Genomic DNA, 72,089 nt, shown 5'->3' on the forward strand with positions numbered 1-72,089 from the left:
TATACTGAAGCACATGAAAAGCACTTTTAAAAAGTGAATAATTTGTAAATCTGTAAATACTTTTATGTGTAATGTAAATGCTTGTCAGTACATTCACTTTAACCACATTTTGAAAACAACAGAAGTAATTATGAAATGACTTGAAGATATAATTAAGCCCTACTTAAGTGGATCAAAAAAGACCCAAATTAAAAAAAAATGTATTTTATGCAAACCCATTTCTGCCACTGAATAAAAATAAATAAATTAAAGTATATGAAGTCACAATTACTTCATTTTTATGTTAAATTCAATGGTGTAAATGGGCTTAGTATTTAATATAAATTTAAATTTATTTATATTACTGTAAATTTTAATTGAATGGCATTAATGCTATGCAACTGTGTGTCCAAAACATACATACATTACATTTCCAATTAAGTATTTTCTTTTAAAGTGTTTTGTTTCTTTAACAAGTATGCTAAAGTGTAAACAACTAAAGTAGGCTAAATCTAACACAACAGATCATAAACAATGCCGCAAGTATGAACACTTTCTGTACATTCAGAACTCATGCAGAAACAGTAAATATGTATGGGTTTGTCCTCATCTGAAGTATTCAGTGAATAAACAAAACATTTCTCTTTCATGAGGCCTTTATTTAGAGAGCAATCTGGGGCTCTTTGAAGATTAGAGATCTCCATACCCTTCATTTTCCTTTTCAGAGAGGAAAGATATCAGAGACTGTGATAAAGACCCTGCACTCCACCCAGTAATGATGCTCTGCTTCAGTCAGAGATTTCTGATTCTCCATGGACAGGGGCTTGGATGGCCTCAATAGAGGAGAGCTGCTTATTTATTTCTGTTGCTTCTGCTCAGCACAACACCTTGGCTCATTAATGTTATAAATACAGAAATCACAACTACTGACTGGTTGAGCGAGGGAAGACCTGAGTACAGTGAATTATCTAAACGAGAAGTAATAAAAGCATGAATAACCTTCTCCAAATCCTGAAAAGACAAAAACAATTTAAGTTTGGAGATGACCCGTAATGGTAAAAACTGTTCCTCAAGACAGAATTAATTTGTTTGGACAAACATAATTCTGAGTCTATGATAATGAGAAAATGGAGGGAAAGTGGTTGCCCAGCTCCTTAATAACATCCTTTCTTTTTTGGGGGGGACCAGAAACAATAATTTATTTTTAATGTTCTTTATAATTTAGTTTTTATTGAGTTATAGAAAGTTATTTGTTAACCATTTTTTTATATCTGAGATACATTCCAGCAATGGTTGAATAGAATCACCAGCTTGTTAATCTTGCTTGTACAACTGTTAATCATCTGCATATAAATTAAAATAAACATTGTGCTTCCTGATAATATCCCCCAGAGGGCACATACATAAGTTAAAAAGAAGTGGTCTCAGTATAGAGCCCTGAGGTATTCCACTAATAATTTGGCAGATGATGAGGAAAACTTGCCTAGCTCTACAGAAAAATACATATTTTTGAGCTGAACCATCGTGCCCCTGATACTGATCAGATGTTCTAAATGGCAAATAAGAACATTATGATCCATGGTATCAAATGCAGCTGAAAGATCCAGTAGAATCAATACCACATTTTACTGGCATCAACTGCAACTAAAATATCATTGAACACTTAAAGCAAAGCAGACTCCGTACTGTGATAAGTAGTGAAACCAGATTGAAAAGGTTCTAATAAATTAGCTGTATTTAAGAATGTGATCAGCTATAACTGCATAACTTTTTCCAAAAGCTTTGACAAAAATGATAACTTTGAGACAGGCTAAAAGTTGTTAAAGCAACTTTCATCCAAACCTTGTTTCTTAAGTAAAAGCTGAACTACCTCATGCTTAAAGCAGTTCGGAATCACACCAATGTCCAAAGATGACTAACTACATCCAGTGAGGAGTTAGTAGACTTCATTTTGTTAATGAGATCGGAAAGTTCTATTAAAGAGACATGTTGAAAATGCAAGTTCAAAGACAGATCTGAGAGCTGTAAAGTAAAAATATAAGTGAATGGCACTAACTTTGTCAACAAAAAATTAAAAAATAAATTCTCTCAGAGCCATGCTGACGGCTCCCTAGAGAACTGGGATTTTGGATTCATTACTGAGACATGACAATGTGCGGTAATCAGTTCTGAAAAAAATATTTTGATCTAGCTAATTTAGCAACGCTCTGAAAATTAATAAAGCACTATTGTGAAATATTATTACAATTTAACAAAACTATTATTTTATTTGGATAGATTTTAAAAATTAATTTATTCCTAGATTTCAAAGCTGAATTTTCATGATCATTACTTCAGTCTTCAGTGTCATGTGATCCTTCAGAAATCATTGTTCATTGTTCATTGTTGTTGTTGTTATATCAATAGTGTAATGTTTTTATGGAAAGATATGACAGAAAGCTCATTTATCCAAAATTTTTACACAAATTGTAGCATTGCGTACAGTTTTTTAACCATTGTATTGGTAAAAAATAAAAATAAACAAACAAACATTTAAATAAATGTATTTAAGTTTAATGGAAAAGTTATTATTATTACAAATCAATTTTGGTCCTTAACTAGTTAGCCTTTCGTACTTTTCTTAACCCTATTAACCACTTTATTAACTACCCGCGCATGGCATGAAGAAAAAAAAAATAGTAGGCAAAATTGTGTGCACAATTTATTTTTTCGCTCCCTCGATTTATAAATTGTGCGTGCGATTTACTAATTTGTTTCCTCGATTTGCTAAATTGTGTACACGATTTATAAATCGAGAATTATAATAACTATTTAGCAAATTGCACGCTCAATTTATTTTTTCTTGCATGTCATGTCCATAATTTATAGAAAATCTCCTTTCACTGACCCTTCAATGAAAAAGAACCAAAAAGAAATGTCTGTTTTTACCTCATTGAAGGGAAATGCCATTCCCTCAGAGTTTCGAATGGCTTATAATCACTGAATAATGTATTTACAAACAGTCTCACCATGAATAAACGAGCAAATACACTAAACTAATGTTTATTAAGTTACTCTGATTTTCTTGGCTGCTCAGTAGTTTGGCCCAACACTGTGCACTTGTCCTCTCTGCGACACTTAATGCTTGGAAGTACACAGCTTACATTGGATTCCCTTCAACTTTCTGTGCTGAAGGCTGAGATTCTGCTGACGTTGTTGAGTTAACACGTACAGGCTCAAGCACAGCTGTCCTGCTCCTGCTGATGGCTCCAATTCCCACCATCGGCCCAATCTGATAATACAAATCACTTTTCATCCTCCCTGCTAACTCACCCCCTCTCTCTTTCACATACACAAGAATATAGATGCTTTAAGACCGAGGGGTTACTGTCCTGCAGGGTTTAGATCCAGCTCTAATTAAACACAGCTGAACCAAAGTAATGAAGGTCTCCAGATTGAAATTTCAATACAAGTGTGTTGGAGCTGAGCTCTGCAGGAGCAGGACTCGACACCCCGGCTTTAAGGTGTTCTTGTTGCAAGAGACAAATGTTTTATGGTATATTTCTACCAACCACATCTGCTTTTTTATTTATGTTTTTACTGTAAATTTCACTTCACAGAAAAGAGCAGCATTTACATTGTGTCTAACCTATGTTTCTTCCAAGAAACTATGAAATGATATGAAGTTGAGTAAACCATGACCTTGGAGTCACCCACTTTCAACTCAGAATAAGAATTCCACACAAGCAGTTGCATATAAAATAAAAGCTGATACATTTATTGATGCATTTGAGCCATAAATTTGGTGTGGTTGAAACCACAATGCAACACTCCCAATCATAATTGCAAGCCTTTGAAGAAAACAGACGTACAACCAGTGTTTCACAAGTCCATATCCGCTGACCCACGCTGCGTCTCAGAACAAAACAATGTTCTGCTAATTAATATTTACTGCAACCGTCCCATAAACATGACAAACAGTGTTAAATTTAAACTTGCTGTATACTTCAACTACATTTTCAGCCGTATAAATCAAAGCTGGTACTTTTGCCTTGGCTGCAGGAGCGTGAGCTGGTAGTAGGCATCAGGGTTCACAAGTGCACAATGTGATGCATCAGCCGCTGGCAGGGAGCCAGTCGCCACGGTAACAGTGTCACCCGTCTGATGCATTTGTAGCATAGCACCTCGCTAGGAAGGGCCATTCACACCGCTATAAATAAAACACTAACGGCTACGCTCGGCTTTTACACTGTAAGCTATGCATTATAATATTTAATCATCCCTACTAACCTGCGGTAAATGAGAGAGTCAGTTTCACTGTAAACACCATTCGCGTTGTAAACTCATCAGCAAGAGTGATATTTACAAGGTTCTTTATGTGGCATGAAAGCTTTCGTGACAGCATTTTATTGTACGACATTTTTGTAGAGTAACACAAGCGATCTGTTGATCTTACCCACATTTGACCATTGTTTTAATGCACAGTCATCTCATTACATGAAACTAAACATTTATAGCTTCTCTCTGAGGTACATTTTAGGTGATTTATATATTTGTGTTCATCGAGAATTAAATTCTTTCCTATGATCTTTCCAAAAATGCACCGACTTGTTACAGACTTGCTTAAGACGCGAAGAAGAGAACCTTTTCAATACATATATTATATAATAGCTTAAGTCTGACGCTGTACTGAGTGTACCATCAGGAAGATAGCAGCAGTTTTGAGCCACTTCTGCCAAGCTGCATCAACGAGAGAGGACAACAACAACAACAACAAGAAACAAAACTGGCCATCTATCAGCTCTTAATAATATAATTTCATCTACAATTCTCCTGGACGTTTTTCGCAGTCCCTTTCAAAAGAGCTACACTTCAAAAAGTTCTACATAAACTCATCCGGGTACAAAAGGCAACAAATAGTGTAATAAAAATAAGGGTAGAGTGTAAATATATAGTCATATTTATACATTTCTAGATGTATTTACAAGAAAGGCTGTCAGTCAGATCATCTGTCTGCCCGTTGTTAAAATACATTCGGGCAGAGCATTTAGTGGGATACATTTTCTTATGAATTTGGTCAAAAGAAAAGTCCTTCTTGATAATAAACACTCCCAACAGCCATCATTCGGTTCCTCAATTGAAAACAAGGTTTTCTGTATTTTAGATGGCGGGAGGACATTTCATATTGATGAGTCTTGAGAAACACGCGTGTACCACTTTCTGCTCAAGTGCGCTGTAGCTTTATAGCAACAACAGGTAATGGGGTCAGTGAAGGCCCAGTTTGTTCTCTTCCAGCGGTGAAACTAGCGTCCATGCCAAGCTCTTCAGCTCTTGGCCGCTCTGTAGTGTGCTATGTGGCAAAGCATGGTCTCCTAGGGTTCGTGAGCCGAGTCCGGCCAGGTAGCACACTGGAGAGGAACTGACGGTGAGGGAGCTCAGCGCTTTTTGAACGCCACTCCACGGTTGGGATGAGGAGGGAATTTGGGCAGGCAGGGCTCATCAGCGCCGGGGTCATGGGAGAACACCGAGTCTTCACCGGAAGAGCACGTCGAGCTGCGTGTGTCGGGGAAATTTGGAGAAAACTGGTCCAGAGACACAGACAGGTCCAGATACTCCTGAAAACGTAAAATACCCAGATCATTTATTACTGTTGTTAATACAAACACAAATCATTGATATTATTATTGGTCACACTTTATTTTAAGATCCAATTCTCACTAAACAAAACATTAACTCTGACTTTTCAATAAACTCCTAATATGCTGCTTATTAATAGATAGTAAGGTAGTTGTTAAGTGTAGGTATTGGGTAGAGTTAGGGATGTGGAATATGGTCATATGTGCTCTAAGTACTAATAAACAGACTATATGCTAATAATAGGCATGTTAGCATGCCAAACTAGCTAATAATGAGAATAGGTGCTACCTTTTTATTAATGTTTTATGCCAATTTATTATTATTGCCTATTACTTATATTATTAGATAATTTATTTTTATTATTACCATTGATGATTATTAGTAGTAGTGGTTATTTAATAATAACTATTAGTATTAACAAATTCTATGTTATTGTTATTACATTTATTATTTTAAGTTAGCATTTGATCATTTAATTATTATTACTGACTATTAATATTATTAATTAGGGATGTTCATTTCGTTTATTTTTCCTAACTTACAATCAACGCTCATTAACCGATTGTTAACCGTTAACCAACAAGATTATTTTAAATTAGAAATTAATGAAATAAAGTGTCTGTGACCCGTTAAAAATACTAACATTTGTTTTCCCGGGGATTCATTTTACATGCGCAAAAAGCAGCAATCAGAACACGAGGATTCACATGCATCATATCACGCACCTGCAGTGCTTCTGCGAAATAAATAATCCTATACGAGAAATAGATTTTTATTTAAATAGTCCTAATAAATTAAGAAAATTAACAAAAAACTCATTTTCGGTTCATTTTTGTGCTAAGCAAAAGGAAACCGAGGGCAGAAAGCGACATCCTATTTTTATTTAGGCTTATTTGTGAGGGGAACTAATAGCATACCTATGTTTACAGTGTTTATTATAATGTTTATAAACATTTCGGGTCAGCATTTAGGCCTATTTCGGAATAAAATAATACATTAAAATATGACTTCTTATTTTTTCTCAAAAAAAAAAAAAAAAAAAAAAAAAAAAAATTAACCATGCAGCAAATCTTTTTAAATATTTTTATAAATAACTGAACATAAATAAATAAATGACTTTTTAAGCTGTTTAACATTGTATAAATCGGTCAAAATTCTTAATGGTCGGTTAACAGTAAACTGGTTAAAATGAAAATCCCTATTATGAATTTCTGAATTACTCCAATACAAATGCTAATTATTATTTTTATTAATACTACTACTACTGAAGAACAACACATTTTTGTTGTTGTTATTTGTTAATATTTTCTATTAAGCTATTATTATTTGAGCATGTATTAATATACGCTTATTATTAATTATTATTAATAATAATAGTCATAATAAATATGATTATTATTAGATCATTTATTTGTATTTATTTGTATTATTTGATGTTCAAATTAGTATTTTCATTATCATTGACCAATTATTGTAATTATTAATTACTGAATAATAATATGCTTTATTATATTATTTAGTATATTTATTATTTAATATTTCTATGCTGTTATGCAAGGTCACAATTACATTTTATTAGGAGAAAAAAGGTTTTTTGAAGCACAGTTATAATGCCGTATAAAAATCATTGGACTATTAAACTAATCATGGATTATTAAACTGTTTTGATGTAGCTTCAGCGAGGGCTCACCTCATTGGACGTCATAGAGAGGGTGCGGTCTAGGTCCTCCACCAGCTGTTTGAACGTGGGTCTCTGAGATGGGACGGCATGCCAGCAATCTCTCATCATCATATACCTGCAAAAGGTATACAGGTTTAAAAACTGAAATAAGGAACCCCTCCCATCATGACAGAAGATACAGCATTAAAACAGTCCTACAGTTCATGGGTACACGTGGAGGGGCGGTCCATGCGGTGGCCTTCCTTTAGCAGTTTGAAGAGTTCCTCAACAGGGACACCTGGATATGGTGACCCGCCAAGAGTAAAGATCTCCCACAGCAACACCCCAAAAGACCACCTTAGATACAATGGACGACCATTAATGACAGACAGATGCATTTTGTATGCGATTGAGTTTGACAGAATATATTGAGACGTACACGTCACTCTGATGGGTGTAAATGCGGTCGAACAGGGCTTCAGGTGCCATCCATTTCACTGGTAAACGACCCTGTGGAAACACAAGCACTTCATTCACTTAATCATCAGCTGTTTAATCAAGAACTGAGATTTCTGCTTGTGACAAATGCTGCCTTCAAATCCTGCTGGGAAGAAACTGTAATTAGTTTTGCTTGTGAAGCATCTCATTTGTCTATTATTCTTCTGTACGATCTTTGGCGCATAACTCGTCATGCGCCATTTGTCACAGACCCACAAATTAGGCGGAGAGGTGTGCTATGACTTTTATAAGCGATTGGGCCTACAATGTTTGAACAGTGGGGTATAAGTTGTACCCTTGGGGTGCAAGAGCCCTCCAAAATTGGGCAACAGACATACTATGGTGAGCATGTGTATTTCCTACAATGGTAACTTGCGTAGGAATTTTACATTACACACGATTCTGGATCAAACTGTCATTTATACATGGGTGGGACTCTCAGATTCCAGGACATGGGGGATCCAGACTCTCAGGATCATCATGAAGCTATCAAGCCAAGCCCTAGCAACCATTTACAGCACCCTAGCAACCCAAACCTAAAGAGGCATATCTTCAAATCTGAATGTCATAGAGGCATGGGAGTTGCTTTATATCATTTATACTGGCAAGCAGCCTTAGGAATATCATAATTGGCAGCTGCCAAACCACTCCCTAACAACCAACCCGAGTACCCTAGCAACCATTTAGCATGGCAAACATCTCTGCATTAGAACATCATATAGACATGGGGGTTGGCTCTTTTGACTCATGCTAGCAAACAGGACTCCCAACATGCCACACATGCTAGCATGCTAATAGCAATTAGCTTAGTGTTCAAATGTGCTAAAGTAATCCTACCTAATTGACAAAACATGATTTAAAAAAAACACGCTAGTAACTGCACAGTGCTGAGTTTTGCCACAGCAAGCACCACTCCCATTTACGTCTGAAAATGTATCTAGTTATGATTCAACGTCGATGTTCAAAGAAAATCTAATTGCCAAGAATAATCTTATAAAGTATAATATTTCAGACAAGCAGCAGCTGCTAGAACAGGTTCATAATACTTTAAACAGCAATCAAAGACCAAATTAACATGATTTTATTTTTAATAAAGCGACTTTGCTTATGTCTAAGTCCAAAATCTTACATTGGTGGTCTTCTTGTAGTAATCAATATGATGGATGTCTCTAGCCAGGCCGAAGTCTGCTATCTTCATAACGTTATCTTCAGTTACCAGGACATTACGGGCAGCCAAGTCTCTATGAATACACTACAGCAGAGAAAACATGCATGCTTTAATTAATCAAGGACATAATTAATCCAAGACATATGTTAATTTGACTGATATGAGAACAAAAGCATTTGAGACCCCCACCTTCTTGGATGCGAGGTATTCCATGCCCCGTGCCACCTGGTAGGCGCAGGACACCAGGTCTTTGACTGACATGTTCTCCACAGGCACCTGGTCAGGGTTGTAGCAGTACTCCATCCCAGGAGGACGACGCACACGCAGATACTCCCGAAGATTGCCCTTTGAAGCAAACTCCACAATGACGTAAAGTGGACCTGACAATAGAGATATGAAACATTTCAGTCACATGTAGAAATATAACACATAATACAAATACTCATTAAGGTGTCTAGAGAGCAGCTTACTGGAAAGCCATTATAATGCCAGTATTTCTATCATACAACATAATGACAGCAAATGTGATTTAAATAAACATGTATTTTACACCTTTTCTTTTTTTAAAGTCTCTTATGCTCATGAATGCTGCATTTATTTAAATTGCATTTTTTTATATTATTACAATTTAAAATAATATTTTTCTATTTAATATATATATATATATATATATATATATATATATATATATATATATATATATATATATATATATATATATATTATGTTGCAGAATTTTCAGCATAATTACTCCAGTCTTCAGTGTCACATGAACCTTCAGAAATTATTCTAATATGACGATTTGATGCTCAAAGAATCTTATTGTCAATAAAAAAATAAAAAAAAACAGTTGTGTGGCTTCATGTTTATGTGGAAATGTGACAGATATTTTTCAGGATTCTTGGAATCAAATGTTTAAAAGAAATCTCTCTTTTTTAATTTCTTTCTTTTTTTAATAAAAGCCTTTTCTGTCACTTTTGATCAATTATATTTATCCTTGCTGAATAATAATAATAATAAAAAAATATTCCAAAAAAAAAAAAAAGTTTTGAAAGTTTTAAACGGTGTTTTTATTGTTAACCAAAACTATTAGAAACATTTCTTTTTCAATTATAAAGCCAAAATAAATAAAATACAAAAACCTTTTAAAAAATGTTTACAAAAATGCTGCTTTGGTAAAACGTCAGTTACAAAGGTGACGAAAACTTAAAAATGAAATATAAAAAGACATATAAAACAAAACATAAACTCATAAGAAAAATACTAAAATTAAACTGAAAATATATTTCAAAATATTAACAAATACTATAACAGTACATAATACAAAAAATTCTAAATAATGCAAACAAACAACAAAAATACTAACAGTACTTAATTCATGAAACAAAAAAGAATATATATATATATATATATTATACAGCCTTGAAGAGGCTGCTGTTTTTAATCTAGGATTTACAAATGATTCAATAAGGAAGCTGGGTTAAATTTATCTAGCATATACAATCACAATAGCTGGACTGATAACAACATCCTGTCCTTTTGAAGGCAAAAAGCAGCGTGCCTTACAAATTGATCTTGAAATATGAAATGATATACGTCCGTATCTCTAAACGTCTCCATCTGCCCACCAGTCTCCCTCCCTCCTTCCTAATTCCTCCTTCACTCACCATCTTGTGTGCAGGCCCCCAGCAAGTTGATGATGTTCTTGTGTTTGCCAATAATCTTCATCATTTCCATCTCGGAGATGAGGTCTGACAGGTCCTTCTCTGTGGCGTCGGCTATAAAAGCAATATTGATGAACACACATATATTTTAGTATGACAGGTCACGAAACCTTCAGCCTGTTAGCTGTGAGGGTCACACGGACCGTGCAGACGGGACATTTTATTTATGCTTTCCTTTTTCATTTATTTCTGATGTCGACTTGAAATCAACTTAACAGTCTGCAACATTTAATTTGCATAATTTGATGCATTTTCCAGTATTTTATTGATAGATAATCATGTAGAGCTACACTTGATTTTAGTGGGAAAAAAATGTTATAACTGGGATTTTTTATAAAGTAATGCGCATTGATGGATTGTGTACAACAAGTCCAGGAGCATTTATTATTTTTGTTCAGGGTAATTCAGTTTGCTAAAATTTATAATGGTGTTGAGAAAAATACTGTCTATGTATGATGAATAGTAAGTGCGTCAGATGTTAACTAAGAGAATGAATCAAATGGATAATGAGAGTTTGGGAGTTTGTTTGAGTTTGTTTTGCCAATTTATCTACAGAATCAATTCATAAGAGTCATTTATTTGTGAATCAGCCAACGCAAATAGGACATTTGATTCATTATGTAGCAGTGCTATAGAATCAGTGATGCAGTGCAGTGTTTTTATTGTTAATTAAAAACTAAAACCATTGGACATATTATGAAGCTGTAAATAAAGCTGAAATGAAATGTAAACATTGGGATAAAAACCTAAACTTAAAAAGAAATGAAAAAAAAAAGAAGTACAAAAAAAATATATATTATAAAAAGTATGTTTTTATATATCTATATAATAGCAACATTATATATCAAGGCTGTCAGTGGATTATTTTTTTTTTAATTAATTCTGCGATTAATTAATCTTGTTAAACTAAATATAGTTGTGAAAATACACCCAAAAGATCATTTAAAACTATTATTGTATATAAAAAAAGACAAAAGCACATAAAATTTGAAAAAATGAAATGAAAACTGAAAATATTAAATAAAAGCTAATCCAAAATATGAATAGGCCGAAGTATATTTAAAATATTTATATAAAATAACAAAGTTCAAAAGTAACAATATAATTATGTTAATATAATAATATCATGTATACCATCATAATTAATTATACTATTATTACATATTCTGTTAATTATTATCATTCTTATAGTATATAATTTATACTAAACAACACTAAAAAATACTAGTAATTAATGCTAAAAATGATATTAGTTCAGAAACCTGCACACACAGAGTGTCTGAGTGTTTGCGAGCATTCATTCTCCGAGGAGAGGATGGGAAACAGACAGTCTGGATCAGAATAAACAGCTGTTTTGTATGGTATGTGACACAAGAGCTCGCTTAACATGCTTCAGGGTCAAGGTGAAATACAGACGAACGCTCAGCAGACCATCAGATTCCTCGTGAGATACTGAAATCAAAGATTGCTGGGGTACTTCCGTTTTTTAAAACACACACACACACACAACCGTCAGCTAACAACGGTGGCAGAAAAGACTTACATTTGAGCATCTTGACAGCCACTTTGGTGATACGACTGGGTTTGTCTTTATCCATCCCGACAGCCTCAGCCATCATCACCTGCCCGAAGCAGCCCTCGCCAAGTGGCTTCCCAAGAACCAACCTGACACACACACACACACAATATTAATCACTGTTGAATAGCAAACATTTCTTCAGGCCATTTGAGCATTTTTATGAATCAGCTGGTCAACAAATGTTGAGTACTCTGTGTGTATGTGTGTGTTACCTGTCTCTGGCCACCTCCCAGCGAGGGTCCTGGGGCAGTTCATATTCGGAGACCCCTGAGAGCATAGGGGATCCACTGGAGGACAGACGCGAGGGCCGGACCAGCATCCCACCTGAGTGCATAGATGAGCTGGAGTCCACAGACACCTGCACGGAAACACTTATAAATTACTCTCCGTACAAGACAGCAACAGAAAAGAACATTTGAAGACTCATGTGTGTGTATGTGAGTTACTAGCTCAAGAGGCTCCTACAGATGCTGATGCAGAAATATGAAAAGTTCTCAAAGAAAAGAGAAGTACGCAATCAAAACCCCAAATTTAACAATCAACTCAACAAGAAGGTAAAAGTTTGCCATTTAAGGCAAACATAAAACCTTGAGGAAAACTTTTTTTTTCTTTTTTTTTTACAATGTAAATACAATATACAAAAATAAATGTACACATTGAGATTTTTTTTAAGCTTTTAAAAAAACATGGTCATATTTACTGATTGCAGGTTTCACAAAACATTCAAGTTTGTCACAGAGGACTCTGCTAGGTTTGAGAGGGACTTTAAACATCACTGTGGGGAAAGTCCAATAAATTCAGTAGGAATCTACATGATCTGGAGTTTCATATGATAATTTTCCCATGCAGGTTTCACAGCGGGTTCAAGTTGGTCACGCCGTTTCACTGCTGCCTGGTTTGAAAGTAATGTATACATCACTAGAGCATTGACAGTAACCTTGAGTTTAAATGAAAGATTTTATTAAAAGCCATATGAAAGCTTTATTTCATCAGGAATCCATGATCTGAATATTTGTAAATAATTTCCCCATGCAGATTTCACAAAAGGCTCAAGTCTTTTCTGTAGGAATCCACGTGAATTTTGCATGATGAAGCAATTTCACAATGAGTTCAAGTTGGTCATGCAGTTCAGTGCTGCTTGGTTTGAAAATGCTTCATACATCAAAACACAAAAAAATTAATAAATAAAAATTGTGAATGTACCTTAAAGCTGCAGTAGGTAACATTTGTAAAAATATTTTTTTTTTACATATTTGTGAAACCTGTCATTATGTCCTGACAGTAGAATATGAGACAGATAATCTGTGAAAAAATCAAGCTCCTCTGGCTCCTCCCAGTTACTGACCGCTCCCGGTAAGAAACAACCAATCAGAGCTGCGGTCCGTAACTTTGTTTGTGTTCAAAATGTAGAAAAATGTATATAATAAGCGAGTACACCGTGAATCCATTTTCCAAAACCGTGTTTTTAGCTTGTCCTGAACCACTAGGGTGCACCTATAATAAGTGTTTATATTCAGACTATTTTAGATTGCTTCGGGGGAACCGCGGCGGAGTAACCCAGTACCTTTGTGATTCTTCATAGACATAAACAGAGAGAAGTAGTTCAGGCTACGATGTTCTTCCGCAAGACACAATCAGTTCTGTTTATTAACCACTAGAGCGTCAAAAGTTACCTACCGCAGCTTTAAGGAACAGAGCAACACTTTAGTTTAGGGATCAATTCTCACTATTAACTAGTTACTCATTAGCATGCATATTACTAGCATATTTGTTGTTTATTAGTACTCATATAGCACATTTTAATGCCTTATTCTGCACGGCCATATTTTATATCCCTTAAAACTTACCTAAACTTAACAACTACCTTAACTAACGATTAATCTGTTGTATATAAGGAGTTTACAGAGGCAAAAGTAATTTTACTAATAGTTAGTTCATAGTGAGAATTGTTCTTTACACTAAAGTGCGACCAGGATTTTATTTAATGGAAACCCTCTGACAGAATTTTCATTGCTTAACATTCTAATTAAATATCTTAAAACTGGCTCTAGATAACCCGTGTTACAACACATGTTCAACAGTAGCATTAACAGGAGAAGAAGCTGTTGAAATGAGAGGTTTGTGTTTAGTGGTAAAGAGATCAAACCCCCTATCTACTTTCTGTTACCTGTCTGCGCAGCGGGATGCTCTTGGCCAGCTTGTGGACGGCCAGCTGGCTGTTGAAGTCACTTTTCTTGGCCGAGCTGTGCATTTTGGCCAGCACGGCAATCACTACCATCACACAGATGAGGAAGAAGCCCACGCAGTAGATCAGCACCTCCAGGTAGGTCTGGTTCGGCAGTGGAGTCGGAGGAATGGCTGTATTATGAAAGACGGGAGCAATGCAAGGTGGCAGAAGAGAAGGGAATGAGCTTTCTGAATGCTCAAGGAATGATGATGATGTGTTTACCTTTGTGTATTAAAAATGAGAAATTAAGTCTATACATGTGCAAACTGCTCAAGAATCTGTACCAGCAGAGCTTGAATCTTTGACAATCACTGCAACTGACTTAATGCCTTAATGTTTTTGGGATTTATTAAATTACACAACTCATTGCACAAATTATTTATTGCAATTCTGAGTTTATATCTTGCAATTTTCAAGAAGCAAGGTAAAATCTTGTTTTTCTTTCCTGGAGCTTAGCAAAAGGTCAGTTGGAAAGGATATTTTGAACTGTGACCTAATGGTCAGCTTGTGTAGCAGATATTTTTTTTCATAAACCTGAATATACAGCACAGACACACTGATCCACACACATACATGCACAAAACAAACCAAAAATCCTCTTAAAACAATTCTGGAGATGGCGTCGTTCACGTGAGTGGCGCACTGCAGTGGACACAAACTCCTATTGTAGCATGATAATTACTTCTTTCATGGATCGGGTTTCATGGCACATTCTTCTGCTTATGTGACTAGCAGGAGAAGGAAACCACTGCTCATGATACTTGGCAGCTCTCGCTTCGAGATTAGGCCAAAAAATTGCCTCGTGTAAACTCATATGAGACATTAAATTTGCAACACAAATACAAATGTAAATTGAGAGTAATGGCTTATCTGGATGGGGAGACAAAATCTGAGCGGGTATGCATTTCAGTATAAATGGAGAGCTAGGTTATGAGGGTAAGATTACATGAGAAGTCTGGCTGATACAGATATTTCCTATGCTATTCGGTTGGTGTTTGTCTGCCCCAAGGCTCGGGTTCATAATGCTGGGTTTCTTTTACACAATTCATGCACACAAAAGATGTTTTTGTATCATGTATACATTTCACACAGCACACAACAATACACATGCATTGACAGATCACTTCTCTTTGACTTCTCTTTTAATAACTAAATGAACAATCAAATATGAATATTGTGGTGTGAACATGAAGCTCAAATGCTAAAGTTATTGAATTTACAAAAATGGGCTTTGTAATAAGACTTAAGCCCACAATTCGCTGACTGCAACATGCAAGAAGACCAACATTCAACCGTGAGAATTAAATTCCATTCTCAAGTGTCGAATGTATTTAAGACTGACAAGCATCTTGATAAATTGAATCTACTTAAATAGATTTAAAACAGATCCACCCTCTGAGTGAGGCATTTATCAAACCAGAGCCAAAGAGGAAATGATGTCGGCATAGCCTTTATGCTTAGAATCATGCTCTTTGCGATGCTTGTCCAGTGTTTAGGCAAACAGAAATGTTAATTGGAAACAGGTTAATCTTGAAAAACTAGGAAAAGTGTTTTATACTATAAAAGTTTATAATGGAAACAAAGCTTCGCCAAACCCCAAGCCTCAACAAGTCATCTGTTCTCGGTTGTTATTTGTTATGTTTTACATAACTTATTTTGCAGTTAAATTACAGTTTCTGACGTACTTTGATTCTACATATAGGCAGAACATGTTGTACTACAACTAGGTACTAAACCTAACCTTAACTCATATGAAATCCAAGTGGTGAACATTAGTATTTCTGTAAGTACATGTACTTTAAAATAAAAAGCAATTTCTCTTTACCAATGCCAGTTGGCTATGAATTTTTTTTTCCACAATTGAATAAATAACATGGAGTTACCAATAAAAAGCAAGCCACCCACTTTAAAGCAATCCATTAGAATGAAACTGCTTTAATGAGTCCACTGTTACAGTCATAAACCATTTTCTTGGTGCACCTCTAAAAAGTTAAGTTTTACTCTAGAGATTGTGGGATGTTTGGCTTCACTCTGATTCCATTTTTCATGTCATTTTGACATGCTTCGACTGACATTTTGAGTGTCAGTCAACACCCAGATGAATAAAAAAAAACACAAAGCAGACACAAAGGGGTTGAAGAATGGTGCGGTTCACAAAGAATAGGTTTGCATTGTTACTTGCTACAAAACCACAGCATTACTTGTAATGAAAGTAAACATAAGTGTAAATATTTACTAGCTCTAAGTATAATGGTTTGCTTTTTTATTGCGTTTTTGTCAAATTGACTGAACGCGAATCATATTTATGAAAAGTGAGTCTATGTGCTAAAACAGAGTAGGGTTATTTTGTGGTCTAGCTAAGTCAATTTTAACAGAGCATGGGAGTCAAAAACACTACTTTGTGCTTTCCATCAAGTCAAACCTTTGAACAAATGATTGTATGATTTTATGAAGACACAATGCAGTGATGACACCGAATTCAACCCACAGTGTGAACTGCCGCTGTTAAAAAGAGAGAAGAAACCAGCAACCAAAAGAAGCACCACAAGATACCTTTATAGACAGTCAACCATGCAGTGTGATGGGAGTGGCCGATAGAGTTTCCAGCCAAGCAGGTGTACTCTCCAGCATCCTCTAAAGACACATTCCTGAGATGCAGTACCTCCATCTCCTTATCCGTGGTGTTGACGCCTGCCGTCTATAGAGAAAAGAACCACAGGATGAAGCCGTAGAGCTCCGGGAAAACCCATTAGAGTTGAGAGAGAGAGGTTTTGGATAAAGAGCAGTGAAGAGAAAGGCGTTGAAGAAACACCCTTCAGCACCCATAAAGAAATCAGGACTGCTCTCTGATTGGATCCTTCGATGACCCTGCTGACAGATGGTTATGGTTAGATGAGAACGAAGCACATGGCTTCACCTGCTAGAGACCCAACACCTGGAGATGAGGGTGACGTCCACCCTCCAGAGTCCACATGCACAAGACGGGCCACATGGAACATCACCCAGCAGAGACTCTCACATACTCACATATTCAGAAAAGGAAGCAAAAAGGGATTTGAAAGGTCTGTTAAAGAACGTGTGACAAAGAAAGAGTCAGGATGCCAAAGGTACTGAAACGATACTAAAGTACCGATTGAATTTGCTATCCAAGTGGTCAACACATCCAGAAAACACTGGGAGGCTCTATTTTAAAAATTGTGGCCATCTTCAGAAGTGATTACTATTGGCCAGATAATATAAAACAAAGAACACGAAAAATAAAATTATTTTTTTTCGATGGATGTGGACTGTTTAAAAGGTTTCTCCTCACTTTTCTGCAAAGGAGTGCAGAAAGCAGGAATTATTATTTTTGCAGTTACTTTTTTTCCATAATGCAAAAGCAATGTAATGTTAAATTGTATCATTTCTTCACATTTCAAAAAGTATACTTGAAAGGTTGTTAAATATATCCAGACTATATGCGTTCCCTAGAATTATGAGATTTATATTAATATTTGAAGTGAATTTTTACTGTATTATTTTATTGTATTAATACAATGTTTTTCAATTGTGGCAACCCAATGAGGAAGAAAGAGATTGTAGAATTTAATTATGAAAGCAAAGAAAAAGTGGAGTCAGGTAGAGAATAAGCCCTTGAGCGAGCTGAAGGAATTTAGACGGGAACATTCCCAAGGTGCCACTGAAATGCTTTTGAAGTGCAAGAGAGCGCAAGTAATCTTCAGAGGGCATGAAACACACCCTTATTAGGAGGGCAAAGTGTTGCACAAAGATGGAGAGAAGGAAACATCCAGTGTAAACAAAAGCCAAAATACTTCCAGTTGCTCTGCTGGGATTTTCCATGGCGTCATTTAAGGCACCACAGGAAAAAAGAAAAATAAAGAGCGACGAAGTGAGAAGATGTGTCGCAGTCACCTAAAAGCCTTATAACCGCTGTCTCTACCTCCATCTAACTGTGTATGACTGCCTCTTTCGGCATGATCTCTGAATCTCTGCAGCAGGAGTCATGTGTTACCTTGCAAGTGTTTAACGACGGTGAGCCATGCTGATTGGTTGGCTTGGCCTATATAATTGGCCACTTTACATATATACTCCCCACTTTCTTCTTCTGTCACGTTGTACAGCGTCAAGACCTGCGTGTCCGAGCTGTTGACCCCAGAGTGCTGCGGAGGTCAAACATAGGTCAGAGGTCAAGCACAAAGTCAAACATTGAGGTCACTCAGATCCCAGCCGTCTTTAAAGGACAACACCTTATGAAATACATTCTGACAGTCTGCCAAGAACATGGCTCATATTTCCCCCAAAAGCTGTTAGTCCTGCTCCATTTGCTCAGGTGCTCGGTCCATAGAGGTGAAGAAATATGTTGAAAGTTCATTTAAAAAAGGCGTGGTCAAAATGTTTTGGACACAGATGTTTAACAGCAACAGAAAAGCTAAAGATCTGAAATTTGTATTTACAAAGAATGTTCCTGTGACAACATCAATTACCTCAAAAAATAAACATAAAAAATAAAAAAGCTTATACACAATTGGAAATTAGTTTATGTTTGATTCATAGACTTCAATTGGAAAACTAACAAAACTAAACTAAGTATTAAAAGCTGTATTTTCAATAATTTAAATATAGCTGAAATTAAAGATGGAATAAACGGAAACATATTTCAGTTTATTGCTAAGTTAACATTTCAAAATGTTGTTTTTATGCACTAAAAATACTAAAATAAAAAAATAAGCTAAATAGAAACGTTAAACGTTAAAAGTTAAAATAAAAACTGAAAATATAAAAACAAAAATTAATTCAAAATATTAATACTACTACAATAGTATATAAATAACAGTACAATAACACTGATGAAGGGTGAATTGAAATAATAATTGCAGATAAAATATGGTAAACCCTTGAGGTGTTACTATGTAAATAATTAACATTTATATAAAAAAAAATACAAATAATAATAATTTGCCAGCCACTTACCGGATCATCATTTCATTTGGTAGCACTGGGCAGTTTTGAGTAATATGCCTTATATTTATAGATATATTTATATATATATATCACACACACACATATACACACACACACACACACACATCTTCTTTGCTTGTGTGTTTGATCCAGAGATTCTGTGCTCATTAACAAGATGTGCAATAGCACCTCTTCATGTATAACAGTGAAAACATGGAAAGCTGGAATATTCTGTCAATGGCACGGTAGCATCATCTCATAAACGTTGTGAAATTCCATTAACGGCAAGGTAAGAATTAAATGGAAGCACTTTAATCAAACATTTAGGTTGACTGGTTAAATGGATTTTTACCTTTAAGATCCGAACAAATGGCAGTCCGTCAGGGCCGAATCTACTGCCATTAACCTCAATGTGTTTCAGCCACTGGATGTGTGGCTGAGGATCGCTGAAGACTTTACACTCAAACTCCACGTCACTCCCCACCACCACTGTCCGGTTAGCAGGCAGCCCCGCCTGGAGAATCGGCCTGTGAGGTGAACGCTCTGAATAAAACACACAAACACACTGCACTCAGTTAGTGTTGTTGAAATGACCCCATTAACATAAAAACAGATTTTGAATCATTTTCTCCTCTTAAAGAAATGAAAATTGGAATCTACATTACAGCAAACGGGATATAGAACAGATATTTAATAAACACTAATGTCATAAATCCAGCAGGAAGCAGGATTATATTAATATTATTATAATTGCTATAATTTGGGGGAAATGTTATTTTAAGCCACAGCCCATCTCTCAGGCCTTGTGACTAAAAGTCACAGTCCAAAGGTGTCCAAACTTTTACAACACTGCTTTAAAAAAAAAAAAAATAGTTGATTTAACTTTAAATGTTCATGGTGCCTTACACTTAGTCAACTCAAATATAAGTTTTCCCTTAGTACAAATTAAAATTTTAAGATGACTTTACAGACCCTTTTTATTTTTTAATTAAGCAACATTATTATTATTATTATTATTTGTACAATTTGTTCTTGACTGTATTATGTTAAATTGAATGCATCTTATTTTCTCCTACATTTAAATAACACTAAAAATATGTTAAAACAAATATGAAATTAGAAATAAAGATAAGCTTCAACAGTAGATTTTTTGTGATAGCATGGTAGACCAAATCAAAAGACATCCATGGGCCAACTACTGCCCACAGGTCTTGGTTTGGGCATCTTTGTTGTAGTTGGTACAATGCAAATCTGACTTTCAAAAACTACAATTCTTAATTAAAAAATACATTACTCAATCTATGTGGCTGCACAATAATAATACAATCAGCATTGACTACACCCCTTACATGCATTCTTTTGCTCTTCATTTTGTGGTACTATGAAAAAAAATATATTTAAATGAACTTGCCCGATAAGTCCATTTCTTTTCCAAATCTAAATCATGCACATGACATTAGATCATAATTTCAACCCTTTAAACTAATAAGTAGGTCCTTCCCAGGAGGACTTGATGGCACAAATGTGTGAATGTGTGCCACATTCAAACAGTGTCTTCTCACTAATGTGTATGTTTGGTGCCAATGATGTCACAGTGGGCTCCGTCTAGATGGGTGTAGCACTGATTTATTTGCTACTTAATGAAGGCATCAATCAAGTCCAGCCAATCAGAGTTTAAATTCCTTTTTTCCAAATACTCTGATCTCATCTTGAGCCACTAACCGCGTCTCCAACTCATCCACGGCATCAAGTAAACACTTTGTATTTGCAATGGATCATTTAACACACACCATCAACGGAGTCCACATGCCTGTCATTGACGAGCACACAGATACTCGCTTGCAAAGTGTAAAGCCACCCGTTACTTCGGTTCATTTCAGAGAAGTAATGGTAACCATTAGCGGTGCTGCGTCAGAGAATTAGCTGCATGGTGAACAACACCCATTTGCATCTGACTGACACGAGTAAACATTGCAGTGGTTCTGCGACCCTCCCTTGTGGAGCATTTGCCATCTCTTGTGCTTTGCTAAAAAAAAAAAAAGTGAATCGATTTAATCAGACGTTTAGCAATAAATCATTGCAGCTGAGCTAGTGGGCAAGGGGAGACCAACACAAATTTGTTCGCATACAAAGAACAACAACTAAAAAAGTTGGACTTAATGAAAACTACATTTCAAAATGTTGAAGACAGACAAGAAAAGAACCATGACTGACCGACTACGTCCAGCTGGTAGGTGTGATTGATGCTGCCGTGTTTGTTTTCCACCAGGCACGTGTAGTTGCCTTTGTCTGATGGTACCACCGACTCCATTATGATGGTCCACATGTGCTCTCGAACCTGTGCAATAAAATAAAAATGTAAAAAAGTTCTGTAGACCTTAATGCAATTAAAGATATCACATATCGTTGGAACTTTATTGGAAAAAAACAAATGTGGGCACATAAGTAAAACTCTTCAATTAGAGGCTTCTATAGACAATGCAGCCAACATGTAAAAGCTGAAAACTGCTAGATGCATTAGGACCTGATTGTCTTTTAAGTTCACTTCAGTGAAAGGCTGAGGAAGTTTAACAGAGTGAGTTGGCAGCAAGTTCCTATCAGGTCAGTTTAACATCAGTCAGGCACGAGATCAGAGCCATGGAGAACAGTGTGTTTGCTGGTGGAGATTGGGAAACAGGCCACTCCATGTCTACTAATACAGACCTCTTCTCAAGCCAAACACTCTGTGAACTGCCAGAAAACACCAAACTTCACTCTATTACAACCAGCAGAGTTTTCAATAAATGTATATTTTTATAAAAATATTTACAATATATTTGTTTTTGTTTTTTTGTGTATATTAACTATAGCAGATATTTGCAACATTTTGTTATTTGTGAATATGTACTTAACATTACTCTTATTAGACCATTTCACACAGTTAAATGTGGCTTCAGATGCACAGAAGTGTAATGTTATGGTACTTTACACTGCCTTTTTCATCCTGGACCACTATCTCATGAGGTTTGAAATGACATGAGGGTGAGTAAATGACAACAGGATTTCCATTTTCAGCTGAACTAAACCTATAAAGATCCAGCAAGCAGAGCAAGTGCTCTCTGCAGTAACAGCTCTCCTTGATTAAATGAGATTTAGGTTGGGCAAAATTAATAAGAGGTTATGGCTTCTCGGCCTACAGAACCCCAGATGTGAGCTTCTACACTCACAGTCTGCCTGACTTCCTTTTCACAATCACTTCATGTAAATGAACAATTGTGCCAGACTCTTGTTAAACAAAAGAAACCAGGAGAGACTGGGAAGAGTGCTGGGGGAGGTTACTACGGAAAGCTACAGGGCCCCTTGACGGAAGCCCCTCACACTCCTGGAGCTCAAAGACACATTTAATTGAACATATGAATGCAACCTCATCCCTATGACACAGCTCGGTCAGAAAAAAAGAAAATAAAAATAAAAATAAAAAAAGAAAATAATGCTTGGTTTTACTCAAATGTTTGAATAAACCATGTCGATGGATTGTCGATGTTATTGTGTATGCATTGCAGTGGCCTCAAACACTCTCCAGATGGTAAAGTGTGTATGCGGTGAGGAGCGGAAGAGGACTAATGTCTCCCAGCTGGAGAACACCTTGATGAGAAACACAGACGCAACAGGTCTGCACTGACAAGACAGATTTTCTTTATATTGTTTTAAAGAACTTGAGCATTTAAAGCACGGCACAAGCTTATAATAATCAGACCGATATTGTGCATTAGTGTGGATGCTAAAACTGTTATCATTATAGTTATCATTATAGTTATCATTCTCGATGTGAACGGGAACCTAAGGCTGTCAAACATGAGCTTTATTCTTGAGCTGTGACTGACCATATTTGATGTGCTCTAAATATGTGTATTGATCAATGTTTGTATGTGAATATTCAATCCTAAATTAAATCAGTTAATCATATGCTGCCACTGTCTCTCTTCAAAAGATTCTGGATTAACATGTGGGTAGGAAAATTATGAAAATTGGTAAAATACCTATTTAAGTTCTATACACAACTTTGATATATTTAGCTTTTGGTCCCTTTTAAAGCTTGGCAGAAGTAATTATAATAAATTGTAGGTAACACTATTTTAATGACCAATTCTCACTATGAACTAGCTGCTTATTATCATGCATATTACTAGCATACTATTATTATTATTGGCTGTTTATTAGTACTTTATAGAACACATATTAATGCCTTATTCTGCATGGCCATATTTTAGATCCCTTAAACTCGACCCCATACCAAATATGTATAAGGCAGCAAATTAGGAGTTGATTTAGGGAAAACTCTTAATTAATAGTGAATGAGGGTTCCCTATTCTAAAGTGTTACCAAATAGTTTGTATATTGGCAACAGATGCACAAAGAAAAAAATCTAATTTTGATTAATTTTAAATAAAAACATTACTGTGCATAACTAGAACAACTGTGGTCCAAATTACAAATTTAACAAGTGTGTAACAAGTGAACGGAGGTTGAAACTCAAACAAAGCAGTACTACTAATGATTTACTAAGGAATTAAATTAAATGGTTTGTTACTTTGGGTCTGTTGGTATTCAATATGGTTAAATGACTAAAAGGACAGAGTTGGTTTATCCTGGAGTTTATTATTATCTGTATAAGTACAAACAGTTGAGTAAAATGAGGAGAGCCAAGGAAGAGTAGGCTGCCTCCACCAGAAACCCAGGGCTCCAGTGTCTGCCTTCCAGGCACGGCTATTCAGCCTCTGTCCTGCTACAGTGAGGTGTCTGGAAGACAGATCTGTTGAGGACGAGGTGCCCTTTTAACCCCCAAACCAGAGCAGCTGGCTAGCAAACCTGAAGTTACACAACCAAGATGTTGGATGTTTCATGATTTTAATGGACTGTGGTGTAGTTCCCTCACCTTGTAGCCTCCTATTCGCTGGTCTTTCTTAAACTCTTTGCCGTTCTTCAGCCACTTGAGCGTTGGTGTAGGGTTACCATTGGCCTGGCAACGGAACTTGACGGTTTTGCTAGCGGGAACCGCATGCAGCTTCTTCTCCATCTTATCAGGTTGAGCCCAGACGGGTGCCATTGCTGAGGAACAGACAGAAAGCACATAAAATAAGACAAAGTTGAATTGGTCAAAGAAAACCACTGATTCAAAAACACGATGTGAACAATACCAGGTCATGACTATTTTAGAACGGTAATCCAAAGTGGCAGATCAAAGTGTGTGAGCTTTGGGTGTTGGTTGCTGGTTTCACTCCTGACTGGCTAGATAGTGCCCTTGGGACTCAAAGAGTAATCCATCAAAAGTAATAAAGACTTTCAGTCTAATGAACAAAGGCACACTCCACACAAGACACCGGTGGTTTATAAGACAAAAATTTGCACTATTTCCTGTTATAGTTCCTACTTTTAAACAAAAATCCTAACAATTTCTTAAGAAACAGATAATTTTATTGACATTTGCAGATCTTTGAGTCAGAATTTTGAGCACAGAGAGTTTGACTAAGAGAGGAGGGTGACTCACGAAGCAGTTCCTGGTCACTCGATAGCTTGGTCTCCTCTGAGGAAGACTCATCTTCTTCATCATCTTCTGTGGAAGCCAATCCATCTTATTGAGATAAAAAATGTAGGTTACATTTTTGTTGTTGAAAACAACACAAAAATCAACCCGTAATGTCTTATTCAGATTATTTATCACCTGTAACGTTGACACTAAAGTATTCTGTATGGTTGCTGTTGGGTCCCTGAGCAAAGCAAGCATACAGACCAGAGTCGGCCGGCTCTACTGCTTCAATCTCCATCTGATGGTTACGCAGGCGAGTGTGCTCTCCATCAACCAGGGGAACGTGGTCCTTAGTCCAGGTCACTTCCTGTGGCTCCTCTAAACCTTTACAGTTTAGCTCCAGTTTGACCCCCGGATTCAAAGTGTACAGCATCGGCTCGACCAGGGCTAACACTAAGAACAGGATGTAAAAGATTAGTTAGATTAATCAAATGAATTAGGGACGTTAAATAGAGACTGGGGGCATAATTAGTGTACGATTTTTTTAAAGAAAGTGTTTAAATAATTAATTGCACTAAATTAACTGTCCTAGTCAAACTAATCAAAATTATTTCTATAAACTCAATTCTTCATTAAATGAATTACTATATACACTATCTGATATAGCATTTCCATTCAATCTCCAAGCACACTTGCCATACAATAAACATTTTAATTTTATCTAATTTAGATCATTAATTTTATGTGTTAATGAATCTAGGGGCAAGATTTGTGACACATTTTTAAGAATTTCTTTTCTTAACCGTATTTTTTTTTTTCTAACTTTTGTCATTAATTACCCACCCTCATCTCTTTCCAAACCTTTGGAACACAAAGTAAAATATTTTCATTCTGCAGTTTAATTAAGGCAATTTTGCAATTTTAATCATCATACAGTAACCTGCAACAACCACCCCTTTCTCTTCTAATCGACACATGAGATGCAGTGCAAAACGATGCCGAACATTCGGTGCATCCCTAGTAAATACATCATTGTGACGCTATATCACTGATATTGCAATTGACACTTTTTTTGTAAAAATGCATTTTTTTATGAAAAATTGTATACGGTGTGATATGGCACATCCCTATTATGATCATCTCAGAATTTATCTTAACTTCTTTCTTGAAAAGAAAGGTGTAATTGAGCCCCAGAGTATAAGTGTTTGGCATCCTTTAGATGAGCGACAACGCCTACAAGCATCTATCAAAATCCCACCTCAGTCACTGCTAAATCAAATCCGAGTTTGAATTAGTCAAGGGCCAATTGTCAGATCAATTCTGAGATAGAGCTGAAATTTGATTATGAGATGCAAGGTTAGGGGCATTGCCTCAGACACCACCACCTGAGCCAACCAGTTGCTCCTGACGACCAGTAGAGATGGGGGGGGGGGCAAGATTGGGGGGTGGGACGTCTAAATTGAATTATGTTGATTCATTGCCAATCAACATTATGTCACCCGTCTGCAACTACCCATACTCTTTTAATGGGGGCTGCTTCTTAGAGTAGTGCACTGGAGAATTATCCCTGTTGGGGGTCCTCTTTAAAAGAATTGACTGACGAGCACATTCTGACTCTACAGTAAGCCAAGGTGAGATTTTTGTATTTACAAAACAAATGGTGACGGCTTCATATTCAATTGGTAATTGGATTAATTTCCTTTCAATAACAATGCACTTGACTTTCTGAAAGGATATGAATGCTTGGTTTCCTGTAAAAGATGCATCAGGACTTGATTGTTCAAAAAAAGGTCAAACTTCTATGAAATCCTGCCACCCGCTGAAGACCACATTTACGCTGTTGTTTTGAAAAGTAAATCTAAAGAAAAAATCCAGTCACTGTGGTAAAAAAAAATACCCCTTTTTCTGAAAAGCCTGGCAAAGGTTGTGAAAAAGCATTCATTTAAAAACTATTTAAGAAAAGAAAGTGCTTAGTAATACTGTCATGCTCACTACTGACACATTTCTAATAGTAAACAGAGTGCAAACGCAAGCCAGCTTCCTCTTGACTAGTTCTGCTGTAGTAACTTGGCCCATCACTACCATTAACTTTGCTAATAGAGCCGAGCGAGTGAGAGGTCTGTAGCAGCAGGTTTTTGGGCTGGTATCCATGGTGCCCTCAGTAGGGTCTAGTTAAGGTATTTCCTGCTTCGCATGTGTCTAACAGGCTCTTAATCTTGACAGGAACAGGGGCCAGGGAGGGATCAACTTTCCCCACCAAAACACTGCTGAAAAGAATGAAGGAAGGAGAAAAGAAGATGAGCTAGCATAGACTTATTTAGCCACAAAATAAGTAAATAAGTTTACTTTAAATAAGTAAAGACTTCTCAAGGTTGGATTGTTTTCAAGTTTGGCAGGTCATTTTTATTGACCTTGAACTCTATACTACAGAAAAGCTATTGAGCATGTGCATGCTTACTGCTCAGGAAAGTAAAGATTCAAAGTTGCTGTATGTAATTTTTGACTGTAATGAAGCAGAAAAATATAATATGTTTGCAGAGTTTACATGAGTTCACGTACTTGTTTCTCTGAAAATCATGCATCTGAAAATCACGTTTCTCTGAAAATTCATGCTACAGCCAGTTATTCTACTTTAAAATGTGTATTTTGTGTCAAAATGTCTTGTTTTGGTCTGTGTGATTCTGCTCATTGAAAATTTTGACACTCTGGGTTGCCAGTTGTTGGAAAAAAGTGTACTGCAGCCATGGAACCCAGCAAATGGGTCCTGGGTCCATTCATAGACACTCACAGACTAAAAACAGCACAGCCTCACTTGACCTCATTGCCAGTGAGCCAGAAATGTTTCACATTATAATTGATGAGAAAGTCTTATTACAGACATACTGACTGATCGTAAGGTCATGACAATGGGATTGTAATTTCCTTTTGGCATTTTCGATTGAGCAGAGCAGGTGCCGAAAAATTTGCACCAGTCACCAGATAAGTTGTTTACTGTGAGGAATCAAGTGAGAGTATTCTGCAATAATCACACAGGGAGAAAATTATACAGCTGCTTCATGATTTATAGTCATTAATCGACATGCTTCCTTCCAGGATATGAAATAGTGGCATGTTACCAAGCCATCAGTCAGTTCAAAGAACAAAACATGAATGAACAAAAACATGAATGAACAAAAATGAAGACATGCACCGGTGAGCAAGCTATAGAATCCAGATGTAGTCTGGCACTCACAACTACTGCATTTGGGGTATATATATACACACACACACATAATATGAATGTAAAGGCCAGGGCAATAATTCGATAATAATAATTGTCGCGATATAATTTTACCCAATAAAACAATATGAAAAGATTGATAAATGTTCAATACACCGTTTATGCAGCAAAAGCGGAACAAAACCGTGTGACTCGTTTGAATCGCGTCACACGGACCGTTTATCCGCTCAGAACGGAGTTCAAACAGCTGGGCGACGCAATCTCACTAGAGCAGATGTGTTTACTTGGTCACGCGAGCGAGCACTGAACAGTGCTGTGAGATCCAGTGTGAAGCGCTTGAATTCAGCAGTTAAAACAAATGACTAAGGCCCCGTCCACACGGAGACGCGTATCTGTCAATACGCACAAATTTTTTATCGGATAGGTGTTTCGTCCACACGGATCTGCCGTTTTCGCAAGGTGAAACCGCTATTTTTTGACTGGGTCACAAAGTGGATAAATTCGAAAACACTGTCTTTGCGTTTTCGTCTGGACGGCTAATCCGTATATTTTCTGAAACGATGACGTCATCAGCCCACGTCTCCCCCCTAGTCAGACATCTCTACGTCACGTAACAGCAACAAAAACATGACAAACACTGAACGATTGTCTTTTTATTAACTAACATTAACACTGATTAATAAATGTATTGTTCCATGTTCGTTTGTTTACCACGCGCAATGTTTATGAGTATAGTCCAAGTCTTCTTCTCTGTTTTTAGTGTATCTCTATGGCAGAATTACAGCGCCACATACTGGTCTGGCATGTATACTACATCATTTTGCTGTTTCGTGTGGACACTGAATGTCTTTAGACTGTTGTTTTTCATACAAATAGGCTACCCTGAAATGGGTATCGATGTGCTATATGCGTGGTTTTAACGGTTTATCATGATTTAAATATGCGCAATAAAAATAAATAAATAAAAACTTGGTCAGAATAAATTTAACCATATAAAACTGATGTTGCTGCAATTTTTTACAGATGTTACTGATTTTGATAATGAACAAAAATGTACCTTTGCATCTTAACTCAAGCCACTATCAAATGCGCTTTTAAAAGATCGACAAAAAGTGATGATATTATTATTAATATTATCAGGCAACCCAAACCGGTTTCTTAATTTGAAAAATATCACTCATTAGAACATGCAGAAACTAAGAAACTCATTTTTCTATTTAGATATTCATTTTGTTAAGAAAAAGTAATGGTCTGTTTCTACAACTTTCACTTGGGAGCAAAAATCTGGCTTGAGAGAAAGACAGAAAGAAAGACGGACAGACATTAGGGGTATAATGATACACGTATTCGTATTGAACCATTCAGTACGAGGCTTTCGGTTTAACGATTCAATGCATCAGACTAATCCGATTACTTTTGGAAATTAAAAAGCAACTTAAAGTGTTTGAAATATGATGATCTCAGTGCCACTGCACTCAACAAGACGGCCCAAACGATGTAACAGGCAATGTGCTGCCTGCCCAGTGGTGTAACGTTAGCAGAAGAGCACGCAGGTCATGCACTGCAGAAGCCCCGCAATAACCACCTGTAAATCTTGAGTGTAGTGTAGCAGTCACCTTATAACAATGCTGTTTTTATTACAATTCATATAGCAAATCTAATTCTAATTCAACTACCTTCAGGAAAAGGTGCACTCTGTTGTGTGGAAACCTAAAGCTGTTGATCTTCCAGATACTGGGACCAGATTAGTTTGGATTGAAGTCCATATTTTCATGAAAGCAGCCGAGCTGGAATAGCCATTGCATTTTTTTCTTTCCTGCTTCAAGCCGTTTGGAAAAAAATGATTGACATCCCTGAAAATCAAGTTAATTACAGTAAATCATGAAAAGGAAGTTTTCTGGCGATGGACAAAAAGAGGTGCGCGAGTGAGTCTTAGGCGGCGTGCATGAAGGGCAGAGGGGCCTTTCAGAGAGAGACTGGAAACAAGAGAGGAAGCAATACAAGAAGAGAATGACCATAGGGATTTCCTTTCATGAAAGAGAATGATGGTCAAGTACAGAGAAGAGGAAAACATACAAGCAGAACGAGAGAGCCAGAGCAAACTCAAAGATATATTCCAACAAATGACCACTCCTTTACTCCATTATCCCAGTGATCTGCGTCTGAGATATCAGAGGTTTAGTCTCAGTAACACAGGAAAATCATGAGAATTGAATGCAAAGAAACTGGAATGAGACTGTTAAGTTTATTTTGTGACCAAATCTTATTATTCTGATTAATCTCTAGTTAGTGAAGGTGTTGGCTAAGTGTGACACCAAAAGAAGCACGCACACCTCCTCTAACATTAACCTAACTTGTCTTATGCTAGCCTGCGTCAATTAAAGCCCACATCAGGACTTGGATGCTAATGGCATTTGTTCACAATGGCCATGGTTGTACAAACATAATCACCGCTTGCCTACACACAAATGTGGCCATGTACACACGCACATGGTCTGCAGGAGGGGCGGAATGAGATCAGCATACGCTGCTGAATCACACCCATTGTTTCCCCAAAGTATTTATTCATCTCCTTCTAGAGAGTCAAATTGTTATACAGAGAGCAAAAATGATGTGGCAAGAATAAGAAAAGAGTCATTAAAAGGCATCAGTGGACATTTACCATGAACAACAGGAATCAGAATGATAGAAACACACATATTAACAATACTTTTCTGTATCCTTGAAGAAATGTATTATGTATGATGAGGAAACTATTGAGTGACAACTAATTGAATGATTTTCAATGTACTGATTTACTGGTTCATTGAAACAGGTTTATTAAAGTACGAAACTGGTTTGAAATCTGTCATAGCATCCATGACTAGTTGGAGCATGTTATATTGCCACAGACTACTTACCTACCAAAACAAAGACAATCAGCTTGAGTACTGTAGTGTGCGCATGGCTCTTTGGAAGTTAACAGAATAGTGTTGCTATTGTTAAACTATTAAAAATACTTTTGAATGAAATTCAAAAAAAGTTAAAATATGTATATTAGATAAAAAGCTTACATTTAAAATGTTTTAATTAGAAACGTTGCTCCAGTGAATAACTTAAAAATAAAAAAAATAAATACATATACATATATATATATATATATACAGATATATATACATATATATATATAGTGGTGGGCATAGATTTTTTATTTTTTTTTTTATCTAGATTAATCTCACTGTGATCTTGAAATTAATCTAGATTACTCTAGATTCAAATGGCTCATTCGAATTCTGACGAAGGCGTTCAGAATATGTGTGTTACCCAAATAAAATTGACAAACAGTAAGTCTTTGAGAAGAGGTTTATCAAGCTAGGTGGTGCATTAGAAAAGGGGCTCATCTCCTGTTTCCAAAATGTATCACAAAATGCTTGAAGAAGTGGGCCCTGTTTGAAATTGTTTAATTTGTATGTTCATTTATTTTTATTTATTTGTGCTATTTACACAATGTTTAAGTTTATTTCAAGCTTGTAGGTGTCAAGGTAGAGAAACCAAATAATTAAATGTAAAATAGATAGTCTTCAATGTAAAAATTAAATATACAATCAAACCTATTTATTCAGACACCTTCAACATTTCTCACATTATTACAGTTTTGCTATATATATCGAAAAGGTGTAACATGTTTATTTGTACAAATTCATATTTGATTTAGATTTTTATTTCAACTTTGAATTAAATGCATTTTGGGCCTTTGAAAGTTTTCTGATCCCAAACCACAAATTAGAAAAATTGAAACACTACTTAAGGAAATTGTGTTGTTTGTGCAGGTTGTATTCCCACCTAGGGAAAAAAAAAATGTAACCAAATGCTGGAGTGTCAGCCACCCATCAACAGCTGAAACTTATAATTTACACCACAGGAGGCCTGAGGGGAGAGAGGCAAAAATGCTCTCTGTCCTGACAGGAGGAGGAAGGGAGAGGAGGAGTAGAGGAAACGCGTAGAGGGTATCAGCATGCCTAGCCATTTGGCTGTCAAGCATTAAGTGGGTAAAAATCAATCCATCAAATTTTGGTTGGGTTGAGTTTTCCTCCTTACATTATAGTCACAACTAAATATTTTAGGGAAGTATTCAAACAAATAGTCAGAAACTGAAATGTATTAATAAAATAGTCAGAAATCAACAAAATAATCTTATATCCCGGACGAGCCCCCACTTTGTTAAATCCACAATCAGTCTACAGGTATAAATCTGGATTATTGGTTATATTTACCAGATTTCTCATGCAATTCTTGTTTTCATGAAGCGTACTACCCATAGGTCTATGCTCTCTACCCATAGGTCTCACAACCACAAGAAAACATGCTTAGTTTTCCCAGAAACACGATCTCCACTGTGGAATAGCGCCACAGGGCGGAGTACTTTCTGTGTCTTCTTTTAAAAGCAGTAATTTATAGCGTCTCCGGTAGTGAACCCTTGACAACAAATACCTTTTCATTACAAAAGAAGGATGGTGAGACAATGGGGAGGGAGAGAGAGAGATAGTGGGGGAAGTGAAAAGTGAGGTATTTTTGCATAGCCGGAGGGTACAGATGGAAGCTATTTCACACCTCCAGCTCTGGGGTAAATTCAAACCTAGTGTGTTTATTTAAAGCCTCCACAGACAGCCAGAGCAGAAGTGACCGCTCGCTTTATAATGGTGGTAACTGTAATGTAAGGCATTTAGAAGTCTACTGGGAACATTGTGTTTCCGAAATCCAAAAGAAGATGATGAGGCTACGGAAGCACGTTTGGGCCTGTGAGAGCCACAGGCACTCGCTCAGCTGGAATGCTGCCAAAGGACACATTTTTCAGGGTTTTATTTCAGCTGGAGTTTTTTTTTTTTTTTACCCGTTTCCCTTTTTCACTCACTATCTATGACTAAATGCATGAAAGTCCATAGGGTTTTAAATGACTATTTTGGATATGAGGTGGAAATGGAGAACGAATGGTATCCGAGTGTAAACTTCCACAGCTCAGTGTAGAATGTATTTTCCCTTTGGCACACCACTTATGCACAGCATATTAGAGATATGAAAATGGTTTCAGAATGTGCATTTAGTCATACAACATAGCCCTAGCTATACAATTGTACTGTACAATTTCAACAAGCTCATTTTCATAGGGACAGCATTTTACTTGCTCTTAAGAATAAGAACATTTTATTTTAAATATAATCAAACATGCGGATTACTTCATCTTGAACTGTTTTAAACACCTGAGTTGAATCTCTTTAAACTTAAAAATGAACTTGAATTTGGTTAAATCATGTTTTATAGTGAATATTAAGAAGAAGAAAAGTGTTTGATGTATTATGCAGACAGATACCTGCATATAAGCCTAACATTAGGTCACTGTGAAACCTTACTGGTTTACATTTATATGAATAAATCCTAATGATCATGTTGCAGTATACAGTCTGATTCATTTAGGCACAGACAGAGGGTGGAAAACAATCGCACTTGTTTTTGGTGAGAGAAACCTTAAGCAACATCAATTGGATTAAAGTGGGAAAAATAGAAAACAATTGCCATAAACGTGTAGAATATGACCAATTTAAAAACTATTTCAGGTTGCTGCAAAGTGTCTGAGAAATGCCTTATTAATAACTCAACTTCAACTGAGATACAACAAGAGTTCTACAAACAAGACTTACTCTCATCTTGGGTGGCCGGTCTGCCCTGGGACTGAAGAGCCTGAGTTAGAAGTACTGCGATCACCAGCAACATGGTCGTCTTCTTCATCATCATCATCATCGTCGTCATCAACAAGGATTATCTACATCTGAACTCTGCATCCAGCCCAGCTCTCCATAAAAACAGCTAGGACATCAGAACTGGGAAAGCAGAAAGCAAAACAATATTTACAACTAATGATTAAAAACAACATGAATCTTTCATAATGTGACACTTCAGCGAAACAGTTTGTTCAGTTGGAAATAACATTGGACGGGACTTGAATGACACCATCTGGATTTGACTGGATTGTTAAACAAAGGCAGTGATGTTATTGGTTCAAATTTTCCTACACTCACACGACCATTACTAAGCAAGCATTCTGCTCAGAATAATAAATCATACTAACAAATTTGCTAATTATCTGCACTGAGGAATTGTACAAATTCACACGAAGGACATTTACTAACAATATAAATCTTACAGTTTTCATTGTAAAGTTGAGAATAGAAAAGCATCACAGACAGAAAAATTCAGTTTAAAGCTAATATGATGCATACGTTGCAAAGATCAATGATATATATATAAACAGCCTGATAAAACTATCCATCCATTTACGATGTAGCCATGAGGCCGACGAAAACATAACTTTTTGCTGTGTAAGGTCATTAGTGAAACAGCACGTTCTTTAAGAACTCAAGGATTTTCACATCCGGTTTTTCCACTACTACAGAATAGAACATTCGGAGTCTTTGAACAACAAGTTAACATGGCACTTTTTTCATAATTAGTATATCAATGTAGTAAGGCAAAGCTAACAAAGACTGCAGATTACATAAAGCTTGACGTACATACTTCTATAGTAGAAAGTTTTCCATAGTGCTGTTCTGTGCCAGGGTCGCTCCATCTGTTGGCTCTTACTAACACACGCAGTAAAATACACAGAAACACAACCACACTCCTCCAACTCTTCACAGATATCTGTCAACCCTGTGCCTGTTTAGACCCCAGCATGACCCCGACACGCCATTTGTCTGACTAGCTATCGGAACTCATCATTTACACATTTCATCACATACTCCATTACGAGCCGATCGGTCAGAAAAGAGCAGCGCTTCACAATTCGCCAGATGCTTTTCTTTCAGAATGTTCAGCTGTAGTAATTAGAGCATCTTTGCTTGTAATTCCGATTTTGTCCTTTTGATTTTAGGGTTTCATATACATTTGTATTTATTTAATCCACAAAGAACTGTTTTTAAACAGTTATTCATTACTCCAGTCTTCAGTGTCACATGATCATTCAGAAATCATTCTAATATACTGATTTGCTGCTTAATAAACATTTCTGATTATTAACAATGATGCAAACAGTTGTGCTGCTTCATATTTTGGTGCAAATCTTGATACATTTTTCCAAGATTCATTGATAAACAGAGTAAGTCTAAAAAAAGTGAATTTATTTTAAATATAATTGTTGTAACAATGTAAAGCCCTTTTAGTTAATTTAATGCATCTATTCTTACTGAAAGTATTAATTTTTTTAAAGAAACGTACAGACTCCAAATCAAACCTACACAGTATTAGGCAATCATTTCTAGTTCTACTGCCCCTGTAAAAACAATGGTGCATAATGCCCTTGAGATGAATATTTTACAGAACAATGCAATGAGATGTCTATCGCATTCACAGCTGTTCTAATAAGAACGAGAAATCTGGACAAACACCAAGAATTGAGACTTGATACACATAAAATTGTTCCCATAGAGTTCGTGTTGGTTTCATTTTCCAAGCAATGTCTGCAGCTGGTACAAACCAGAATAATAGAGAGACGAGCGAATGGTCAGACAGGGGAGACGGACTCGAAGCTTGTGCCAACTCCAATCCCCTGCCAAATACTGCAAGAGACACCTACGACATGCCAATGATCATCCCCAAGCCAGAAATATACACCAAAAAAAACCTTGCTCGCTAATCTAAGCACTCCAAAGTTTTGTCACACCTGTGATCAGAAGCCGAAAAAAGCTCATATTTGTGATAAGCTAAACATGTTTCAAAGGTTTCAAAATGATTGTACACTGCTGGGACGAACCAAGAGTGATCATAATATTGTGATCGAACATTCCTCAACCTTTGACACAACACTGTGATCACTATTAGTTCATGAGGATCATTCAAATCTGCGTTTGTGCTGACACTGACTTCATGTATATGAATGAAACACTATTTATCATTATTTCTTATTATTTGTTAAAAACATTTAAATTATGACAGAAGTAACTGGATAATAGATTATATTTCGGATATGAACTAAATGTGTACGGCAGCGATTAAAATAGAGTAAATCACCTTTTGAGACTTCAAAAGGATTTATCGATTTCATTGTTATGGCAGTAGGTGGCAAAAAGGCTGTTAAAATGTATCTGCCTTTGTTTCATTCAAGAGATTAGTAACTACAAAAACGCTGATTCATCTAGTTATGAAACAAGTAAATCTTGAGTGATTGAGTCATTGAATCATTCATTCATAAATTACATGTGATTTTGTTTAGTAGTCTATGTGGTTTTTTTTCCTTCAGAATCATGAGAAAACCACAATCTTCATTTAAAAATATATATTTTGCACAAAAGCAGCTCTCAAACAAGTCCAGTTTGTTCAAGGTATTCAGCTAAACAAATAAATTCAACTAAATGTTTAGCAAAAAGAGACACAGAATAGATATGTTTGATATCTTAATGTTTGACTTTATTTTTTTTAAATCACACTGGAATTGTAACTGGGAATCGAAAAGCAGAATTGGACTAGGAATTTATCAAAAAAAACAAATGTTACCCAGCCCTAAATATGAATCTGCTTTGTGTGCCAGTAATGTAATGAAGTATAACAATAACTAAATATGACAAAATCAGAACAAATACATTACATACAAACATGTTAACAAAATCTCAGTTTGCCGATTCCCCCCAAAAAAAAAGATAAATAAAAAAGGAAAAAAGCATGGTAATTCTTTTTTGGAGCTATTGAACAGCTAATGCACGGGCTCTAGCATATAAAGTTGTGTTGTTCATGCAAGAAACATATTTGATTCTGTGACATTTCTTTCTTTGTCTTCATCACATAATATTTTTTGATATAAAAAGTGTACATTTTGGAAAATCTGTGCTCATTTAATCTCTTTAACATCTTGCTTTCTTTTAATCTAGCCTTATAATGATTCAACAGGTCAAATTACCGTAACTTGGCTTGAAAGACTAATGTACCATAAACTAGTTTTAGCTTATAACCCATTTCCTTCATCTGGAAAGAGAAAAAACACAAGGGAGAAGGATTAGTTTATGATCAAATTACTTGGCTACGGTTATGCTGATGCAAATGTTTAAACATTTTTTAAAAGGAAAAAAACAATTTCTAAGTAAAACAAACAGCAGAACATTCAGCTGATTATATTTAAATTCTTTCCACAGTGTTCCCTTTGAGAGGGAAAAAGGAAAGGAGGCGCAGACAAACGACAGAGAGTGTGCACGGTATAAAAAGAAATAGACCAAGTCAAGTGGAAAGAGAAGTTAGTACCCTAATTAATGAACCCCAGAGTGTTTTTCTCTCTCTCTGATCATTGGAGGGGAACATGGGGAGAGCGTACAGCAGGCCCAGCTCATTACCGCTGCCTACTACTGGAGCGGAACATTCCAGAGAACAGCATTGGTTTGTGTCGGAGACGGGACGCCTGACCTCACTCATTCCAGCGACGGTGGGAGCCAGAGCAAAAAACGGCCCACTAAACCAGGAGACTGCTACTCCATGGGGAGGCTATTAGGGCCAGGCTGATAGCTCTTTCCTGCTTCTTTATCAGTTTTCTGCCAAATCTCTAATTCTACTCTAAACTCACAGGGTGCCACAAATAGGTTTCTAAAATGCTTTGACTTCACTGAATAGACCTGAGCACTGCGTGTCAAAGTTGAAACCTGGTGCGGCTGTTTTTATATCACTGGATTTCTGAAGGAGACCGGCCATCTTCAGAAAATTATGGGTGTCATTTTCATTTCTTCTAGCTAGTAATGCCTGAGAAGTGCTTGTGAACGCAGGCTCAGCGCGTATTTGATTACAGCCGTTACCGGAGAAACCTCTCTCACCTGCTCTACAAGCGCCTCCTGCTGGCAGAGAATACATTTGCATATATGAAGACACAAATAGAGTGCAAAGCATTTTTTAATAAGTGTGCTTTTGTGTTTTGCTTTGGTACCGAAACTGGTACAGAGAACCATGGATTTTCACTGGTATTGTTACCGAATACTGAAATTTTGGTACATTGACAACACTAATCGCGTGTCAGTATATTTTTCAATCACAAGTTGACTTGTGTGGTTTATGTTTAATGCTTCAGAAATGTGATGTTATTTCAGATTATATAATCGTTAGTTGACCAGAGGAGGAGGGCATCCAAACACTCGCATATCATTCATCCACCACAACTATGGTTTATCATCTGGAATATCTAAGTATTAGCAACTTTTCATGGCTGCTCAATCTAATGATGATAAACTAGAGAAATGTGCACTGTTCAAGTGTCAGTGTGGATATGGAAGCTGAACATTAGTGCTCACTGCAGGACAGATGGAGACACAAGAGTGCTCATTTGCGCCTATAATACACATTTTTGGTCATACAGATAAGAGTAATATATCTTTCAAATCTGTAAAGATTATTAGTTTATTTGTGCGCACTCATGCTAACAAACAAACATGGCACTTTTGTAAAATAATGAAAGCAAACAGGATGCGCTTTCCGCTGTCTCTGTCTCTGTTCATCTACAAGCTACACAAAATCGGGTTCATAACCGGCAATGAACTGCCCGCGATTTTGAACGTGATTTTGTGTAGTTTGTCGGAACTACAGCCCTGCTTAGTAAATGCCACTCTGTCTGAAAGCACGTGCTGGAAATGTACTAATAATCACAGGAGCACCTTTCTAGTGAAAATATTTTTTTTTTGCATAGCCCTAATTTCAAATAAACAATTTTAAATGGAAGACAAATATTCCCAGATTATGTAATCCATATAAAACATGCATGCAGATGCATACACTACTGTGGAGAAGACGAGTCAGCGTCACCGACTTCATTTGTTAAACCGAAAACAAAATAGGCTTATCAAAATTATTAAAATGTTATTGCAGTCTCCTTACGGTTTTTCCCTGACACTTTCATAATCATCAGGCTAATTCTGCACTGTGCTGTGGCAAGTTTTATGCATGTGCTTGAGTGCTTATTAGGCTATTAAAAGTTCATTATTATGATTTAAATGGTTTATTAATAAGCATGCGATTAGTCGACTAATGCTAAAAATTAATGAATACTAGTCAACAAGAAAAATCCTTAGTCGAGGGCAGCCCTTATCTAGTGTCATCTTGTACCCTAACCTTTCATACCCCAAATATCTGATTTCAGACAGCTGAGGACATTTAGTTTTGTTGCAGATGTTTTGGTGTAAACAGAATTTCTCCATTGTGAGAGACTCCACCTAAAGTTTCATGATTAAGGTCTCAGAAAGTTGTGTAATAGCAACTTTCTTTTTAAAAGTCCTGGGCGATAGTTTACTGTGCCAGCCCAGCCCTGCCAGCCCAGTAAATTAGAGGGCAGAGAATTCCTCTTCTCTCCAAACCCTCAACACAAACTTCCACCGGAAGAACACCCACAACACAAGCACGTCTTTTCTCCTTCATCCATTGGCTTCCTTTCATTTTCAAACAAAAGAGCATTTCATTATAAAGTGGCAACTACAAGATCACCACAACAAACCAAAATGGGTGTTTGGGACCGTATGCAACACACAAACTCTGACACAAATCACTGTGCTGTGACTCAAACACACAGAAACAAGCTTGCTGACTTTGATCAATGCAACTCAAACTCTCAATGCCATATCCCTCTATGGAAATACCACTGATGCTTTGCAATAATACTAAGATGGTGCCACCACGTTCAGACGCCATCCTGGTCGCTCCACTTAGACGCTGTTTTTATTAAATTCTTTTACCTACATTTCACTGCTTGTTGTATGTGACAAATAAAATCTCGAATCTTAAATCAATATACTCTAACTTGACTGCAAACCAGACGAACTGATGACCTGTCTGGAGCGGCTAACAGTAAAATCACTGGTCAGATCCTAAGGGACGAGCAGCCATAATGATTTCCCCTCTAATTTAAGTAATTGATGTAATTATGGACTTAAACAACTACGTTTTCACAAGGTCAGTTACAGTACTTTAGTATTTCAGTGGCTGACTAGAACTAGCAAAAAACTTTCAAAGGTAAGCACTAAAACAGCTTCATGAATAAAGGAACCAGCTATGATTCAGAAACATCATCTACCATGAGCTTTATGTTCTGTGAAAATTACTTTTAAGATTCGATTGAAATCACAGAAATACAAGCTACAATATGGGTCTTCATTAGGAAACATTTTCAGCAAACGTTCTTGATAGATGTTCATATCTAATTGACTTGCTCACATTTCTGCACTGTCTTGCAACAAGTATTGGTCAAGTCTGCGCATGCAGTTGCCAGCCAGCATGTCGCCATTCACAAACCGCTCTGCCCTCCATCACGTTCTTCACACTGGTGATGAGTTGGAGACTATCTGTGCATGTTCTTTGAAATGACAATGGTTACTTAAGAGCAGAACTAAAACTGAACTGAAAGAAAAGTCTGTAACTGTAGTATATATAAAGAGTATTGCAATGATCAGAAAGTTCTAGACTTTATTACACGGTCCGAGAATGAAGACAGGGTGACACTGTGAGGTAGGTACAGAATTAAGCCTGTTATACTTTCCGCATGAGCAATCCGGACAACTTGTATTTATACTACTGAAAGCGTACGCTGATTGTCTGCTCCGAAACAGACATTTAAACAAACAATTGCCCAGAATTATTTATTATTTATATTGCTTTATTGACGGATTGTACAGGTTCGGGTAGCAACGGGCTTCTTCAGAAAGCCTGCGCAAATGCAATGGTGCTTTTGAAGCCTACTCCGCGCGGGCACAAAAAATGGGAGGCACACGGCCATCCGCTCGGAGCCTCTGCGCACACGCTCCAATGACGATTTTTATGTCACGCCTACCTTAGCGGTCCATAGCGGACTCAGAAAGTATAACAGAGGCTTTATTCTGCCATGTACCTATTGACAGAACGTACGATCTGAAGCACAACAACATTCAAGAATGTTAAATGATAAATATGAATATTGTTGTGCTTGCACAGATATATATTAGGGCTGTCAGTTTAACGCGTTAATTATGAAAAATAATGTGATTCAAATATTTGAATGAAGTTAACACACTAGCCCCGTCCCAGACCTGTGCACCAACAGAAATTTAATATAGTTGACTGTTTACAGATATGATGCAGGACAACAACTCTGTAAATACAATCATGCCCTGGCTAAATATCTAAATATTGGTGCAAAAAACATCCCTGTATGAGTTTTTGTTTCTAATTTATATCATATGATAAGCAATATCACACCAGCAATGAGAGCAATATCACAGGAGTGCTGTTTTTGTCACGAAGAACATCAGAACATCATGTGATTTCATACAACAGTTCAGTAAATAAGTGAGTAATAATTAATATTGTGCAAAACACAATGTTGTGCGTTTTGTTCAATTTTGCCAAAAAAAAAAAGACCTATAAAGCTACAGCAGAACTGTTGTGCATCTCCGAGCAACACAGCGGTGTTTAGTTTTTGAATGAATCTGTGTTTTGAATGAACCGTGTGAACAAATATCGACTTCATGCAGCGCCGCAAAGATCGGCTGTCACCTGACCACAAAACAATGCATTCTGGTTACAACATTTGTCCGATTTTGATCAGAGCAGCCGTCTTACAATCACACGTGCCATCAAAGTACCGCGAGATCAAAGCAAGTCCAGCCATCTAGGTCATTACGACACACTTTATTCTCATTGGTTAGATTTTGTGATGACAAGCACGAAGTGTTCTGCGTGTTTATTCTAACAATTCAATTCCAATAATGCTCACATATCTGCGATTTTATAACAGTAAAAGCTTGTTTAGTGTAGTCACAGTCATTTTTATAAAAAACAATGATAAAATGATATATAGCACCACTTTATTGGTTTTTAGTAGTGTATATGTTTATATGCCGAACATTTTTCTTAAACAGAAGATGCTGTATTAAGCAGTATATAAAAAAAAATTCTGTAGCTCATAAAAATGTTTCTGTATATTTTACAAATATTGCATTTAATTCACTTTATCTGTGATAAGATTAGGAAAACACCGTGAGCGTGTCAATACTTTATGTTAGGCCATTGTAGTCTAAACATTTAAAACAATAATAGCTTTAAATGATCTTTTGGGTGTATTTTCACAATTATATTTAGTTTGTGATAAATAAGATTAATTAATCGCAGCACCCTGTAATTAATTAGATTAAACATTTTAATCGACTGACAGCCCTAATACATACATACATACATATATATATATATATACACGCACACACATATACACAATACAATATATTGATTTCTGTAAAAGGTACATTTCTTTAGCTGCCCAAATAAGGACATAAATGTGTCTTTCAGCTGAACAGTCTATTCCTGTCATTGAAAATTTTGAAACGCTTCCAGGATTTAATGCGTCTCACGTCTTTTTTACGATTTTTATGAATAACCCTTCTGCCACAGTGCCATCCAGACTCATGCTTTAGTATAGTTGTGTTGTTTGTCCTTTACTGTGGGAAGATAAACAACTGCAAGAACAAACCTGCCTTTCACATCAAGATAACTTCAGGCATTTATTTTGGCAAAGGGAATCTGCAAAACCTCAAGACGGAGGGCCAATATTGAATGTACACAATAACAATAATTACAAATAAACTAAATAACAATACACACACACACACACACAAAAGTGCAGGGGCAATTTCTACTCAAAATCCGGTTCCATGTCTTACTATTAAAAAAAATCAATAGCTCCAAACTGTAGCTGAACAAACCAAAACACGTTATCCGCAGAAGCTATTAAGTGAAACATGAAAGGTTTTATTTACCTGTATCTACAGGAGAGATATAATGTCTTACGCTACTCTTGCTCAAATTGCTGAGAAATTGTTTTTTTTATTGTTGTTGTTGTACAGTAGCCTGCTGGAGGGCTTCAAATATGAGATGTTATTCGAGAGCGAGCATGGCAGTACAGGCACGCGCATCAACTTGTTCTCATAACAGATAAGATATGGAGCCATCTGATGATGAAAGCTAATGGGATCCGGGGTCCTCAAACGAAAAACGTAGAGAGAAATCTAGTCAGCCTTAGTGAGAGACGAATGTAAACATTTGTAACATTTAAAACAAATTGCATGGTCAAAATGACCCCCATTTCAACTTAATTTTAAGGAATGCTATTTATTAATGTATTAACAGAGACAAATTGTCTCTTTTTTAGTTTAAGATACCAATTTAACAAATCAAAATTATTCAAGGCACGGTGCAAAAAAAAAAAAATAATAATAATAGCTAATCTGCACACAAGAGAAAAGAAAATGAAATAAACTGTAAATGGTATGCTTGGCTTTACACGTTTGTGGAAAAACGTAATTCAACTGTCATGTGAGTGACTCTTCCACCAAAAAAAAAAAAAAAAAAAAAAAAGGTGAAGCCTACTACAAGCGTTTTTATAAAAACACTACTATATTCAAATTCCATAAAACCGCAAAGCACTTTTAGCTATCAGACGAACGTGCTAGAGCCCGTTTACAGGCGTCACTCACCTTTTCCTTTCGGGAACAAATACTCTGAAAAGAGTCAATCCCAGAGCAGATTCAGAAGTTCACAAAATACAGGCTCCCAAATAGTCACTGGACGCAACTCCACATTCCTTTCTGAGTCGTAGCTTTATGGGTTTTCAATAAATCACGCGGCTGTTACTCGGTTTCTCTTTGAAGTGAGTGGAAATACTCTCGCGTGCTCGTCCCCAAGATCGAGTCAAGATGATTTCGTAAAGTAGCGAACACTCACTTACAGACCCAACAAAGCGATTTCCGACCGAGTTCGTCTGTTTTCTTCTGAAGATCCCACCCGTGCGGTGTTTGTTTGCACTCGTGCGAAAAGAAGGTACGTTAGAGGGAGAAAAAACTTTTACCGCAATCTCCACTTCGGTCGGCAGTCCTCTCAAAGTCAAAACTAACCAAAACGTTCAAATACGACACTCAGTCTTCTGTATAGAGTGTTATAGGCGTCGGAAACCAAGTTTACATTTGTATCTTTTAACTGGTTTGAAGATAGTCCGTGTCGTCGGCCTGCCCCAGCACTTCAGAGGATACAGCGAGACTCCGCACTCACGGATGGAAGACCTGACTCCCCCTCCATCACTGAACACCTCAGGACTACCAAACAGCTCTCCCAGTGCATCCTGGGATTGTAGTTTCTATCACGCCAAACCCCTCTTAAAAATCCTTTAAAAAATCCTATAATCCTATATATTATATTATATTATATTATATTATTTGAAAATCTGGAATCTGAGGGTGCAAAAAAAAAAAAAAATCAAAACACTGAGAAATCCATCTTTAAAGATGTCCAAATTAGGTCCTTAGCAATGCATATTACTAATCGCAAATAAAAGGTTTAATATATTTACGGTAGGCCATTTACAAAATATCTTCGGCATAAAAGAAAAATCTATAATTTTGACTTGACTAACTGACTAATTTTGTTGGCTACTGCTACAAATATACCTTTGCTACTTATGATTGGTTTTGTGGTCCAGGGTCACACACACACACACACACACATTGTTATTATGTAAACATTATGCATAAACTACCCATTCTAAATGCTTGAAAGACATTGTTAGATACATGGAATGACTGATAAGTCTTGTTTCTTTATCCTCCGTTGATAAAGCTGTTCCGTCCATTCTTTGTGTTTGTGTCAACAATGTCCACACACCCCGACACGGTTTGTGTTTGCATAGTAAAGATGACCACAACACTGTTAAGAGTTTGCAAATGTATTATCTCAACAGCAGGAAAAGGTTCGGTCAAACTCCAGATAACATCTCCTGTTTTATTTCAAACTCCAATTAGTTTGGAAGTACTATAGCATAGAAAACATCTGTGAATCCTTGAAGCATCTGCTTAAGTAGCAGCGCAGCCATTGTTGGGGGCCATTGTCCTGGCTCTGTAATGAAGGTGGCCCCACTAAGGTCCTCTATGCTAGAGCCTACTCAACAAGCTCAGGAGAGCAAATAAAATGTTAGTTTGTTTTGTCATGTGAGAAGCAGAGACACATTTGCATGCTATATTAAATATGATTAAAATGAAAATAAACATCTTAAAAAGGGAAAACATTACAATAAAACAAGTAAAGTGTGGTGTATTTCTTTCTGAAAAACAACCAAACAGTTTCCTCAGAAATTTTAATTTGATCATTGTTTATTTGTTTGGCAGTGTTCTGTTCACAGTTGTAATGTTTCCTCACAGGGCTCGGGGTGACAATTTTCTCTCTGGTTAAAACCTTTATTGACCCAATTTGCTCTCCAAACAACAGCAAACTCCAAGAAGGAGACAGCAGACACCTCTGCAATGGGTGACACACCACTCATATTCCAAAAAGGGCCTCAGGACTAATGTTTCCTTGTCTGTTTTCTTTTCTTTTGACACGTTTTATTGAAACATCAGTTACTTTAACATTATTTTCCCAGTGACAGATAAATTACTATATACCCCTACTTCCCATTAGACCATCACATGGATTAGTCATCCCTAACTCCACTTATGAGACCAGATGCTGGTACGACCCAAAATATACATTCTCTGAAATGAGGAAGTGTTCCTCTCAGGTTATTTTCCACAATGCCAAAGCCTAGGAATAAATCTAACTAATTGTCTGTTAGTCCCCCTCCTGTTCTTTTGGCAAGCAAGAAGGCAGCTGAATCTGAAAGGGTCCCATTGACCAACTAAAGGGGGCTTATCACCAAATACAGCAATGAATAGAGGTGGCAATGAGGTGTGAACCGACCTCAGTGAGACTAATGAGTGATAGACTGCAGGAAAGAAGGGGGAGGGTGCAGACAAACAACTCTGAGAGATGAAGAGTGAACATGTGGTCAAAAGCACAATTTGTGGGGTAACTCGTCCTGCACCATTAGTACTACTCAAACAATATCTTTATTCATGCATTTTGGTGAGGAGAACTGCGCTAGCACTTTGAGTGAGCAGAACATTTTCATCACATGTACTTAGAGTAGCTACTTTCATATTTGGTACAATTGCTTGGTCGGAATAAGAGTTTGATTGCTTCCCCTCCTACTTTCCATGCTGGATTCTGTTCACAGTTGTAATTTTTGGGTCAGAACCACAATACATTTCTGTCTTTAAAACGACCATTGTTTACGCCTGTTGCTAGGTAACAACAACCCGCAAAAAGGCATAGATATGTATAGATTCCTCATTAGTGACTGTTTCTTTGGGCCACTATTCGTAAAACGTCCGCCATATTGTAATGTCAACTTGACGTCATTCATCATAGTAACCAATGAATATTCGAAGATGCCACAATCCTGCACAGCCGATGGTCTGAAAACTCATAGTATTGTGGATGACATTAAATTGACCATTCCAAGATGGTGGACTCGTCTACATGCTTGGAGCGGTCGAGCATCTTTACACATCTATGCGAAAAAGCAGCAGTATATATAATGTTGCTACTTTACACAGACATATCCAATGAGAAACAAGTCCTGGAATATTTTCCTCGGTTTGGTTATTCTGAAAAAACCTCACCACTACCAGGGCAGGGACATTGAGAACCTGTTTCAGAGGTTACAACAGCTGTCAGGAATAGCCCACTGACCGAACCACACCATATCACCTTCAGTGTAACCCTCTGGAGATGCTAAATCATGCTTAGGACTCTGAAGGAGGTAAAAAAAAAGAGTGAATGGAAAGATTACCTGCCTTATGTTATGCATGCTTATAATAGCGCCAGGCATGAATCGACCATGTTCAAATCAACATGCTGAGAAGACAAAATGAGCCAAGCATATCAAATTAGAAAAACAGAACAGGCAAAAAGTCTTCAGCAAAGGGCAATAAATACTGTGACTGAGTAGTAACAGGTGCCAATCAACCAGGAGACCGGGTGTTGGTCAGAACATTTTTTGAGAGAGATGGCCCGGGAAAGTTGCATGCATACTGGCAAAAGGATGTACATTGGGTCATAGAGCACATTGGTGATGGCCCGGTGCACAAGATACAATCCGGTGTTCCAATATTCTTCCTGTGTTTCACTGCAACCTCTTGCTGGCTGTCAATAACTTACCCTTGGAAAAGCCGATGGCTGGAATTAAGTAGACAAAGAAAGTAAAACAGAGAAAGCAAGTGAGAAGTCAACCAGAGAAGGAGCCTTACTCAGATGCCACAGATGAGGAGGAACATACTTACCAGTATGACCTTTGTATAAACATACCTTGCTACAAATATGTAACAGTTCCACAAACAGAGAGAGAACCTGTAACTCTAACAACCCAAAGCACATCTCACCTTCGTCCAATGGCAATGGAATTCTATCCTGATGAAAGATGTGATCCTCTGGAAAACCAATTTCAAGATTTGTACTAGGAACACATGAAGACTCATAGATTTGTTCCAAGTCCAAGGTCTATGATGCCAGATAAAGATGAGGATAGACTAAGGAATGGAGAATAAGTAGTAGGAGATGCAGGAAATGTAGGAGAAGGAGGAAGGAAATGTGAGAAAGATGCAAAGATTGGGAAAACCATGAGAAATGTTTAGACATGATGCTTTGGGTGAACCATCATATTAACATTTGTAGAACAGAAGCAAAGACACTTTAGTCTACACAGGAATACATTCCACGTGAAAATGCTCTTTACTACAAGTATATGCCTAATCATCGTTTTTGTCATTGGTGTCATAATGGGTACTGAGGTGGGGTTTAAAAAGAAAAAGAAAGAGAAATCATAGCAATATAACATGGGTCAGAGGTCACTTAGATGTTAGAATATAGTGGAGATTGTAGAGGGTTGAAATCATAAATGTGTTATGTGTGCATATAGAAAGAAAAATAGTCCCTAAAATAAAAATTGTAAAGAGAAACAAGGTAACATGATATTGTTCAATTCAGTATTGACTCTAATGTATCTCTAATGTAATGTAACCCTGAAATTGTTATTATTGTTAACTGTGTGCTCAACTTTTGGGTCTCTTCGGCCTGATAAGGGTAACAACAAGTTGTATCAAAATTCACACTTGGGGAAGTGAATGATACAAATTGGCTGACATGATTGCTGCGAATGTGCAATATATGCCTCAATCGCGTTGTCCGCATGAATTAAAAAAAAATTCAACTTGAGCGGCATTTGAATTTTCTGCTCAAGTTGAATTTTCTTTTTTTATTCTTGCGGAAAACGCGATTGAGGCTTATACAACTTGGTGTTAGACCCAAAAATGTAAGTTGAGCACACAGTTAACAATAATAACAATTTCAGGGTAAAAAACACATCCTTCTTGACACATCATGTTTGACACATCTGGCTGTATCAGAAAATTAAGCAGAGCATTACACAATGATTTAATTCATGTAATCTAGAGTGATAGCGTGATGCGAATATTCACTTCGCTTTCGGTGTACACACACCATTATTCTTCATAGATCTCATAAATGCCCCAATATACTTCAAACAAACTTCATTTTCGTTCTTTGTTTGGGGGGCAAAAAGAAGTTTGAAAAGGTTGAGCGACGGTATACTGTTTCAGAACATTCTGACAAATTCATGTAAACGTTTTGCAACGCTCGCGTTATCCTAAAAAACAATGAAATGAAGAACTGTAGGCAATCTAGGTGTGAGACAGTCTGAATATTATAGACAAAATAATAATGATTAGCAGCAGCTCAGAGTCAAATGTCATGTTTGCATCACAAAAGAACCATTTTGTTTACATAATTAGTCCTTTATGGGAAGTTTAAAATATGCAGTTGTCAGTGTTTGAAATTTACTAATTAGGCAAAAACAAGTTGTTCAGAACGATTGTAATTGCACAACCATTATAATAAAACAGAATGTATATCTGGAAGTAATATTACAATCATCTAGTTTGCATATCTGTATATATTTCCATCCCCATATGTGCCTTCAATGCTCAAAGTGAACTCATTGCAGCTTCATCTTGTATAAGGCATGTGTGTTCAACATTTGGCTGCTAAATGATGCTGGGATTTCTTCAATAGAATCTGCAAATCATCTTGACTGTCAATAAGAGATGCTGTGTTTGAATGCAAATCCTCTCTCTGAAGTAAACATGCTTTAAAGAATAGTGTGATCCCTTTGTATTATTCACTGCTCTCTGTAGTGTAAATTCTTCTTCTGTACAAAGGTAATCATCCTTCAACGGATTCATTGGTCATAATTTTGAGAACCTTTGAATGGATTGTAGCTTCACAGCTGTTTGACCAAAATCAATTGGGATTATTGATCACAAGCACCATACAATCCATTTAAAAGGAAAAGCTTGTCTGTTCTCACCTAACCTCTTTTCCCTATGATAATTACTGGCACTTTTTAAACTAAAAGATTTACAAAGTCAGGGAGAGTGTTAGCATGTTATTTTAATTAATCTAGACCTGTTAGACTGGCCAATAAATTGTCCATAGGTATGAGTTTTAGTTCTACAATGGACGACCATCTGTCCAGGGTTTTTCACAAGCGGTTTGAAAACTCGGTGGATGGATGTTGGATATGAGAGCTTGGAATTGGAAACAAATGCACAAAACTTGCTACCATATTTATAAGGTGTTCTGGGTGTCTGAGACTTCCAAAGTAAAAGATGTCCCCTTGGTGCTTTGAGTGACTACCAGCGCCCCCATACCCCTTAACACATAATGGGACCAGATTTACTAACAGTTTGCGGCAAATTATCTTTTGGCATTAAAATATTACTTTCAGGATTTACTAAAGATGCACACGACAATTTGCGACAATGTACAATGTTTGCACGACAATGCAAACAACAATTTTAAGTTTAGCTACCAACACATGTATTTTATAGTTTCATATCCAAATTTTGGGCATGGTTTTAAAAACTCTATGGGAGAAAGAAGGTCCACCTTGGTTGAAATCATAATGTCTGGCCCAGGACAAGATGTCAAGTTGACTTTGCCTTTCATTGTCATGGCAGCAGGGGTTGGGTAGCCAAAATACGTGTTTCCATGTGATTTATGAAGAATGTTCCCCTTCCAGGACTGTCCTAAGAGCTTGGTACAATGTGTTGAGTGGTTGTTAGTGCATTGCTACACAGTTGATGCTCTAAAATATTCTGGGTGGGTACTTACAGGTCAAAAGGGTTCACCCCCATGTCTCTATAATACTTTATGGCCTGGGTCTTTCCTTTAATGTAAATCTATGGATTATTTTATCTTCTAACAGGTTACATTTAAATTCAAAGCTTAATACTTTGTCAACCTCACATAATGTATGAATAGTGAAAGTGATGCTTTACTTAGCCAACACCATTAGCACATCATTATCTAAATACAGTGACCATGCAGCAGCACGTACGGCTTCCAGCTGCAGTGGATCATGACAGTAACCAAGGCCAAGAACCACAAGGCATTTCAAATGGCCCACAGACATTCCTCAGATCCTCAGAACATCCTCACCATCCGAAATGTGTTTAATTCTGTGGAAGCACATGGAATGCATTTGCAGTTCTTAAGCTAAGCATTCACTCAAGGTCTGTCTGATTAACTGTATGAAATATACAGTGCACATCTGAGTGCAGTATGTGGGTGAATAATACAAGCCTGTTCATCATCTGTGCAGTAAAAATGGGAGCGTTAAATGTGCTGTATGTTCAAGATTGCTGTTAATGTCATCCCAATGCACTGGTCTTTGAACTCAATGATTCAGAGTTTGTGTACAACACTGTATAACACCCTATGTTTGATTTAGACGCACAGAGGCAACAGCTCAGGCTAAAACTTTTAACCTCAGTGTAAATGCAGCAATAGTTCTTCGGTCAGAATCACCTCAAATGAATTGCTCTCTCCTGAGACACTAGGGTTTAGGGGAGGGTTGACATTTTAATGGCTACACAATGATGTAATATTGCATATTATGTGGGGGCTGAAAGTATGGGGCTTCTGTCAGATACAATAAAGTGGCATTGTATATCTGGAAATTTCTAGAAGACTTGTTTCCACAGAGCCTTAGCCTAGCAGGAGGAACCATAGAGACAACAGAAATGTTCCAAAACCTAATGGGCCACCTTGCTGTCTTTTGTCTACATAAGCAGCTGCCTTTAAAGCAGTGTCCAATCATGCTCTTAGAGGGCAACTTTCCTGCAAAGTTATTATACCTGCTGGTAATGCTGCATTCCATTTACCTTTAAAGTCGGATGTTGGATTACCTTAAAAGCTGGTAGTGACATCACACTCATGTGGACCGTGCTCCAGTAGAGAAGTCACGCATCCATTGTTACAGTCAATTTAAAACACTTAAAAAGCAGTATTTTCCACAGTTAACGCCATGTCATGTCCATTCTACTGTCTGCATATGCCACCATGAGTTGATTAAGATACATGTCAGGGTTTTGCACTGTTTGTTTTGTTTCTTGTGTCTATGTCCATGTGCTCCTTTAGCCCCTTCTCCTTGTTTCCTTTCTACCACACCCTCTTGTTAGCCTGGTAAGTCTAATTGTGCTCACCTGTCCCTCATGTATTTTCTTCCCTATTTATAGTGCCCCTTACCCTTTTGTGTTTGCTGGTTTGTGGTCATTGTCACCCCTCCTGTCACTGTCTGTGGGTATGGCTGATTTTGTGTCAGTGTCGCCCTAGTTGGTCTTGTGCCCTCGATTTGTCTGGTCATGTGTAGTTCCCCGTTCTTGACTTGGTCCTTGTTTTAGTAATCGGTTTGTTTTTGCTTTTAATTTTAACTTTTTAGTTCTTATCCATATATATATATATATATATATATATATATAAATATATATATATATATATATATATATATATATATATATATATATATATATATATATATATATATATATATATATTTGTCTTGTTATTCTGTGTTTAATCAGTATATCTTGTTTTACTTATCAGTTTTATTTTTCGCCTTGTCTTGTGGGGTTGTTGTTGTTGTTGTTGTTGTTTCTGTGGCGCTTTGTCCTGTCTACTCTTGTGTTCGAGTTCCTGTGTGTTCTGCCACTGGTTCTACTTTCCTGGCACTTGGTCTGCTTCAGGGTCTGTGGTCAACCAGTATCTGAGTTCTGCAATATGATGCCTGGTGTGGTCTTCTCCATCAGCCTGGTCTTGTTGCCTCCTTTGTCGCCATAGTATTCTGCCAGGTGATGTTGGAAGCTGTCCCAGTGGCCTTCCTTAGCTGTTTCTGTATTCATGTTGTGGTTTCTCTTGTGCACTTCATTACCCTCTTGTATCGGTCTGTTTTGTCAATTGCGTCCTTCCAGATCCCTGACAACACATGCTGCGTTAAAGTCCTCCTGGGAAGTTTGCACTTAAGCATTGAGTTGTAAATATGACATTGGGTGTGTTCAAGTCAGTTTAGTCAGCACAAGATAGCGATGTACCTTTTGTAATATTACAAGAAAACACAACAGGGTTTTTTAACTCCCCTTGTAGAAAATGAAGAACAAAGACTTTGCATCTGGTGTGTTTTATTTTTTAATAACTTATGAAGTCACTTTAATCCGTATTGCATAAAAACAGATTAATGTTTATTTCAATCCTGTCTATTGATTTCAACTAAAAAATACCATCAGCAACAGATGTTGCATCCATTGATTCTGTCATGTTTCTCATTGACCCCCACCCCAACTTAGAGCTTAAAGAAAATTCTGTGTTTCCCACTCGTAATTACTCGACTCTGTGGTGGCGTTCATGTGTATTTAACTCGTAAATATGATGTATCCAACATGACTTGAATGCACCAACAGACAAATGCAAGTGTTAAAAAAACAATATGACTACCGTTTTGAGCAGCCATATTAGATTCAGACGTCGGAGTTTTTGCGACTCCTTTGAAATTCCAAGTCATAAATCAGAATTTCCAACTTCTGCGTACAAATAGAATACAGCAAATATCTACTGATCTTAAAGACCTTGATCACCTTATTCAGGTGTTTAATTAGGGGTACAGATAAACTTAAGGGTGTCCAGACCTACTCCTTGAGGAATTATGCCCTGCATAGTTTAGCTCCAGCCTGCTCCAACACACCTGTCAGAAGGTTCTAGTAAAGGCCCTGAAAAACCAAGAGTAGTACATCCAAATTTATAATACACAAAAAAATAGGTGAAAAGTACTTGTTACTTACAGCAAGATGAGCATTCAGTTGACACTTTACTGTCCAATTAAGCCAGAGGAGAAGAGCTGTGAATGCCATTGAAGTCACACAACTGATGTTATTAGGTCATGTGACAGGGACAGCATGGTGGACGCGGTATATCTGAATTCCATTCATATTAACCTCATTCAATGGTAAGGGTAAGGTCCAAACCAAATGTAGTACTTAGTAGACAGTTTGTGATTTTTGGATGCAGTTCTTGATTAGATATTTCAGGTGTGTTTAATTAGTGAAATAGCTAAGTTCTTCAGGTCAGTGGATCTCCAGGAGCAGGGCTAGACACCCCAGTCCTAACTGAAATTGAACCAAAGGAAATGATTTGAACATTGTACATTTTATACCACAATAGTTTGACATTAGCATGTTGCTAATCTAAAAGGACTGTACTCAATAATGAAATAAACATTTAACAAAAAAAAATTAATAAATTGGCCTATAACTCACAAATAACACACAATATACTTAACAGATATATAATAAACATAATCAGACCGAATACGCTTTAATATGCAAGGTGCAGAAAAATTTGAGTCTTAAAATGTGATGCCGAGAAAGCGGTGAGGCTGTGCACCTATTAAAAAAGTATTGCAATGAAATGAAACGCACAAACCAGCACTCAAAATGTTGTCTAACTAGGGAGCTCACGGGTCTTGGAACAGAGCTAGTGGTTATGTGTGTGTGGCATGTAAGTGAACAGACAGCTGGGAAGTGAGCTGTAGCTCCCAAGAAGGAACTTTGAAGAGTGCGCACGCTCAAGTCACAAGCCTCCATAAAGTGGCAATAAAAAAGAAGCCTTTGTGTTATTGGAGGTTTATATAAACTCTGCTTAGATGTTTAATGATTGACCGTTCCCCTGGACCTCTGCATATCCTGGTAGTTTTAGAAACGCAACAGTACACACTCTCACACACTCGCATAATCTTGGTCATACGACTGTCACAAATGTTTGCATAGGACAAATAAGACGGATGTCTTTGTCTTTTCAGTGACAAACACCTGCCACCAAACATCCATAGAACCATTTCCCTTTAAAACACAGGCTGTTGACTTCTGTTTTGCTTCACAAAGACTCCATCCTCCATACCTATATGTCCACTCCCTTCTTTATCAGCATAAGGAAATTCTGCAGGCACCAGTAAAGACAGAACCCTCTCATCCGTGGAGATGAAAAAAGAGAAAACCACACAGTGTCATGAGCCAGAGCTAAGAGGGAGAAGAACCCTCTCTGAACAATGGGGCCGTGGAATTATCTTTGCATACCGATTTTCATACTCAGCTTTTAGTCTCTAACTGCTCCCACGGTCTTACTCACCTTTTCCTTAACGATTTGCCTTTCCAGGACAATTTTCCAGGAGAAAATACTGGATACCACTTTTATCATATACACCTCATATTCTATTTGAACACCAAGACTCTTTTAACATTTCAAAAAACATACTTGAAGGGATAGTTAGTTTATTAACCTTTATGTTAGTCTTATCATATTTTTTCTTCTGTGGAACGTGGGAAATTATTTGGGAATGGGGGCTTTAAAGCTCCAAAACGGAATAATATTGGCATTTAACGGTATTAAATGTACACTTGTGTACAGACCAAAAGTTTGGACACACCTTCTCATTCAAAGAGTTTTCTTTATTTTCATGACTATGGAAATTGTAGAGTCACACTGAAGGCATCAAGGTTTTATTTGAGCAAGAAAGAGAGTGATGGGGTGCTGCGCCAGATGACCTGGCCTCCACAGTCACCGGACCTGAACCCAATCGAGATGGTTTAGGGGTGAGCTGATGTATCCAACATGACTTGAATGCACCAACAGACAAGTGTTAAAAAAACAATATGACTACCGTTTTGAGCAGCCATATTAGATTCAGACGTCGGAGTTTTTGCGACTCCTTTGAAATTCCAAGTCATAAATCAGAATTTCCAACTTCTGCGTACAAATAGAATACAGCAAATATCTACTGATCTTAAAGACCTTGATCACCTTATTCAGGTGTTTAATTAGGGGTACAGATAAACTTAAGGGTGTCCAGACCTACTCCTTGAGGAATTATGCCCTGCATAGTTTAGCTCCAGCCTGCTCCAACACACCTGTCAGAAGGTTCTAGTAAAGGCCCTGAAAAACCAAGAGTAGTACATCCAAATTTATAATACACAAAAAAGTAGGTGAAAAGTACTTGTTACTTACAGCAAGATGAGCATTCAGTTGACACTTTACTGTCCAATTAAGCCAGAGGAGAAGAGCTGTGAATGCCATTGAAGTCACACAACCAATCAAGATGGTTTAGGGGTGAGCTGGACCGCAGACTGAAGGTAAAAGGGCCAACAAGTGCTAAGCATCTCTCGGGGAACTCCTTCAAGACTGTTGGAAGACCATTTCAGGTGACTACCTCTTGAAGCTCATCAAGAGAAAGCCAAGAGTGTGCAAACCAGTAATCAAAGCAAAAGGTGGCTACTTTGAAGAACCTAGAATATGACATATTTTCAGTTGTTTCACACTTTTTTGTTATGTATATAATTCCATATATAATTCCACATGTGTTAATTCATAGTTTTGATGCCTTCAGTGTGAATCTACAATTTTCATAGTCATGAAATTATAGTAATATTACTGAAATAAAAGGCTACTTAAGTGTAAGAGGGACACTTTCATGACTATACTTTAAAGTACATTTTAAATCATTGTTTTAATTATATTTTGTCATGTTTTAAAGAATTACACTTGTTTAATGTTTTAATGTAAATATTTTAACCGTAGTTTTATTCAGTATAAAATGTAATCAATGTTAAATGTGTCTAATTACAACTTTATAATTGTGCAAGTGGATATACAATTCAGTACATTCAATTATACTTTAGTTTACCATGAATTTGACAGTACATTCGGCAGTACACTTTAACCATATTTCAAAGACAACAGATATAATTATGAAATTACATTTGAAGATAAAACATGCTAAAGTGTTTTTTTTTTTTTTTTTTTTTTTTTTTTTCGCTGGATGTTAAGCCTTTAAGTGAATACTGATTTAAATATTTAAATTTCAATATGCTCTTCACACAAAAATATCATATGAGATTAGAAGACTTATCAGGCCACATATCAGATTTTACTGTTGGAAAATCACATATTTTAAAAGATAACATCTTTATGATACAAAAGAATGATATAGAACAGAATATGGGGGTTACATAATAAGGGTTTAATGTGTTTTGTAGGCATAGGTTATGTTGTTGGGATTTGGATGAGGTAACTTGTGCCAAAGCAACGTTGGAACCACCTCCACTTGTGATAAAGCTCATGCACCTGTCAACACCGCATTGTGCATTCCATCAGCCTTCCTGTGTCTTTCCGGCATGTCTTTGTTTGGGATAGATTGAACAGCTCAATGATTGTGCATGAGTGTGTGTTGGGGGTTGAAGACGGATTTGTCACCCGGAGTAAGTTTCATTGGACAAAAACTCCCTTTGGGAACATTTAGTGTCATCCTCATTTCAAAATTGTTCTCGTAGCCTTTATTTTTCAATTCTAAGGGGTCATTTACACAACACCATGTTCAGCTAAAAACGTTTTCTGTGTTTTGGCCATTCAATTACACGACAATAGCGTTTTTGAGGCATGAAAATGCAAACATTAGAAAAAAGGGTTTCAAAGTTTTTGAAAGCAATACCGTCATCATCTCTGTGAAAACTACAAATATGCAAACTTGAGAAAACTCTGACGTCATGTGCATGCGTATTAAATGTAAAGCACTTTGCACAATACAAGCGACATGCAACGACATGATCTAATTCATTTAAATGAAGAGTAGGAGATTTCTGGCGATACAAGCAACAGCGACCGTTGGCGACCAGCGGCATGACAAGGTTTCGGCGGATTACATCAAATGTACACGTCGCTCATGCTCGGTTGAGAATATGATAGTCTAGCAAGTTTGTTTACAGGCACAAAGGAAGCAAAGATTCCTTAGTTTAGCAAAGAAAAACTCTCCTCTTGGCTTATTACAAAATCCTCCAATATTTTTCTTTACAAATACTTATTTTGTGCTTTTTAAATTTGTGACCAACATTATAAATATACACTCACCTAAAGGATTATTAGGAACACCATACTAATACTGTGTCGTCATGTTCAAGAAACCAATTTGAAATGACATGGTGCATTATCCTGCTGGAAGTAGCCATCAGAGGATGGGGACATGGTGGTCATAAAGGGATGGACATGGTCAGAAACAATGCTCATGTAGGCCGTGGCATTTAAACAATGCCTAATTGGCACTAAGGGGCCTAAAGTGTGCCAAGAAAACATCCCCCACACCATTACACCACCAGCAACAGCAGCCTGCACAGTGGTAACACGGCATGATGGATCCATGTTCTCATTCTGTTTACGCCAAATTCTGACTCTACCATCTGAATGTCTCAAAAGAAATCGAGACTCATCAGACCAGGCAACATTTTTCCAGTCTTCAACTGTCCAATTTTGGTGAGCTCGTGCAAATTGTAGCCTCTTTGTCCTATTTGTAGTGGAGATGAGTGGTGGGGTCTTCTGCTGTTGTAGCCCATCCGCCTCAAGGTTGTGCGTGTTGTGGCTTCACAAATGCTTTGCTGCATACCTCGGTTGTAACGAGTGGTTATTTCAGTCAAAGTTGCTCTTCTATCAGCTTGAATCAGTCGGCCCATTCTCCTCTGTCCTCTAGCATCAACAAGGCATTTTCTACCACAGGACTGCCACATACTGGATGTTTTTCCCTTTTCACACCATTCTTTGTAAACCCTAGAAATGGTTGTGCCATAAAATCCCAGTAACTGAGCAGATTGTGAAATACTCAGACCGGCCCGTCTGGCACCAACAACCATGCCATGCTCAAAATTTCTTAAATCACCTTTCTTTCCCATTCTGACATTCAGTTTGGAGTTCAGGAGATTGTCTTGACCAGGACCACACCCCTGAATGCATTGAAGCAACTGCCATGTGATTGGTTGATTAGATAATTGCATTAATGAGAAATTGAACAGGTGTTCCTAATAATCCTTTAGGTGAGTGTACATCCTACAACATCCACTAGAACGGCTTCCCCCTACGCCAGTCAGGAGTGAAAGAAGGATGTTTATTATGTTTTAAATATAGATTTCCTAAAGTAGGTCTTTATTCAAGCCCCTGAGGCGTGTGAGGCATGTTTTATTATGGATGGATGCACTTTATTTGACTTATTTTGGACTGCTGAAAAAAAACACCTTCTGCCATTCTTAAATTTTAGAAGAGCACGAATCAATTTATCAAAGTAACTCAGATTGGATTCATCTGAAAGAAAAAGTCTTATACACCTAGCGTAGGATGTTTTGAGGGCTGATCATCATACGTGAAACTTATATGTGAAATATTTTTTAAATCAAAAACCCATGGGATCAACCCATTGCTGTGTAAAAGTTCTCCAATAAAATGCATAAAGTTTTTAGGGTTTTGGTTAAGGTTTTGTTTAGGGTTAGTGTGCAATGTTTGTGATGATCTTTACACAGTATAAAAACATTACATTTTTATGGTATGTCCTCACCAATAGCTTTATTTAGCATGTGTAAAAAAGAAATAAAAAGAAACACATCCTGGAGTTTTTCCAAATCGCATTAGAATTCGCTGTAATGACACCAGCGTGATCTCACACGTCAGACGTTAGGCTTTTATAACACATCACACATTAGCGTGCAGGATGTGGGCTGCTGGCTTCAGTTTTAGCATGAGGAAAATGAAAGGGCAGGCTTTTAGACCATTTCCCCTGGCAGAATATTTTTAAAACTGGGAGGATGACGAAAATGAAAAGCTTTAGATGTTTTCTGCACGAGCACATAGCTGGCTGTAACCCAGGTCAGGATACTTTTGACAGCAAAGTCAGCTGTGTGATGTGTGAATACAAGAGCTTTTTCACAGTTGGCAACATTAAGGTTTTGTTGAATAGGCTTTAATGTGCTGTGGCATGTCTAGTGTTTAGATAAATGGCGCAAAGTCTGGCAAAAGTTTGTCTGGGGCGGTGAAACATGCAGTGTCAATATTTCTCATTTTGCTAAGAAGCAAAGATTTCTTTGACAAAGAACAGAATGTTCACCTTACGGGCCATTTAATAATTATTCAGTGCAATCTAAATCATTTTAGATGCATATTACATTGGTTCAATAATAAAAAAACAACAACACACATAAGCTCCTCATAAGAGTGCTATTCCTGCACTCTCCAACCAAACAGGCGGAGATATGAAGTAAACATGCATCAATATCATGAACACATCAACACCAAAAAATGAAAACTGTACCCATGAGGTTTCCCAGTGTATAATTCTACTCTCCAAGCGATGATGTTATCTTATCTGGCAGGACTACATTTTTCTGTGCTGAGATACAATCCTCGTGACCTAAAATGAGCCCAGAGATGCTAATGTAAAGCACATACCGATGTGACAAAATTATAATTTATTAGTGATTTATTTCCAACTGCTAGTATTACAACCCTAAGCTATCGGTTGAATTGCTCATAAACAACATTATGGAGGAAACTTCTTCCTATATAAACTTTATACAGAATGGTGAGTGCCTTTATTTCAGTAATTTTATATTAGCAATCTGAAAGTATAAAATAAATAAACATGCAACAAGTGGTCATTCAATGCAATTCAGTGCACTTCACAAAGGCAGCATCAGCAGAAATGCCAATGTGCAGTAATACTTAATCTAAACTGTACGGTGTGAGATTATAACTTTGGAATTTTAAAATGTTTAACAATAAAGCTCTCCTAATGACTAGAAATGGACACGTTGTTTGGTCTCTTTTATACCTCTCTTTAGTCTCTTTCATACCTCTTTGTCTGATGTTATGTAGTTTTCTGTTCTGTGACCGACTTCTTACATTTGAACAAACAACATATGCACAGATTTACACTCAGATTTACACTCAGACAGCAAATTGTTAATGCCAAAGGATCAACTGTCTTTTGTTAACAAAGAATTCAGACCAAAATAGAGGGAGTGGTGGCTGAAAGAAGCATTTTGTTATGCTGATTCTTAACCAGTTCAACTGTAATATCACGCAAGTGTTCTATTCTTCCGAATCATTTGAGCTCTTTAGTTGGATTTAAAGACAGTCAGTTCAAATGACTGCAAGGTTTTGATTTGAATGAATATTTCACAGTTATGACAGGAACACGACATGTGTTATGTGTGAGAATGTGCTGTAAGTATCAACAGCGGAAAAAGGTTGTGGAATGCACGCGAATGGGATGAATCAACCATTGGAACAAACATTGTGATCCATTGTTTCTTTCTCACTTTTTCTTTCTCCTCCTTCATTTGTCAAAGTCAGAGGGCTAAAGGAAGTGTTTTGTCTAGTTAACAGGGTAGCCTACAGTCAATGAATGCATGTCATTCAGATACATACCTCACATGTTAGAACAGGCCCGCAGCTTTACAGCACTTTATACTGAGATCTTAAACAACTCTCCTAATATTCCAGTTGGCTCAGATAAACTCTGGAATATTGCGAAGCTTTCAAATATCACTTTCATTTTCATGTTAAAAATGTTGAATTGTTTTAGTTAAACATTATTTAGCATATTTGAAATATATTTAATAATGTATGAGCATACATTTTACAAGCTAGCTAAATGATATGTATAACAGTAACAGAAAATATTAACTTTTTAAAAAATGAGAAAATATATTTGTCAGAACTTTTATCAGAATTTATTTTTTTAAATACAATTAAGTATATGTGAAGGTATTATATTTGTGTGTGTGTGTGTGTGTGTGTGTGTGTGTGTGTGTGTGTTTGTTTGACCCTGGACCACAAAACTTAAGTGTCTATTTAAAAAAAAAAATAATAATACAAGATAAGATTTCCAGTGATGTATGGTTTATTAGGGTTTGACAATATTTGGCCGAGATACAACTATTTGGATATCTGTAATCTGAGGGTGCAAAAAAATATATATATACATACATACACACACACACACACACACACCACTTTATTAGGTACACCTTGCTAGTACCTGGTTGGACCCCCTTTTGCCTTCAGAACTGCCTTAATTCTTCATGATATAGATTTAACAAGTTAACAAGAGTTTAACAAGAGATTTTGGTCCATATTGACATGATGGCATTATGCAGTTACTGCAGATCTTTCGGCTGCACATCCATGATATGAATCTCCCGTTCCACCACATCCCAAACCTGCTCTATTGGATTGAGTTCTGGTGACTGTGGAGGCCATTTGAGTGAAGCGAACTCATTGTTAAGTTCAAGAAACCAGTCTGAGATGATCTGAGCTTTGTGACATGGTGCATTATCCTGCTGGAAGTAGTCATCAGAAGATGGATACACTATACTCAGGTAGGCTGAGCCTTTAAACCATGCTCATTTGGTACTAAGGGGCCAGTAAAATATTCCCCACACCATTACACCACCGCCACCAGGGTTCAGGGTTCGACGTGTTGTGCGTTCAGAGATGGTATTCTGCATACCTTGGTTGTAATGAGTGGCTTTTATTATTACTATCCAGTCTGCCCATTCTCCTCTGACCTCTGACATCAACAAGACATTTTTGTCCACACAACTGCCACTTACTGGATAGTTTCTCTTTTTCGGACCATTCTTTGTAAACCCTAGAGATGATTGCGTGTGAAAATCCCAGTAGATCAGCAGTTTTTGAAATACGCAGACCAGCCTGTCTGGCACCAACAACCATTCCATGTTCAAAGTCACTTAAATCCCCTTTCTTCCCCATTCTGATGCTCAGTTTGATCTATCTATCTATCTATCTATATTTTTTTAACTCTTTAAATATACCATACTTCAAACTTAAAACCTTCAAACCCTTAAGTCTGTAAATAGCTTACTAGCTCTTTCTCAAGCTAACATCAAATTTGTCTATGAACTTAATCTTAGTTAAATACGCAAAATATGTATTATATAAATGTGCAGCGTTACAATCTTTAAAAATTAACCATGATTTTAATATAAATCAATCAAACAAAAAAGCATGATTAATATAGTTTTTGTTTCACTAACTATAGTTTACCCGTGGTATTTGTAGTCAAACTTATACAAATGGTAATCCATCTGCCAAAAAAACATGGTCAACTAAAGGGAAATACACAACACACATCCAGGAGTCATGACCCTGATCCGTGTGTCAGTAGAAAGGTGATGCAGTATTTGCTCTTAATATGACTTTCACAGCTCCACCCCCTGACCGTTTAAAACAGCACCTCCCCTAGATCTGACCTCAGCCCTCCTCGCCGTCTCTCACACCTTCTGGCACCTCCCATCCTGTGTCTCGCAGAGCAGTCGCCCACGCTGAAGGCTGTAAATGAGCACAATCATCAAATGACAAGATGTTTTAAATCAAGGATGAGGATATTCAATTACTCTAGCTTTGCCTCCATCTCACTCCACCCAGTTTTCTGTGGCCTATGATGGTGTGTCCATAGATTAGATTACCAGCCACTGTCACTCTCCCAGCCTCCTCCAGCGCAGGTCCACAGAGGCTATTAGGTAATGTGGGTCTCGTCTACCTGTATAGATGTGTTGTCTGGAAATGTGGCACTCTTTGAAGTGGTGGCCCATACAGAGCCACTTACCTGATTAAACCTAGTTCAAGAATAGCATGCACTTCCAACCGAGAATACAGAGAAAGAGAAGAATGGAGAACAAGAGAAAAGAGAACAAACAATGCAAAGATGTGCATACTTGCTATTCAATGGTGCTTAATGAAAGTGGACCACTAATAGTATTGTGCATATTTACGGTAAGTGATTTAAATAATAACCCCCCCCCCCCCCACACACACACACACACACTATTTGTGCTACAATCATGACTTCAAATTACGCAACTTGATTCAGCAACCCAAAGTATATTAAAGACAAAAATATAATTTAGTTATATGATGCGAAATATATTAATCAAATTGAAAATGACAATACAATATTTAAAATAGAGTGGAAAGAAAGTACTTTCCAGTTACAAGGTCATGACAACATATGCTTTCAATTATTACAACGTTTTAAGTTAAAATATCTTATACAATTTTTTTTTTTTTTTTTAAATAATGGTAGAATTATATTATTAATTATATGAAAAAAAAATCTGGGCAATTTTTAGTTTATTTTAAATACAATTAAAATGTATCTGAACTCATCTCCCATTTTAATGCTGATCCAAACCCAACTTAAACTAAAATAAAAGAGAGAGAGAGAGAGAGAGAGAGAGAGAGGGAGGGAGTTAATAATATTTTTTTTAAATTACAGTTTTTTCAATTTTAATCCTAAATTACCAGTGAAAAATAAATAGCTATACCTAAATTGCCTATGACTTTAAGATTTGTTTTCAAAAGTATATCTTGGATTATATATAACTTGAACATTTTTCTTTTTCATTCTTACCAAAGAAAAAAAATGTATCCGCTGCTTGACCAAGCAAACATATTGTTTAAAGCATACACAAAAAATAAATAAAAAATAACAGTATATTTGCAGTGCCAACTATGCCAAAGCCTGGACCATTCATTCAAGTGTTTGAGAAAATGCTTTTTTCGTAGTATATTTTCCGGGAACTTTCATTGCTTTTCCAAATAAATCTCATTCAGCCCAAACGGATCCAGATTTTCCCTTTGCGGTGTCTTTCTATATTTGCTTCTGGCTTCCTGAAATAAGATCAGAAATGGAAGGAGTATGGTTTAGCTTTAACCAATGCTCTTATGTAAGACACAGCTCTCTCTTCACATTTCTAACCTACTATATATCTAGGTGATGTTTGACTCTGAAATCAATATAATATATTTTGACTGAGTCTGATATGTAATTTTTAAAAGTGACCACAGATGAGAACTCATAGCTGGAGAAAACCACGTTACTTGGTCTATCAATCTATCCATCCATCCATTCATCCATCCACAGATAAAGCTACAAAAACAGGCTTTAAACTAAATTCAAATGCTGAACAGCCACCAAACAATGACCTCCCTTCTCCTCTGGTTAGACTTCATCTGGAGCTGATATCAGTTCCAGGCTTTGCAAGAGACTATTTACCACATCAAAGTCTGAGATATTCCTTTATTCACACGCCACACACATAACCTCACACATCAAAACATAGTGCAACCCTTATAGTTCTCGTCTTATTGCGCCTAAAGGTCACACATTTCTCTCTTCTTTTATGAGAAGCTTTTGGCAAACACAGGCCGGTGGAAAGCCTCTTAGAGTGATTGTTTAAATTCTCCCGGAATCATGCATTGACTTGAATCCGGTATTTGGCCATGTTTCTGCTCGAACACTGCCCGTGCCATCTGCAATGAATCAGTCAAACTGCTGTAGTGTATTAGGCTGCATTTTCCATGGCAGCGTTCTCAGCCATATGCATCGGCACAGAGGGTTTTTTTTTCTAATGAATGAGGTCTGGATTCTGTCTTTTCCCATGACCCAGCTTGAATGGCATTAGTTAAAGGTTGTTCATTGGAGATGTATTATCTGCCTGTTGAGGAGTTTTAAACACTGCTGTTAGGATAAGAGGTAGCTAACTTTCCTTCTTGAACAGTTAGGCTGCAATACACATACATAGTGAACACTATATAATATTCACATCAATAATCGCACTTTCCTGCACTGCGCTGCATGGCGTCAGCTGCAATAAGCTCCAGATGGAAGCTGGCCCTCCTCCAGACAAGGTCTTTGGATGTGGTGAAGAAACACACGTGTTCACACACATATAATCACAGATGCGAACGAAGTATAAAACAACAAAGCCAAAGACTTGAAATTAATTATTTTGAAATCTATTATCAATATGGCAGAAAAGGCAGTAAGAAAATTATGAGAGAGATAGAGGAACATACGCTTCAGCCCAATAATTTCTAAAGTGATTCCTGCTGCTATGTCAGTATACAGGTCCAATGTCCAAATACCATTAATCTAACTCAACAAATGAAGCAGAAGCAGCAAATGTGCTGGAAAACTACATTCAGTTTGTGACTTCATCTTCGTCTTGTCCACTGGAGAAGAACAGAAGGGAAAAAAAGAACAGAAAATTGTATTTGTCAAACAATCTCTAAAGACATAAACCTCATAAGACATGAAATGATTAGATATGTACACCTCAGCCAACGTTCCAAGAAAATTCTAGGCCTTCGTATAGACACAACACCCACTATGTAATTTAAAAGTGCAATTTATGACCAGTGTAGTGGGCTGACTTGGAATTTTTAGAGTTTATGTGTGAAAATAAACACTGTCTTGGGTGGAACTGTTTAGATAAAGATGACCAGGATGTATTTTGCAAAGCCAGTGCAGTATTTTACCAATAACAAAAGTACTACTAAATGAACGTGTGGTGATAATGTCTACATTGTGCTTGTGGTAAAACCTTTTCTGAATGCAGCCTGTGGACTTGATAAACAGGCTGCGCAGAGATGATATTTTAAGACATTTTTACTTATGCTTTTAGTCTTTATTGGCTATTATATATTGTGGCTTGTAAAACTGCTTATTCAGATTAATGTTCTTGACATGTAAAATATTCATATGAAGGATGCACACATCAGTTTACAAAATAACAATAATTTGGTGTATTTGTGTTTTGCATGTGAGTTGTGCTTGCCAGAATCTTTTCTGTCCAATTTCTGCAAAAACAATCAGGAGATTAGCTAACAGCATGCTCATTCAACCAAGAGCTATGGAATTACCAAACTAAAGGCCCATCAAGAGTCCAACATGTTATACGCACACACGTTTACTTGGCTAAATTGGGACATTATCTATTGATCATACATGGCTAGGTATAAATACTGTAACTTAATTCTATGTTTACATTTACATTTAGTCATTTAGCAGACGGTTTTATCCAAAGCAACTTAAAAATGATGACAATGGAAGCAATCAAAATCAACAGAAGAGCAATGATATGATAAGTCTCATTTAGCCTAATTCAGTACACGGTAGCAAGTTTAAACAAACAGAATGCAAAAACTGTAAAACGATTTAAAAAATTTTTTTATCATGCAGTAAATTAATAGAGTGTAAGTCTAAAATGGGCAAGTATTTATAAATTTATTTTAAAGAATATAATTAGAGAGTCCTAGACTTAGAGGGACAAATAAAGATGAAAGGGGTTCTTGAAGATGGCTAAGGACTGCTTGGATTGAGTTGGGCAGGTCATTCCACCAGAAGGGGACCTTTAATGTAAAAGTCTGTGAAACTGATTTGTGGCTCTTTGGGATGGCACAATAATGCACTGTTCACCTGCTCAATGCAAGCTTCTAGAGGGCACATACCTCTGAAGTAACACATTTAGGAAAAGGGGTGCAGAGCCAGTGGTGGTTTTATAGGCAAACATTAATGCCTTGAATTTTATCCGAGCAGCTATTGGTAGCCAGTGCAAATTGATAAATAGAGGTGTGACTGCATTCTTTCCAGCTCATTAAACATTAATCTTGCTGTCGCATTCTGGATTAATTGGAAAGGTTGGAAAGAACTGGCTGGAGAGCATTGCATAGTCCAGCCTGGACAGAACAAGAGCTTGAAGTGAAGCATGTTCCAGAAGAAAGTGTCTGGCCTGATGTTGAATAAAGCAAATCTGCAGGATCAGGCAGTTTTAGCAATGTGGTCTGAGAAAGTCAGCTGATCATCAATCATATGGTTAATGTTATGGTTAATGTGCCTAATTGGATGGTGATAATATGTTGAACAATGTGTTTGATGGAACCATAAAGAGTCCTGTCTTGGCAATGTTGAGTTTAAGGTGAAGGTCTTCAATCCAGCAAGGAATGTCTGTTAGACAAATCAAGATCAGAATGGATTGAGAGGTAGATTTGAGTGTGATCAGCATAGCAGTGATATGAAAAGCCAAATTTCTGAATGACAGAACCTAATTATGCCATGTAGAAAGAGAAGAGAAGTGGTCCAAGAACTGAGCCCTGAGGCACCCCAGTAGTTAGATGTTGTGACTTGGACATCTCAACTCTCCAAGATACCTTGAAGGACCTATCTGAGAAGTAAGACTCAAACCACTGGAGTGTGGTTCCTGAGATGCTCTCTGCCAATAGGGTTGACAGGAGGATCTGGTGGTTAACCATGTCAAATGCGGCGGACAGATCCAGCAAGATAATATTGAATATCTGCTCTTGCCAGCCTTAGGTCTTCAACAACTGAGAGCAAGGTGGTCTCAGTTGAATGTCCACTTATGGAACCAGACCAGTTCATGTCCAGTAGGTTGTTCTCTGTGAGAAAAGGCAGATACTTGGTTGAACACAGCTCATTCAAATGAAATGAAGAAGGGAAACCGGTGTGTAACTCTCTGAAAGACATGGGTTATGAGCGGGTTAATGATGGGTTAATTTTAACCATAGCAGAAAACATTTTAATTTAAATGTGTCAAGATTAAAAATTAAAACTCTTCTGTTGGCACCACAATTTTGCACTAAAATGTATCATGTGTCAGCTGCAAGGGCCACATGAGGGTCAAATACAGATTATAGACCGGGCCTCCAGCTGAAAAAAAAACACTGTAAAATTGATATAGATAGACAAACAGCTCTTTAATGTTGTCATTAACTGTTGGGACAATATGAAATAAACAAGAAATGTAATCTGTTCCTGGCCTTAGGGCATTAATAGTGCTGTGAACACTTTATAGCAGCTTTGATGGTGTATACTAGTTTTGGTACATTATTACCTTCTTCCCTATGTATTATAAACAAGGATGGATTGTAGGCCTGTGAGGTACCAGGGTACCAGCCTCTTGGAAATAACAAGAAACACCATCACAACTGTGAGAAATATTGTCACAAATTTGCAGTCATGAGAATAAACACACCATACAATCAGTTACAGCAGATAACATGGTTATTTCTTTATTTTTCATAGTAAATACTGAGTTATAAAGTGGTAAGATTTGAATTTCTCAAAGGAAATTGTAAGGCAGCAAACATTAGCCTCAGTAGCAGATATACTAGGCTTCTAGGCGAGATTATGACATTATCACTTGTACTTCGGTTTTGTGCATCAAATACACAATCAATGTCAAGTCATTCCGACATTTAAAACATTAATCTGAAAATTCTCAGTGCTTACTCAATGGCAGTTGGCCCATCTGGGAACATTAACAGCTGAACAGCTGAAGAGAGAGATGGGATACGGCTGATCGCCAACAGATAAAGGGTCATATAAAGAATCATGCTGAGACCACAAACCTGAAAATATACACACAGGGAGGCCTACTCTCTTAAGAAATTTTATTTTATCATTTATTCAAAGGTATTTCAACATTAAAATTACATTAAAAGTGTTCACATTAAAATACACAAGAATTCTGAATACAAACCACATTAATGCACGTAAGCCTGAAGACCTAGATTACTTTGGTGTGTTTAATTGGAGCTGGAGCTGAACTCTGCAAGTATTGGCCCTCAAGGAACATGACTGGACACCACTGGTCTAGGCAGCTGTTAGGAGATACCTCAAGTTGACAATGTATAGGTGGTAAGGTGATAAACTCTATCACCAAGGCCCAAGAAAAAGGTGAAGTCTCATGAGTCGGTATTATCATTTCATTCCCAACTTTGAAACCTTTGCAGTAACCCTGACTAACTTATTAAGTTATGGCACCAAAGCACAACACGATTTTTGTCAGATCACTGTTCCTTTCACACTGCCATGACTGTTCTGTCTATTGTGAGACTCTTGTGGTTTGTAAAACAGATTGGTAAATGACGGTCACACATTTCAAAATCTTTGACTAGGAAGAATGTCTCACGAATCACTAATCGCATGTGCGAGAATTCACATAAAATTATATGTGAGCGAATATGCCCTTTTATGCATTTGATACTGGCATTGGAGCAGTCTTGGTGCAAATAAGTACAGAAGAAGAGCAGCCAGTTCAGTTTACAAGCTGCTTTCAAGAAAAAAACAAGTACTCCACAATAGAGATGGAATGTCTTGCCCTCAAATGGCCCTTTGACACGCTGATATTTTATTTACTTGGCAGAAAGTTTAATCTGGAAATCGATCATCAAGCCCAAATTCATTTAATGAAAGATCGTAACTTCAGGTTCAGGATGTCATAGCTGACTATAGGGACTTTCACATTAATTCAGTTATAGGAACTAGTCACCAAGCCAGTCCCCTGAGAACAAAATTCGACTGTTTTCCTGGTTGTATTCGCACCAGCATTAAGTGGCGTATGCTAGCCAACAGTGACACCATTTAAACACGACATTAAACAACATCAACTGAGGATGGAGAAGTGCCTGGAATTTACTGTCAGTCCATGTATCTGTTTTCCATATTCGTTAGGAGTTAGAAATCTGCAGTCAATGCAACCTGAGGATGAGAAAAGAATGGATGCGAACATCAGGGCCAGACTTGCAGCTCAGTTGTCTGCCCCTGAAGACCTGGCGGGATTCTGTAAAAGTTCGAAAGCATGTTATATTTTAAAGGACTTCATCATTTTGCAGTTTTATTAATTACCTAGTTGTCCACGTCTGATCTGTCATTATAACTGGAAATGATAACTAAAGATGCATGCCATTGTTTTGGCAAAGTGTCAATCAAATGTAAAAAGTAAATATTTACTACAGAAAACTATTCACCTGCCCCACATTTAACAACTCAACATGGCTGCTTTTGTATAATTGATACATTTAGTCTTATTTTATAATTTATTACTACAGAAAATATCTGATATATTGTGAAAGATAACTGGATATACTATTTGAATGTTAGACTAAGGTTACCTTGACCTTGAAATCTATTACCAGTGAGACAGAGAAACATGTCCAATACTATTAACTAGCTTGTTGTTTACATATTCTATTTTAGCTAGCGCGTACAAAATAATATGTTGTTATACACAAGTATCATTGCTGTCAGACGGAAACCTCGTATCTCCACATTTCATCATTTATTTTTATTTTTTGTCATAAATCACACCTGAACAAGCCAATCAAGGTCTAAGGGTTACTAGAAATCTACAGGTAGGTGAGTTTTTATCAAGGATGGAGCAAAACTCTACAGGGCTGTGGCTCTCCAGGACTGATGCTGACCATTATTTCATTAATGGTGTGACCCATGCACAACGGCTATTCATCAAGGAGCTGGTCAAAGAGCTTGTCGTGCCACATATGAAGAGGTGCTTGGAGGGCACACCCCACCTCATAACCATACTACAGAGGCAATGGGATAAAAACAAAGCACAGCCACCACCCGGCCACTGGTATGAATCAGACAGCAGGGTCAATCTAAGAAGAAGAGGTGCAGGGTCTGCCCAGCTGCCAAAGACAGACAAATCAGCACTGGTGTTCAGTGTCAGGCCTGTGTGCAAGGAGCACAACCTATAAACTTATTGTAGTTACAAAAAACCTCATTGTAAAAACCTAAGTGTAAAAACGCCATTGTGAAAAGATATTTTGAATATTCATGGATCAAAGAATTTATAGATCAGTGAATATTAAATGCTGAAATAAACTGATTTCAAAATATAAAAGAAAAAAAAAATGCCAAGTGAAGTGTGAAATAACATAGTAAATGAATACGGGTCATTTTAGACCCATTTTGAGCATTAAAAGGGGTTTTCATAGCTTGTGCATCAAAGGGTTAGTTATGATTATTTCATTTATTCAATAGTTGGGCTCTAGTTTTGTATTTATTGCAGTTTATATAAAAAGGTTCAAGTAGCATGGATTCAAATTCATCCACAGGGTAAATCCTTTTCACTGAACGCAAAAAATTCATTTTAAAAAGTTGTCGGGAGCGTGGTGGTGACTTTGAAGGCGAGCGATCGTGGTGCTGTAGTTCGTTTATAGCTTAAGTTTAGTTTTTAAGTTCTTCTGGTGCTTTTATTTAGGCTTCAAAATTGCGAAGATTAAAAACGTGTACGTTTCATGGACTACGGTTGAACACAGAGCTTTTTCTTTGCTATAGTCAAAAAGCCTATGGAAAAAATATTTTTTTGCTGAGAGAACAAACCAGAGGGATGCTAACAGCCAAATGGCCTACAAAGTGACGTCATAGTTCCTCTACTCTATTTTGAGGTAAAGTTGCTAAAGGCAGGTTGATTTTGTTGCTTAAAGTTGCTAAATGAGGTTGTGACATCATTGGATGATGATGCCATTATATAACCATGATGCAAAACTGCATCTTTGCACAGAATACACATTGAACTTACTCAGATCTTAAAAAGAATATAGTTTGAAATGTGTTCATTTTGATTTGTTTGTAAAAAAAATTATAGACTATACAATTAAAAAATGTTGGGGTGTCACCCCAGTTCGTTCGCCATCACTTTCCTTTACCCCACGGGGCCGGAGCAACTGCATCTGTTGCACCCCCCCAAAAAACGGCCCTGGAATAGAGTACCAAAACTAAAAAAAAAAGGTTTTCTTATAAAGTGCTGCATTAACAGGACTCTTTCCCCATCTGCTGGAGAAAACATAAAGCACAGGTAAGATCAGGTCAGTAACTGCCAAACTCTATCATTCTCCAGACAGATACTGTAGTGATTTATTCTTCAGAACTGGAGTAGATGAGCTATGTAAATCCTGATGAACTATCATTGAACAAACTAAGGTTTTTAGAAGTCTGTATAGGCTAATGTCAGTGCATGGGTCCCGCAAATTTGACGCTTCAAAACCAATTAAAGTTAATACATGTTACATGTTAATCCATCAAACCCAGTTTAGAGTTAATGTCTTCTTAAATGAAATGATAGGTGTGTGTGTGTGAGAGAGAGAGAGAGAGAAACACTATATAATTGTGCAGTTGGCTTAAATGCTACTATATGACTTCATAGTTTAAGCAACTTTAAGCAAAAT

General features: G+C 37.0%; 1 protein-coding gene across 5 annotated transcripts; it reads right to left on the reverse strand.

The window, feature by feature from the left end:
* Window positions 1-3,708: 3,708 nt before the first annotated feature.
* On the reverse strand, window positions 3,709-44,237 carry fgfr1a (fibroblast growth factor receptor 1a). Of its 5 annotated transcripts, none has more exons than XM_026269675.1 (18): window positions 43,628-44,236; window positions 33,815-33,994; window positions 25,115-25,372; window positions 24,941-25,024; window positions 24,329-24,501; window positions 21,628-21,751; window positions 19,766-19,956; window positions 18,464-18,611; window positions 14,386-14,582; window positions 12,437-12,582; window positions 12,189-12,310; window positions 10,589-10,699; window positions 9,111-9,301; window positions 8,883-9,005; window positions 7,695-7,765; window positions 7,475-7,612; window positions 7,286-7,391; window positions 3,709-5,573 (listed from the first exon to the last, which is right to left on the reverse strand). In XM_026269675.1, the coding sequence occupies exons 2-18, from the start codon at window positions 33,921-33,923 to the stop codon at window positions 5,394-5,396; spliced, it is 2,472 nt and encodes an 823-aa protein (XP_026125460.1). In that variant the 5' UTR covers window positions 33,924-33,994; window positions 43,628-44,236; the 3' UTR covers window positions 3,709-5,393. The 5 variants fall into 5 exon arrangements, with proteins under 5 accessions (XP_026125460.1, XP_026125462.1, XP_026125463.1 ...); XM_026269677.1 differs by having other exon boundaries at window positions 5,394-5,573; window positions 14,392-14,582; window positions 43,628-44,237; XM_026269678.1 differs by lacking the exon at window positions 18,464-18,611 and adding an exon at window positions 17,005-17,149 and having other exon boundaries at window positions 5,394-5,573; window positions 14,392-14,582.
* Between the last annotated feature and the right edge of the window lie 27,852 nt (window positions 44,238-72,089).

This window comes from Carassius auratus, chromosome 8 (assembly GCF_003368295.1).
Source record: "Carassius auratus strain Wakin chromosome 8, ASM336829v1, whole genome shotgun sequence".
In the NCBI taxonomy this organism is placed as follows: Eukaryota; Metazoa; Chordata; class Actinopteri; order Cypriniformes; family Cyprinidae; genus Carassius; species Carassius auratus.

Coding starts and splice junctions, on each gene's coding strand:
- fgfr1a (XM_026269675.1), bottom strand. CDS start 33,923: ATGACGACGATGATGATGATGATGAAGAAGACGACCATGTTGCTGGTG. Junction 25,373..33,814: donor ACCGGCCACCCAAGATGAGA/GTAAGTCTTGTT, acceptor TCCTGTTCTTAG/TGTTAGCCCTGGTCGAGCCG. Junction 14,583..18,463: donor CGTCGTTAAACACTTGCAAG/GTAACACATGAC, acceptor TTCATAATACAG/CCATTCCTCCGACTCCACTG.